The sequence below is a fragment of the Athene noctua genome, chromosome Z (assembly GCF_965140245.1).
Source record: "Athene noctua chromosome Z, bAthNoc1.hap1.1, whole genome shotgun sequence".
NCBI lineage: Eukaryota > Metazoa > Chordata > Aves > Strigiformes > Strigidae > Athene > Athene noctua.
Genome location: NC_134077.1, coordinates 32578678 through 32650766, shown reverse-complemented (window position 1 = coordinate 32650766; position 72089 = coordinate 32578678). Strand labels below are relative to the sequence as shown.

Here is a 72089-nt window from a genome sequence, read left to right as displayed (position 1 = left end):
TTCTTCAAGGCCTAAGCCCAGATGTTAGTAGCTGATTGTGCTGCATATTATAAAAATACAAAAGGCAGATATGTCTAAATATGATGTCTGTTTCTGTGGAGATTTCAGAGGCAATTTCAAGGAATTTACATTGTTCCCTTTCCTTCACTTTCCATGTCTTTGCAGAGTATCACTTTTCAAAGTATTGCTTTAAAAAAATAATCTGGCATTAATCACTTCTACTACTCTCAGAAGTATTGTCAGATCACAACGGTCCTCTGCAGTGGCTGCTTGATACTCTGTTTTACACTTCTCCCACGTAGTCAGTGTGGTTCTAAAGTGTATTGCCATCTATGGGGAAAGAAAATTGCCTCTCAAGAAGCTGTGTGTTATTTTATGGGATCAAATGCTAGCAAAACAGAAAACTGCAAAGTTACACATGCAGAGCAAAGACTGTGGGGCATTTTTATAGAAAGCAGAACTACTTTTCTTTGTAAGGATCTCTGAGGAGGGTCCCAGTGCAATACTACTGCTACAAGGGCTGGTACTAAACTTTGCAGGGTAAACAGGTGAGAGAATAAATGGGTTTTCATCTGCAAGTAACACTGATGAAAATGCTCCTACAATGCTGTGCCCAATTCTAATGTGTATGTTTTAAAAGGGTTCTTTAAAAATTGGAGAAGCTGTGGAAAAAAAGCAACAAATATTATTTTGGGGAAATATAGATTCATGTGGTAGGCTTCAAGCTCAGCTTGTGTAGTTCACCAAAAAGGAGATTGAGAAGTGACTTGATGATACAGCTTAAGTACTCCCATTGAGGGGAAAAACTGAGGGTTTCTTTCACCTAGTAGAGAAGAAAACAAGAAGAACCAGTGGCTGGAATTCAAAGCCAGGTCAGTTAAATTTGAAAATAAGATTTCTTTTTTAACAGTGAGGCTGATAAACTCTTGGGACCATTGGTGAATGGTCCATGTGTTAGTGTGTGCATGGTGAAAACTTATTAGAAAATAGAGTTTGGCCAAACGAATTATACTGTAACCAAATATAAGTTAATGAGCTCAATACAAAGCTAAGTAGATGAAATTTAAGAAGATCGAATGGTCCCTTTTGACCTCAGTCTCTGTAAACTCAGAGTGCTAATTAAGTGATCATTTTTCCTCAGTAAGGACTTCAATATCTAACCACAAAGTAAGAACTTATAATTTCTTATTGCCCTCTAGAAAAGATATTTGTCTGACATGGGAGTCACTGTATGCTGGCATGCTACAGAATTTGCATAATTGTTCAATGCACAAAGTCAGCATCTGAAAGCATCTCTCTTCCAAGAAACAAAATGAAAAACACTTGACACATGAAAATTGCAAGAACATGATTTGAATGCCATTAGGGGATGTTCTCTCACATTTTGTATTACAAGAGTCAAATGTGTAACCCAGGAACAGGGCTTGTGTTATGTTTGCTTTAGAAAACTGAATATAGATCCCCCAGGCACTGTTTTTGCAGGTGATCCCATGTGAGACAGGAGCAGTGGGAGGAAAAGTGAAGCAAAAGCTCTCTGACAGAGCATCTCCAGACAAGTTTTTTCAATTCATAGGAGAAAGGGGAGTCTACTTTTAGTTTCCAAACCAAAATCCAACTGATCTGTAGTTTTCAGGTTGTTTGGCTAGGCCACTTTCTTTCCCACTGAGAAACACTCATAAAACTCATGTGGTTTATTTGAAGATTAGTGTGGAAAATGTTGAACATCTGTCTCTTATCTTTGGACAGGTTGTGTAAAGACATTTCAACAAAGTGGATAGCAAAACACATGATCTCAACTTGAGCCATTTTATGCTGGTTATATCTTTGCAGGGAGGAATAAGTCTGAGAGATGAGTAATTTTCTTTCGAAACGATCTTGTTTTCAATTAGCCTTTGGGAGACCTCCCCTATGTATTGGCATCACTGCCTTTTCCTAACATGACAAAATGAATCACTGCATTGAAAAGAAAACTTAGGGATACAAACTGAGAGGACAAGTGATCTTGAAAAGCTCCACTATAAAGCAGGGTTAGGGAGGAAACCTCCACAGAGGTTCACTGCAAAATTGGGAGTTCCTTATTTTGAATAGAAATCCTCAGTCTGGAATACCATGACAGGAGATTTTCATAGGTCTTTAACCTTTTCTTATAAATGTTTTCACTTTTCTCTCATTAGGTTACTTTCTACTTTTGAAATTTTGAGTTCAGATTTGCCAGCTTCAAATCATGTAAGAAAGAAAAGTTCCAGCCAGGGAAATGTCATTTCTTTTTGCCTTGATTTGTGCTTTTCCCCCCTGCTGTCTTTCTTTCCCTACTTCCCAGGTCTGGGCTCTCAGAATGATTATACTTTTCTGTGAGATGCAGAAGTAAATGTTTATTTAAGGAAAAAAAAGAAAGAAAAAAAAAAAAAGAAAAGAAAGAGACAAAAATAAGCCTCTTACAAGGACTCTTCTAGAATTGGTTCCAAGTGATTGGAATACCTGAAATACTGTGACTGTCAGTAAAATCAGAAGTGCTGGTGTTGTTTAGATGTCTCCTCTTTTGTGCACTGTGGTTTGGATCTTTTGAGGGGAACTGTGTGTAGTCTCAGAACCGACACAGCATCATTTGTCTTTAGACAGTTTTATTGCTTTTTATAAATGTATCCAGAAGCCCTAACTCAAACTTTTTATCCTTGTGTACAACCCAGATTTATCAAAGCTTTGAAGTTAAGCTTGGGTAGGATCAATACTTGACTTTTGGGGTTACATCTTCTGTTTCTATTTACTGAACTTTAACCCTCTTTGAACAACTTCACCCTATGCCTGAAATGCAAAAATATCAAGATTGGGAAAGTAATGACCAATGCTGAAGAAGGCATACATACCAGGGATTTCCCTCTGCAAGATATTAAAATTATTGCTAGAACAAAAGTTGTAAGAAGAACTGGATTAGATTCATCCTGCTCTCATACCACATTTGTGCAACATTCATCAAACATATCTTCATTTACTTAAATCTGATTTTCGTGGCACATTACCCACAGTTCTAAACTTTTTTGTTCATGTATTCTGTTTCTTGGAGTGACTTGATGACAGTGTCATGAAAATGTATTTCTGAACAGAGTCCTTTGGTGCTATTTGTTGCTTTTTCTAGCATTAACTAGGACTGGTTTGTACCTTGCTTATGTTCATTCATCTTATGATGGTATCCTTTCTATGATATAACTGTGTGACTGAGCAACTAGGAGAAGGTTGGAATTTAAGTCAGTGTGATTATTAAGTCACTGAATATGCAGACTGTATACAGAGGCTTGATTATGACAACTTACCAGCAGCTCTTGGGTCACTGGTGTGCCTTGCATTGCACTTCAGTGGTGCATTTTAAGATCAGGAATCTTTTGGACAAACTTTCCATATTAAAGCTTTCTCCATTTCAGTACAGAATGAGCTTTTAAGGCAATACACAGTTCAAATTACTGTAGGAATAGATCACCTGAAAATGCATTAATCAAGTTTGTTTGTTTTTGAAACTCTAAATACCATTATCACCGTAAAAGTACAGACTGAGTCCACCCCCGCAGGAATAAACTGCACTTGTTTTTGCTAGTAAGACTCCTGTTCCTGCTAAAGGTCTAGTGGGACAATAGATATGTAATGACACCTCAGATATGGTAGCTTCAGATCAAGACTAGAAAGAATAGATGTATCTCTGATTCTCCTACACCTGTTGCACAGACAGGAATACCTGATCATTTGGTGTATTTGTGGATCTGACCACTGGTGAGAGAAAAATGTGATTTCTTGTGCCTTTCATTATCTCCTTCTTTTGTTCACTGGGTGCTCTCAGCTGGAGGCTAGTCTCAAACATTTGCTCCCTTGGCATTTCTGTAAAGAGATATGGTTTTCATAGTGATATTTTAGAATGAGATCATCGTAGTAGTGAAAGAATTGCATAAAATCTTCTTTGTCACTAAACATACCAGAAAATGTAGATTATTTCAGAGCAGGCAAGCAATTAAAGGAAAAAACGGTGAGTTATTTTTAAAGGTCTGGATTTTAGTTTTCTGTTTCTTTTTTGCTATTTTAGCAGCCAGGACAGGAAGGTAACAATTGCAATGCTGATTTTAATGCTGTGCTTTAAAACAGCTGGCAATTGACTTTAGCTGTAATTATTAGTTGGCTTCTTACCAGTACTTACAGCTGTATAGTTAAGATCCATGGTTTGAACCTCATTTTGGGGGTTTATCTGTATTGTTCTGTTTCTTTCTCAATTACTTTTTCATCACTTTTATTTAGAACTTGCACTGAGATGTTATTACTTGAAACAAAAAATTCTCTATGGATTGATTTCCGTAAATTACAAATATATCATGAGCTATGTTACCAGGCAAAAGGTCAGAAAGCCAATTTGTTCCCCTAGTAGAGTATTTGCTAGAAATTGGACAGTCATCCTCTGCATGAAGCTGGCAGTTATAATTCTTGTCTTTTATTCTAGGTAGAGTAATAGCTAAGGTTGATTGTGGAACAGAATTAAAATACCTGTCAAACAAAATATGCAGAATTTCCTGTGAATATTCTGTGAATGACTAACCTTTGCAATCACTGGTGAAATAGTGGTGAAACACACAATTGTTTCAAGAGATCAGAGGCACAGGTTGATAATCCTCTTTTAAAATGTTTTAAAACTGCTCTGGTTATTACTCCATTGTTATCTGCTGAAAGCTTGGATTCACTGCGAGGAGACCAGTCATGTGAGTGAGGAATTCAGGATCAGACCCTGTAGAGACAGAAAATTATTTTGCTCTCTGCTGATTAAAATATCTCTGAGTACAAGGACCGGGTTGAGAGGATATGAGTTTAGAAAGAATAATTTTGTTGTTCAGGCACTGGAATGGGATTCAATTTCCCATTCTGCCACTCAGCACCTCAGTTCCTCTGCTCTCCTGCTGTTGAATAGATAATAGTGCATACTCATTCCTGCATTTAGTATGTGCATGTACCTTGCCATGCACAGTCTGCTGCTGATCTTACTTGTCAACTAAATTCACTCATATAATACAAGTGACAACAGTGATAGCAATAACAGTGGGGAAAAGGGCTGACAGACTTATTGAGGACCAGAGCCCTGGGAGGTCAGCTGGCCCCTTTGCTCTGCGCCAACCAGAGATGGGCAGAAATGCCGGATGTGAGTGGGGCAAAAGTGGGGATAGCTTGGGAAGGTTCCCAAAGTGAGTAAGTGGCATCTGTGACTCACCAGACACTGGGTGCAATGCAGTCACATGTGAACCCAACACTCAGCTCGTTAGAGATTTCCCATCCTGATCCATGATACCTCTTGTGCTGAGCTGTGCCATCATAAACCACAGTGTCAAGGCAAAATATCCATTCAGATCACAGACAACTGAACAATGAGACACAATGTTTCTGCTGTTAAAATGCATTTTATTATTCCAAATTAAAATATACAGCATTGTTCATGGAAAGATTTCTGCCGGTTTTCTCCCCTGTCAGCCTTTTGTCATTTAGAGGCTTCCTTTGTTTTAGAAAAAGCCCAGATGCTGATACATAATTACAATATTAATTGGCATAATAGTTGGATGGTAGCAGTCTGTATCATTGACAGTCGAGTCTTCGTGGCTTGAATTCTGAGCTCGGAGTCCTGCAGAGCAGATCAAAGGGCCAAAATGAGCCCAGCAGTGGAGTGGCTCCTAGTTAGAGTGCTTTAAAAACCCTGTCTTCCTCTGAGTGACAACTGATAAAAATGTTTTCTAATGCCCCAGAAACCTGACGTTGTCAGAGGTCTAAAGGACAGTGCTGTGTTAGCGCTATAGACTCAAGCACGGCCCTGCAATTTCTTCTGTAACAAGCAAGCTGCAAGGCTGCCTCCAGTGCCTCTTTGTCTTCCCTGCTCTGGTGAATCTTTCATTCACTTTTCTCCGTGATTTTCCTCGCTCCTGATTTTCCTCCCTCCTCACTGCTTTGTTAATTAAAATTCTAATCACTCTGACAGACAGAGCTAGGGGGAAAAAAAAAATCATTCTTCCATGCTAGAGAAGGTAATTTCAAGGTGTTTTAGCTGCCAGTGGGATTTAAACAAAGAAACTGGTTGTCAGAAGGGTATGAGTTAGCTGCTCTGCCCCTTCTACTATAATAAAATATTAAACTTCTAAAGGAAAAAAGTAAAACAAGACTCATCCTATACATTATTGTCATATATTTAGAGATAATATAACCTGATTTACCTTTCTGAGTAAGGGAGTGTTTTGAGTGCATTTGATAATATCAGAATAATTTATTTACCTTGTAGTGAATGAAATGTCAAACATTTAACTCAGTTTGATGTGTGATTGCCCATGATATGTATTACTTGCTTTTGTGAGCTGTGGTTGCGAATACTTATTTAAAATGTACAGGAGCCTGCAGATAAAATGATAAACAGTTCTTGATGCAGCATAGTGGGTTTCATGCTGTGGATATTATGATATTAGAATTTATAAAATGTAAAATATCATGGTGCTCAAATCTCACCAGATACTTTCTGAGGCATTTTCATGCCATGGCAGAGGTAATTTTTAGACTTACATATTTCTTTAAAGTGTATGCTTCTGTAATGAAGTTTAATAACATGCAGTTGTGTTAGGATAGAAAAAAGTGGTTGTGTCTATCATACAAATATATGAGCTGAACAGACACTCATGAACTTGCTCACAAAGAAGCATTCAGACACACTGAGAGTGTGTCTCTGCCCTCAGACCTGCACCAGGTATATCTCATAACCAGGGTAAATTAAGTGTCTGAGAGTTTGCAGTAATTCAGTTCAAATAAACACTGCATCAATTTTTACCTATTGCTCAAACTTAATCCAAAGTTTACTGAGATATCAACAAATACATGGTTCACTTCTGTTACTACTGTTTTGCTCCTGTTCTCATAGTGAGAAGTGAAAGGATTTTACAGAGAATCAGATCTCATGGTATTTAGAGCTAGAGTCTTCTAACGTGTTTGAAACTTTTTCTCCAACATCAAGATAAAAAGGGACAAAAGAGAATATCATAATTTTAGTGTTGGGGTTGTATTGTGTTCTGTTATTTGTGTCAGGACTCTTTTTGTGGAACGCTTCTGCAGGCCCAACTTTGCAATCAGAAGAGCTGCAGAATTTTGCCTTGCTGCCTTGCAGCTGTATTTGCTTGCAGGAGTGGGTCTTTCAGAAAATGCACATCCTTTTCCTTATCGTCCTCCCAACATTTTTATAAACATACCATGACAGGATTGTAACACTTGTTTCAGCTATTTTGACAAGTCTTCAACAATTTTGCTAGAGGCCATCATTTGTCCTTTACTGACTGATGAAGAAGATCCTCTCCTCAAAGATGTTTTCTTTTGCCTGCCACTCCCACAATGTTTTCTTTATTTATGTGAGATTTTGACACAAAAATGGCTCCCAGTTTTATCTTGAAAATGCTGGACTGCTGGACCTTTCCTTCTAGGAACAGATACTAAGTGGCTGAGGTAATGTATACTTGCTATAATCACTTTTTAATAAAGCTCATGAGACTCTTGCCCAAATCTAGCTCATTTCACTTCAACAGTTCTGTCAACTAGATGAAATTTTACCACTACTACATGGCTGAATGTGTTCTTAATCAAGAATTAGTAGTCATTGGATGTACAGTATACAATGGTACTGAAAAAACAATTGGTCTTCATTCTGCACAACTAACCTCTTCCATTTCTGAAGTTCTTTTATTTTCACCGGAAAAAAAAAAAAAAAAAAGAAAAAAAAAAAAGATGTGAAATACCCATTCTCCCCTCTGGTGAAGTGAAGGCAAAACAAAGGAAATGCAAACATAAGGTAGGCTTTTTCACATTAATCGACAAACCAGCTTTCTCTTTTTCTTGATTTTCCCTAATACAACGTTTTAAAAATGGGCATAACATATGTACACAGAAGAGGAACTGGGAAGCTAGAATACTTGCTTATGCAGACCCCCATGTTTTCAAATGAAAGAGCTTATATTAATATGACAGTTCATAGTTTACTTGGAGAATCAGGTGATCCTGCCCTTATATTCAGGTTTTACAGAATGAGTGTGTGCAGTCGTCTTTGAAAATATCACCTTAATAGCTTATGTTAAATATTGAGTGGGAAGGGGTTTAGATTTAGGACTCAACATTCTAAGTTAATAAGAAATCTGTAGGTGGGAGTCAGTGATGTGTCTTTAACTGAAAATTACTGAAAGTGAAAAAAAAAAAAAGAGACTTGTTTTAAAAATTAATAGCCATTCCGGAAAGTGCTTATTTTGACTGATCTGATTCATGCAAAATAAGTAAAAAGTGTCATTTACATTATAATAAAAAAGCAAGCATAATAGCCACTGAGCTGTGGTCAACTGACTCTCCTCTGTTATTACAATTCCATATTCTAGCAATAAATTGTTCCGTGTCTGCCTTTAAAATAAAATCATAAATCCTATTAAAGAGCTTTTTTTTAATGCAAGAATAAGTTTATAAGAGAATAATTATTTACCATCATTATCTTCTTGACACTCTCAGCTGCATGATGTTGGTAGTATGGATGAATGATGTCAAATACAAAATTTTATTACAATAGATCAGGTTCTTGGTGTAAATCTGACACTGATAGAGTTTTCATGTGTATATCAAATGAGGATTGGATCTATAATATTTGTTTTATGGATACCAAGAATATAACATATTAAACCTTTAAAGAATAGCTATATGCTAATATTAATTCTGAAAAAAATATGAAAGCTGCTTTGTCTTGGAAAAGGAAGGTTTATACTCACTGAATTCTTAGTCCAAGAAAGGTAGAAAAATAACCCAGGAAAGCTGTAGAAAAATGTTTAGGATTACATTTGGAGATAAATAACAACAGAGAAATCTTTCAAAACTTCTGGTCAGCACTGGCATTTCCAATTAGGTTTATGGATATAGGAGACCTGTCTAGGGATCCCAAGGATCCCTGGAGGTCATTTTTCCCAGCCTGCTGCTTAGAGCTGTGCTGTGGCCCAGAGTAGGTCAAGTCAGCCATGACCTCATCTAATGGAGCCTTGGAAGCCTCAGGAGTGGCCTTTTCACCTTCTCTCTGCCTTGAAGCTCAATCTGAGCTTACATCTCCCTTTCCTTGTATGTGTGCCAGAACTGGGGTGTTATAGGGTATTCCGGGTATGGCTCCTTCAGTCCCTTTGGATGGAGACCTTCCACCTTTGTATAAAATAAACAGTTGCTGAACTGGAAAGAGAAAATGAATCTCAGCAGTGGTGGCTGGGTCCTCAGTCTAATGAGTATCTATTTGTACACAAGGAGTGAACAGCTACACCATGGCCTTGAAGCCTCTTCCCCTTTGAATACCTTTGTGATCTCTTGGGAGGAAGGGATCTAAATGCCTTCAGGCAGAGGTAGGATTGAACACATCCAGGACAAACGCTCTAATCACTGAACTGTTATGTAAAACAGAGCTACTACCGCTCCTTCCCATTCTTGGAAACTGTCATTTCATTGCTGTTGCTTTTCTTATGAACTGGCTAGAAATGAAATGTTTCCCTGTGGGTAAAATGAAACATGAACATGAAGCAGTCTGGGAAACGAGTAGCTTTCACTTTTTCAAGATAGAAAACAAAGAAAAAATAGCACACGAGCTTTATTTGAATGTATCAAATGCCTATTTTTTTTCTTTCTTTGTTTGACTGCACACTCCTAATCAGGGCTACTTCTATATCCATATCCTCATAAAAAGAGACAATTGTATAATGAATTTTTAAAATCTGCCTTTTGCATGTCATGTGTAAATTCGTCTCAGTATCTGAAAGGAGGGAGAGAGAAATATGTACATTTGTGTCAAGTGGCAGTTGTGAGGAAGTATTTTGGCAGCATTTCACACAGCAGTTTCTGAATTCTCCTTCCCTTCATTTCCTCTCTCAGCAGCCAACAAAATGAGTTGACACAAGGCGAATGCCTGCCAAAGAACTTTAACAGGAGGCAGTTTTTAATTAACAGGGGCCAAAGAAGGTGATAACCCCAAGGGTAGCAAGGAGAAATTAACATGGAAAAGCAGTTCCACGCTTCTGTGGGTCCCAAAAGGCCATTCGTATTAGTGGTGTCTGTTCTGATTGAACCTTTTCCATGTCTTTTTATTGATTCCCTTGTCAGAGTCTAACAAAAACACTGCTGGCCATCAGTTGTTTGCTTGTGGTGGCAGCTTATGGCTTGAAACAGCTTCCTTGTAAAACATTCAACCTAGTGAGGTCTGTCATTGTGGTTAGCATTTTCCAGAAATGATTAATTTTGTTAGATCTAGACTTAAACTTACAAAATTAAAGCAAAAGCCTGCTGAAATGAAACAAGTTCAGTCCACAGTTTCTCTTCAAGTAACAGTTTCATCCTGTTAACTATTTTCCCGGCTTAGAGAAAAATGTTTTAATTATTAACCTTTTTAAAGTGATATTTCAGAGAAGATAATCGTGCTGGCTGTTTCAGAAAAGATTTAGCCATTTAGCATATCTGGCACTCATGGAAAGTTTTTTAAAAAATTATATCCTGTGGATGAATATTTCAAGTTTCTCTTCCTAGGATGAAAATGAATAATAAATAAAGCTTGTAAGAGCTTGAGGGAAAACCAGCCTAGCAAGCAAATACAAATAAGTAAAAAAAGAGAAATGTAATAAATAAATAAAAAGCTGACACCTTTATGTGTTTCAGTGTCTGATCCAAATTCAGCCAACACCAAATGGTGGAAGACCATTCTTTACAACAGCTCATGAAAATCCATGCTTAATCTAAGTACTTCTGCTGCACAGTTGACTCCAAATAATAAAGAGAATAATTCAATAATTGAACAGTTTTATAGAGAGGTGCCCAACGTTTGCCTTCTTGCGTCTTAGAGCCATGGAAAAAGATTGTCATTATTTCAATAGGAAGTATTGTTCCTATTTTCCTTTTCAGAGTTGGGGCCTAAATGATGAAGGTACATTTGTTAATTGATTAATTGAAAAAAGGTGTGATTATACCATTTTGCTTGAAAGACTGTCAGCCTCAGTCCTTCAGATGTGTTAGCTACTTGACTATACAGACTGTCCTTGGAAAAGCATGCAGAACTCCCATTGACTTCAGTGGCAAACACCTTTTTCAGAGTACAAAGTTGGCCTCTATATTGCATTCTATTTTTCTTTCAGGCCTCAACACAAAAATAACTCAATTCAAGCTTCTGAGGACTGGAGATTGACTGTTATTTGCACTAATTGTTTCCAGTGTTTGAACAGTGCACTTCACCAGGCGTGCACAATAATGCCCCAAAAAAATCCAGTCTGAGCTCAAACACTCTCCCACAGAGCCAGTGAAAAGATTTGAGACAAGTGAGAGTGGGAAAAATGTCAGTGAGCTTGCTGGGAAAATGCCCATAGCTCACAGCACATATGTACATATATACAATAAGACGTGCACATGTATGTAACGTGTTTGAATGTTACAGTTGCAATTGATGAGAAATGTAACAGAGACGTTAAAGGGTTGGCTCTTAAATATATTATCTTCCATGCTCCTAAAAATGTCATGTCACTCACAAATAATTTAATCCTTAAATTCCCTTGGCAGGTTGCAGACATGCACGGGATACTGAGGAAGATCTGTGATCTCTTTGCTTTGACTACTTACTACTCATGGTTTCTGTTTGGTTGTTCACGTTATGTTAACAGACAATGTTCTCTGGCTGTTTGACTGAAAAATATGTGGAAAGAATACAATTCATAGATAGTGATAAACCACAAATAATTCATTTTTCAGAATGCTTCTGGTTGTATAATCATTAATAGTATGATGCACTCTATTTTCAAGAGTCAGAAAGAATAGCAACTTTGTACATTCATGCATTTGCTATTTACCAGGTTTACATATGTAAACATTTTCACAGGTAAAGTTTTTATGTTGTGCAAAAACACCATTTTGTATTGAAATATATTCAAAAGCAGCTGTGGATTTTGAGAATTACAGTTTTTTGTGTTAGTAAAAACAGGAGCTGAGCCATCCTCAGAAAACTTTATCCCATTCCCAGGACTGGTACAAGATAGGCAGCTATTAACAATTTGTAATTTTCATTCAGCCTCATTATTATTATAAAAGAACTCTCTGCAAACCATCCTACTTAAACAGTATTGCTCACAGCAGACTCTTATCAAGTTCATTATTAATGCCAACACTATTAGTATTACTATTATTTGCACTATGGTCTGGAAAGCATGCTTAGGAAATGGATTAAGATTGGTTGTTTATCTCACACAGTTGATTAAATTTTCTTTTAGATACAGTGTAATTTGCTTGAATTTTCACACCCTCAGAAGAGGTCATCCAAGGTAAATGTAGGCACTGACACTTTGGCTTGATGTGATTAAAGCGGATAGATCACATAGCCGGGTAGCAAGGGCTATTTGTTTATTTTTTATTTTTGGAAGAAATGGCAATTGACGTCAAACAATAGGAACTTTGGTAACAAATAAGCCTAGTGCAGCTAGAGAGACTGCAGATATCACTGCCATTGTGCGCTGGAACCCATAAGACTTCATAGCTACTTACTGTTTGTTATTTGGCAACATGTGGTCTCAGAGATAACTCCCATCTCAGCCCCGAGAACAGAGAGCTGTTGATGTGCTGGAAAAAACAGCATGAAGATTTTCTTTCTTTTTTTTTTGTTTTGAAAAGTCTCTTCTAGTTTCCAAACATAAAGCCTACATAGTTTCTAGATGAAAAAACCTAGTGCATCTGGGCTGGCAGCGTTGTTTGTTATTATCCATGTATGCCACCATTTAAGTCAAGACAATGAACAGTGAGAAAACATTATCCCTCTCTTCCCCTCTCCTGAAAACAAATCTCAGAGAAAATACTGACAAATGATATTTTAATTGGTTTGACCTCTAAAGTGATGAAATAATTATGAAACCTCTTCTCTTTAACAAATGTTTGAAGTACTTTATATTCTTTCCTCAAAGTGTAGCAGTTTCCAGCTAGTAGCAGTGTGATTGATTTTTCCATATCAGCTACGTTGTTATGGTCTACTGTTTCCATAGCAAACCTATAGCATCTGTCTTCAAACTAAGGCTGCAGTCCCGAACTATTCACTTATACTTTATGCGACCACATCCTTCCATTACAAGTACGAGTGGATTAATATTGATTTTTTTCCCTCTTATCCAGGACTGAAGGTCCACCTTAACTGCAATAAATTACACAGCTGCAACATGAGGGTAGGCTTGGTCCTTCTTGGTCTTCATGGTCAGGATTATTACTTTGTTTCAAAACCAATTCCTGATGTTTTTAACCCATTACAAGGCTGAAGGTTGTGCTCAGATTTAAACACTTGCTTGAGTTGTGTTGCCAAAAGCAGTTTGGAGTGTCCAGAAAACCTGAAGTCCCTGGTTCCAGTAATAGCTCTTGTCTTTAATCACAAGTTGGTGAGAGTGGTCTACCATAGTCTGCACATAGCCAGGCTTGGAAATAAATTGGCAATGGAGAGCACAAGGGCAGGATTGCCAAGCAGTGAGAATCGACTGCTTGCTCAGAAAGTGAAACAAGAGCAGGAACAGAGAGGGTAACAAAACAATACTGAGTAGCAGAATCAGTACTGTTGTAAGTGTTAAGGATGTACTGAATTAATAAAATACACCTTTTATGAGCACTGATCAGATGAATGCCATTCATGATGATGTTGTCAAGGCCCTGTACTCTGGTGCAAGTTCTCAGTTTCTTTTTCCATACTTATTTGACTGATGAAGGGACAATTAAAATTCATATGAGATCCAAAATTTGCAACAAGGAACAACCCTGAAGGAAATCAGTTGTTAAGTATAGACACCTTTATTGTTACTGCTTGATTTCACCTGAAATAGCTCCTCCCTGTGTTCTCCATGTTTGGTATTGTGCTGCTGTGGTGCTGGCTAGGCAAGGTTTGAGGTATTTTTGAAGGAGAAAATAAAATTTTGATGTGCTGAATACAGATAAAGGCCTTCTAGTCTGACAGAGGCCTGTATGTAAAGCTGAAATAGACTACTGAATTAGAATATCAGGCTAAATACAGGTGTGGCAGCACTGCAGGAGCGAGCTGTGGGTGTGTGGAGAGGTGACCAGGGAGATAGGTGAAAGGGACAGTTGTGAAGAAGAGCGTGGGCCCTCTGCAGTGTGAGACCCCTATACCTGGTCCACCGGAGTCTACTCTCCACCAAACCCTTTCCTGCTGAAGCATGGAAAATGCACTCCATTAAAAAACTGCCAAGGAGAAGATACAGCTGCAGAGCTGTGGTGATAACCAGGTGAAAACACAAGGTCCCTGAGGGAAGAGTTCAGAGCCAGTGGCTCCCTATGGCCCTGGGCTACCACAGGGCTGGCACCAGGGAGTCCACAGTGCTGGTTCAGACATCATATCTTTCTTTCTGTGTAGCTCCCATGGGGTGGCTATTTTCTTCTCTTTCCCATCCAGGCGGCAGTTTCAGCAGTTAGGTGTAATCCAGGTAGCAATTGAACAGGTCTTCATGTTCTATAATTTTTTCTAACACAGCAGGCCATTTATAAATGTGCTGAGAGTGTCTGTAGTTGCATTTCTAGAGGAGCTGAAGGCTTTGTCGGTTTTGTTAGTTTATAGAAAGTATCAAAAATGTACAAAAATTGTTATAATCTAGAAAAAGAAAAGTTAAAACATTTCCAATTTAAAATATACTTATTGCTTTTTCTACTGAGCTCCCCCCCACCGCCCTTTTTCTTTTTTTTTTTTTTTTTTTTTTTTTTTAAAGCACATACAAACTTCTCTATTAACCACTGATTGCATATGGTCAGCACTACAAAAATAAGCCACAGCTAGATCATAGCTTTTCTCTGGCTTCAAGTTTTGATGACAGTTCAGCACTTTTGCACCTGTTTATGCCAAAATTCTTCTGATAGCGTTTGCTATTTGCAATATACAAAGTATTAACCACAGAAGGACTTGGTCAAGTATTTCTTCATAAATTGAAACTCTTCTGGTTAAAATAGTGATAGAAATAGCAGAACAAAGATCATCTTGCCCAGCTATGTTCTTTTACAGAACTATAACTATAACCTGGAAGGGTGTCTCATCAAGGAGCATTGATAAATCTGAGCCTGAATTATGTCTTGTAAAATAAGAGCAACAGAGTTAGTAATCTTTATTCAAAATATAGACTGTAAATCTGTATTTTAAATATTTTCAAATGTATATTCAATATATTCAAAATATAGCTGTTTAAGAAAATCTGTCTGCAAGCATGACATGAGGACAGATGTAGGTACAGTTTTTCTTCAATGTTATGTGCCCTAATATTCCTCAAAAAAAAAGAAGCAAATCTGTATGTTAACTGCCGCTAAAGTACTTTGATAATATTTATAAAAATAAAAGTATTGAGCCTGTGGCAATTTTAAACATTGCAAAAATCTTGTCTAAGCATATCTGCAGCTTTTCCAAAGACAGTCCTGAAGCTTTATCTTTTCTTGAAGATTTTCAAAGCTTAGAAAACGTTCTTTGCACTAAATGGAGAGAAAAATTCTTTTGAGTGGACTGAGTTCAAACTAACAAAATGTATGCATGACATGGGAACATCCCACCTCAGCCATTTCTGAATTCACTGGTAGATGGGAAAAGGAAGAAGTATATGAAAGGAAATTACCACCAGTGTGAAGGGAACATGCATTGCTTATTCTGTTTTAGTGAGTGTGCAAGTTGAAATGTTTTGTAAACAAAATCACTGTCTACAAAGCTGCCCTGGTTTGAATTCTACTAATGTAGTAAAGTTTTAAATTACACTCCCAAGCAAGCAATTTTCACAACAGTTTATTTGACATGTTTAGATTCTGGTTTTATTCACAAATAATTTACAAATCAGTTTTTTCCTTATTTGCTGCTTGGAATTTTTTGACAGTATTTCATGTGAAGGAACTTCATTCACTGAATCTTATGCAGATTTTTGACTGGGAGGAACTATTTGCATATTCATAGTTGTCTTGTGATGTGCATGATGCACAGGTAGCTACTCATATCCTAATGTGGTCTTCTGAGCTACAGAGAAGTAAGTGCTTTCACTTTTCTCAGCATAAGTCTAGAGGTATTTTTTCCTTTATTGTATTTTTTTTGCTTTTTTTTTAAAAAGAAAACGTTTTATCGTAGTGCCTGAGTGTTTCACTCCAATGACAAAGTCTTAGCAGCTGTTATTCACGCCAAAGTACTTCAAATGCGACATTTACAAATATTTTCATTTTCTCATTTGCAATGGAAAATAAGACTTTGGGTATATTCATGTACTCAGGATTTAAAAATATCTTGCTGACTGACAGGAGAGAAACATTTGGCAAGAAACTAAGATTTGGTTACTCAGTTTGTAAAAAATGTAATTTGTATAAGGACAAGTTTAGGGAAAGAGTCCGTTTTGGTTAGGTCTACTGATGTACTTAGGAAAATTGACGATTTGGGCTGCCAAAAATCTTTTCTAACTCACAGAGGTTTATAGCATGATTTTAATAGGTACCTTGGCTGCTTCCTTATGAGAGAATGGCTGGTACTAGTAGTTTCTTAGAGAGGAGAAAAATGCCTTCAGTCTTTTTCCTGCAGAGCTTCACTGCATTAACTAAAAATACAGTGGGTATTTTTATGTGTAATATAATAGTACTGTTAATATATAATCTTAACTGTAATATGTACTGTTTATATGTAATACAATAATACTGTTAATTACTTCTCTGTAATACCATAGTGTGATTCTGAATTTGACTGATATATAAAATCATTCCAATGGAGGAGTCCTATTTGAAAAGTGGTTCATTTGTGATATTTTAAAATATTTTAAAACAATTATTAAGAAGACAGTATATATATCTTCTGTTATACTACTATATTTTCCCTTAGCATTGTTGTTTTACCTATGACTTTGTTTTATCATGTTACATAAACTGCTAATATTCATAACTAAAATTTAGAGTGTAAGAATTATTATACTTTATAGAAGCTAATTTCTCTCTGCAATCATAGTTTCACAATATGTCCAATTGCTTTCTTTGTCATACTTGTTTTTAAAAAATTGAAAATAGTCAGATACATTACTATATTTTTATGAGTCTCATTATATCTTCAACCAGTGAAAGCCACAAGGCTGGGGTGGATGTGGTGCACACTGGTGCTCAAGTATAATGCAGAGACTCGCTTTCACTTTATTGAGATAGATGTACTCTGTTGGGTTTTGAAGAGCAGTAATGTTTGTACTTCTATTTCCAGCCAGAGAAGAGTGAAGGATTATTGCCTCCAACCTCCCTTGCCTCTTTATCCTTTCATGTCAGCCAAAGCCAAGCCAAAACCCCTCAGAAATGCTCCAGTACTTGTGCAGGTTAAGTTGTAAAGTCCACAGAGGAGTCCAGGTGCCTTGCAGTTTGTATGGAGTGATGTGCCTTACAGCCTGGACTGGATACTGAGGGCTGATCTCCTCCAGACCCTACCATGGTCTTGTGCAAGCTCCATCCTTATCGTGCTGCCACGTGAAACAAGGGTCATCCCAGACATCTTTATTGCTTCAAAATATTTTCAACATCTATAAATACAGGTGAAAATTAGGGTTTCTCATATTCATAGAATCAAAGCCATTTTCCTTCTAGCCATGAAAAGACAGTAAAGCAGCTATTAAAAAAGCAGGTTTGCACTGTGTATAAGAGTTCTGAATCATAATGTATATGGTATTCCTTGAATAAAGTAATTGTGTTAGAAAAATATTTTTGATGTGTGCTTGTATGGAAAATGGAGGAAAATAGGAATACAGACATATATATCCTTCATAATATAACTGCAAATGTGTAATATCACATCAAGATTGCAAGTAAGCTACTGAAATGGTAAAGAAGAACTGCTATAAATAAGGTTTTCTTGTTCCTATACATTATGACACTATCTTTACTTATATGACCAAATACTACTTATTCTACGATTTCATTTGGTATGACATATTCCAGGGAAATCACTTAGCATAGAGTCGAAAAGACCTGAAAGAGCTCAACCATCTCCAGACTCGTTTCCCATAATAACTTGGTTTTGTCCTAAGGCAAAAGCTTCAAGAACACATGGATATATGCATTACTTAAGAAAACTTTGAGAAAGTATAAGAACCTTCCATTTCATGGAAGAAAAAAGATGGTGGCAGCTTTTATGCCATGCATAAGCTCCCAAAAGGTAAATACCATTTCTCAAAAAGGAGCATAATCTACAAAGGACAACTTTATAAATAGATGACCAATGTCAATTCAGCAATGTTCTCTAAAATGACCTTGCAAATCAGAGAAGACAGTTCAGTATTCCTTTGGGGAAACATTGGATGTACCTACATCAGCTTTTAGTTTTGATCGGGAGTGTGCTTTTGAAGCAGATCTCCAAGCTGTCTCTACTTACTGTGCTTTGGTTCGTAACACACAGCAGTCTCAGCATGCTCAGCATGGATTTCTTTTAGATGAAACTAAAATAGAATACACTTGGAAAGGGCACCTCATGCACCCCAACCACAGCCCATGAGAAACAGTCTCAAAAAGAAAAAGAGTAGAAACAAGCATACAAACAAACCCTGAAAAACATTTTGTGTAGGTCTTAGGTTTGTGCCACCAGCTGCAGCCCCGCAGAGCTATTTGGCTGCTCAGTTTGCTCATGTAGACATAGCCGTAGTTTCTGCAGATTGCTGTTGGGGATGTATAGCGCAGTAAAAGTGTATCACTCTAAAGAACAGAACTTGTGGAATATTCCAATTTACAGTGATGATGTTCTGATATGAAGGGGGGGGGGGGGGGGGAAACACAGCAGAAGCCAGCACTTCTTTGAAGAATATTAAAGCTATAGGGAGTAGCCAACAAAACTTGTAGTGGGATTACTGTGCAACCTTAATAGTCCTGATTGTTCACAGTGGTAATAATGTTTCTACTGTCTCAAAAACCTGTATAATTTTCAGTTGGCATATTAATAGATTCCAAATTTGTGTCCATGTGCACATTTTTTCTTAGATATTTTGAGGTTCTCTCTATGAAAGGGTGAGTTGATATTTTCTTTAATGCAAGATGAGTGTAAATAAATTGTTGGCCAAGATATTTTCTGTAGTTGTTAAAATCAAAATTAAGCTGTATGTGCCTATGTGATACAGAAATGTGTATGAATCTGTCTAGATAGACAGGACACGTGTGTTTCCTGCTCTTCCTTAAAGAAAGACTTTCTAGAAAAAGCCAAGGACTTTATTGAAGAAATAGAAGTAACTGTGAACATACCTATCAGCTTTTCCAAATTCTGGATTATGCCCCACTGGGCATAAAACAAAACAGCAAGAAACAGAATAACTTCAGTTATAAGGAAAAAATCAGGCTTTTGTAATAAGACTACCAGTATGTTACAGAATTTCTGGTGAAAACTCGGATTGTGTTCAATTCACATACTGCCCTTAAAGGAGACAGGCTGTTTATTCTGATCTTCTGAGGAAGCTAAGGGCACGATGGGTAAAACATCACCCATAAGTTAGACAAATAGTGGCTGTAAACTCTAACAAAGGACATCTGTCTTCAATACTGTCAATAGAAACCTTGGAATATTTGTGATAGAAAATACTCTACAGACAACAGGAGTCTTTATGCTTAGTCACTTCATTACCTTGTCTTACAGTGTGACAACAAGGTTTGTGTTGCGAGAAAAATACATACTCATTTCTCTGAGTAAAATCCTGCTGGCCCTGTTGAAGCCAATTCTTATTGACTTCAGAAGGCATAGGGTTTGAAGAAAAATATCTTCTAATAAATACTAGTTAGGTAACAGAAATGAAATTAGCTGATCTGGTAGGAAAAAACACTGCTCCAGAAAGAGTTTGTATTATAGTAATTTTTTTTTCCATATTTTTTTAAAAATATGTTTGAGACTGTCACAGTCTTTCATGTTTTCTTTTTTTTTCTACCTCACTGGAGCCAAGATTTACTCATAAATTGCGGGTAAACAAAGTGTATGGTCCATCATACTATTGTGCAAGGTGGCCTGCCCATGTGTGGTGCTGAAGGACTTTCAGATTACCATGCACTTGATATAGTGCAACTAAGAGCACTATTGTATGACTATTAATCATGTCTTTCCACCCCCCTGGAAAAATTACCATCTTGTTGGGAATAGGTATAGGTACAAGATTATCCCATAATTTCTGCTGGAGTTAACTGCTCAGTAAGTCAGCAGTGTTAATTATAATCAGCATATGAAGCAGAAACACTGAGAATTAAACTAGTGTTTTTCTGTCCTCTAGGAATGGCTGGTAACTACTAGAAAGAGCAAGTTAACTGCAAAGATCAGGAGCTGGTGAGTTATATCATATCCTGTTATGCATTGTCACACATAAGAAGGGTGGAAAAAATTACTAAAGAAAACAGATCCAGAGTGAATGTAAGTCAATGTACGATGGCTTAAATACTGTGAAATCATATGAGAGCACCCAGATTCATCAGGAACATTATTCACTTACAGGGAGTGATAATCACTGTTAGGAATAATTTGGCCTAACAGGGTCTTTTGGGCAATAGCTAATTTATGACAATTTCCTGACTAGTCTAGCTCCGTTGAAGTAGGATGTTACATTCTGCATATTCTGAACCTTGCAGAAGTCAGTCTGGCTTCTACTGGAGCAATTTAGATGCTATGGTACATGCAGAATAAAACAAATCCTAAAATAATTCCACAAAAAACACCAACATAAATCAGGGCAATATTTTAATAAGGTACTTGACTGAAGTGATGTGGTTGTTGCTGACACTGGAGTGATATCTCTCACTCGTAGAGTACAAACGACTTGCATTTTGATTTTTCTGCAGCTGTCTACTCCTAATTCCAGAGATACATCCTTAACAAACAAACCTCACAAAAAGGGAGGCAGTGTTGATTTTATTTATTCTTTGAACTTCAAGTGGTGTTTTTAAAGAACTGAAAGAATTGTGCTAGTTGTTTGTTTGTTTATTTTTCTTACTGTAGTCATTAGGGCAAACTTCTGGGCTTAAATTAAATAAAATATTAAGTTGTTATCTTTGGTAGATAGATTTTCTTGACAGTGGACCAAATTTGAGGCCCTGTACTCAGAGTCCAGAGATCATGTGTGAATTTGTTATTTTTCCCTGTTAACAAAATAAATGAATCTGATAAAATTCTCATGAAGTGTTTATTTTTTAGTATTTCTATAATAAATAATATCAATAAATTATAATTTATGAAGTGTAATTTAAGAAAAATCTAGAGGAAGTTATGTATAAGTTTAGGAGATTATTAAATCAACTTTACTGTGTTTGCAAAACTTAAAAGAAGTTTTACAGCTACAATAAATTGTTTGAAAGTGCTATCAACATATAAATTTTAATAATTTAATAAACATTCTGCCATAAAGTGGGGCATGTGGCCAAATCCCAGAGGTGTTTATGCACAGAGTACTATAATAGTAATGTAATGTTTTTTGTTTACCTGGATAATGGAAGAGTGATCTGTTCTTATGCATAACACGTGGTGATTGGTCATTAATTTTAATGAACTGCAAGAAGAACTCACAGGAGTCAGGATAGCTCACATCCCCCTCCTCTTTCCCCATCTGCTGCAGGCTGTTAGATACTGCTGTTGAATATAAGAAGGGAGCATCACTTATTACCTCTCCCAAAGCATGCTGACCTTTAAGGCTCTTGACAAAGAGACTACAATGTCAATACATGTCTTAATGGGAGACTGAAGGTAGTTATTAATCTCTCAGTTCTTGCCCAGAAAGATACAGATAGGGAAAATGCAGATTTATTTCACACGAAAGGGGAGGAGACTGAATAGAATAGAAGAGTAGCTGCTGAAATATTTTTGGTGTGTTAATTTTTCAAACTTTTTTTCTTTTTTCATAACTACAATTTAGAGGGATAGATGGTTTTGAACAGTCTGGAATCAGTATCATCAACTCCCTGGATTGGGTTTTTTTTTTGCACATGGCCTTGGTAAACTGTATCCTGCTGGTAGAGTAGTGTAAGATCTGAGAGGCTTTCTTCAGCAGTAATTGTTTTGGTGGGAGCAGTGGTGTGAGAGAGCCAGTGCAGGACTCTTTCTGCATCTCAGTAAGAAAGGCCCAGCAGCAAATGGCTTGATAACTGCTTTATTAAGGAGAGGAATATAGATACCCCATAAATCTTACATACCTACGGTTACTGAGTATGCTGTGGTTGTGTAACAGTCGGTTGAAGCCTGGATAGATTTTCGCACAGCATGCTATGCAGAGCAGATCCTTTCTGTGGAAAGATGTCTCTTTTGGTCATATGATTTCTTCACGAGAATCTCTATGCCTAAAAGATATTCTCATGAGAACTTCTTGCTGCACTTCTAGATAAAAGGCAAGGCCATGCAGTCATGCAGTTGGTGCAATCAACAGTACCCAGTGGGAGCTGCTTACAGGTTTCTCTCTTTGAATGCAGTGCCTGAGTTCATGCTGCAGCCAAGGAATCTGTGTAGCACAGCGCACAGACCTGAAGGCTCCACACAGTATGTGTAGCACAGTACAGCATAGTGCAGTACAGTCCTGCACCTATTTATGCTGACTGTTTTGTACATCACTAGTTCATAAACATTCAATATTCTCCCCATCAGGATCAGCAGAGCAGCTATCCAACAATGAAATAACTATGAGTGAAGAGTTGTACGTAGTATGATATCTGCATTTGTTGATAATACGGCACCTAGAAATGATAATTTATTTTTACTATTCATTTATGTTCTATATTTAACTATTAAATTGTTTTTTTTTCTGGAAATCTAAATAAATAAATTTAAAAGAGAAAGAAGTCCCTCAATTTTCTCTACTTCCCCTATGCTAAAAAGCACCAACAGATTAGATGGATGAGATTTAATCCAATTTGCAGTGACTTAATCAAGGAAAAGGTTGTACAATAGCTGAAAATCTATATACATTTTCTGCATCTTATACAAACATAATTTCAGAACCTCTTGAAAGGTTATGCATGTCTTCATTCATTTACCTATTTATTGCAAAGGGAGAATCCATTTTCTTCCAGATTATGCTTATCTCTTATGAAAAAAGTCCTCATTTACTAGTAGAATTGACAAAGACTATGTATCAAGGGATTGTTTCTACCTTTGAAGTAATTTCATTTTGTGACTGTATTAAATATATATATATGCACACACTTCAGCTACATTTTGACTTAATGAAGAGCTTAATAAAAATCAGCATTCATAGCTCCTGTGTAGTCAGATAAATTAGTTAATGCACAAACTGAGTTCTTATGTATTATGCAAAAGATTAGTTTTAACATTTGCATAATATGCTACCAATGACCTACTGTTTCAAGCAGTAGAAGCTTGGTTAAAAGTGGTTTGAAATCTGAAGTGACGTCAATAATGTAATTACTCCTAGCTTGGCACATCTCATTCATTGTCAAAAGTTCAAGACCCCCTATAGTGCTGACAGAACAGCTGAAAGACATTGAAGGTGGGTTAAAGCAAAAATAATGCAACAGGAGTCATCAGGAAGAGCAGCCAGTGTGATTTGGATATCAGGGATACTTAGCTCTTCATCATCTGATTCAAAATCCCATTTAACTGAAAAGCAGTCTTTATGCTTTCTTAAAGAATAATAGTCTGGACCATAAACTGAAGATCTGAGGTATGAGATTGTACTAACACAGAATTGACTACTCTGTGAAATAAACCTTAGAACAGTGTAATTTCTGAGGAGCAGGGGGAAGTAGTCTTTCCTTACAAATCTGGAAATAATTATGTGATAGCTTCTCTACATGAGAAACAGTAAGTGTCTGAATTTACATCATGAATTCAATGGTATCTGAGTGGCACAGAGAGTGGGTTGGAAATGCATAGTCTCCAGTCAGTCCTTGGTTTGGTCCATTACATGGTCAGAGACCTTACCGTTTCCTCAGGTTTCATGTAGGAAAATCTTATATGAAAACAGTCTCACAAAATTTTGGCTTGCTACAGCAAACAAGTTGCAAGAACAATAGGTCCATGGTACTAATGCTAGTCAGGATGGATTCTCTGAGTCAGCGTTACTCATAAAATACTATTCTATAGTTGTCTGGTTTTAGACAGCCTGTACTGAAGGCATTTCAATCCCTTCACAGTCCTGGGGGCCAAACAACCTCTTTAATTGGTGCTGTTAAAAAGCCTTCTTAACTTCCTCTCTAAGGATTAAATGAATATGTTAGAATTGTTAACTCTAGACTGACTAAGTCATGTGAACAGAGCAATTAAAAGAGACATATATTACCACTGATTGTATAATGGATTTCTCTCGGTCATATTTTGGAAGAAGCATAAAGGCATCTTGTGCTGTATGTTGGGTGGGCATACAGGTACCTGAATTCATTTAATGTACTTTTAATCTAATTTTGAAGGGGATGCTTAATTTAGGAATAAATCAATCAGCACACAAAGCATTATTGCTTTACTTATTTTGTTCTTATTGAAGACAGAAAAGCCTAGAACAGCCACTTCTTTACACATTAGGGGTGAGAAGAGTTCACAGTTCAAATAATTTTTGACTGAGATCATCTTAAACTATGTTTTTTTCTCAGGATAGAATAAGGTCTAATCCACTCTTGTGGTATATAAATGTGAGTTGCAGAAGTTGAATGTCAGTGTTGCCAATTCTTGAAGCTTGTTATTATGGGCCTTGTAGTGTCTGATGGTTCTGGTGAAGTGCTGGGACCCAATATTATGTGAAAACATTAGTGAAAGCAATTATTAGGTTTTCAGGTTACAGAAGAGAAGCTTTTAAAAAAGAATATATTTGAAGAACTGAAAAAAGGAGTAACCCATTTTTGGGGCTGGGACAAGGGGAGAAAGAAGGGTTGATCAGTAGTGGGGATGGGGGCATTACAGCACTCACAGAGAATGGCTGTCTTGGGGTGTCTGTGGTACAATGTCTTCTGCTGCATGGGGTGTCAGGACCTGTCTTTTTTTTCCTCACCAGCACTCCCACTGTGCCATGAACTTTCCCTGCTGACATGGCTTTGTTCGGAAATCATTGAACTGTTTAGGGCCTCTGTCTCCTCCAAAATGGGAGCTGCACCCCTGCATCACCAGCTGGGGGTGATGAATGTTTTAATTTACACTCCATCTAATACTAGCATTTCTTCCTGCTCTGACTTCTCCTTTTCTTCTGATTCCTTATACAGTGTTGTTTCTTTTCAATAACACACACAGGCATAGCAGATGGAGTAAATGGACCAGCTGGTTTCAGCACTGAGCTACCTGTGTATCACTCCAGACACTCTGTCAGGAGGAAGACAACCTGCTTGAATGTTCAGTTAAAACCTCTTTCAGGATAAAGAAGCAAAAAAATTTAAAATTATTTATTTCATTCAAAAATTATATCATTTCAATGCTTTGGTGATCATGGTGAGGCATAAAAAAGTAAGCAGGGCGTCTAATTATGGTAACTGGTTTTGGTAACAGTCACAGGCACAGTGGATTTAAGTCAGGTCATTTTCATCAGTCAGATGAAGCCTTATTTTTTCACTAGGAAACAGTGTTTGTAGCTAGCTTTATGACAGCCTGTGTTCTGTTTTAATTAGTAATATTTTTTATACTTCACCTAAAATAGCTGAAGCGTTCTCCTGGGATTTATTCTTGGATAGTATTTTGCTTAATCTTATCATTAATGGTAATAATTTTTTTCTTGCTTGGATTATCATCTTTACGCCAATGATTCTATTATTTAAACAAATAATTATTACACATTACAATTCCATTTACTGCATGACAATAACAAATCATAGTTACAGCTTATTCAAAGTAAATTAGTTCTAAAACACTAATAAAATTAATTGCAAGATGTTTGATTGGAAACTAGAGCCAGTTAAAACAGGAGCTCTTTATCATGGTCTTTGATAGTGCATTACTTACTGGAATAAAGCTATCAGCCTTAAATATCTTGGTGCTTGTTAGCGAACAAAGAGTAATTGAAACTTGGTTGCTAAGAGACAATATTTCTCATTGTTTACAATCATGATTTTCTTTGATTGCTGTGTCTATTGTTCATTACGTGAGCTAAATATTTTTGTATATCACTGTGAAAACATGCTTTGGATTCCAATTCTTCTATGTGATACCACTGAGTCTGTTTAAAAGCTTTCAGTCAGAATAGCATGCTCTTGGAAGAGTGGTGATGTGGGATTTTCTGTTGTGGAGGTACATTTTCGGAATGCCAAAGAGACATGAATTGAAGCTGTAAATGAAGTCTAAGGTTAGCAATGTTAGTGTTTTCTCATATACCGCATGTGGAAAAATTTGTAGCAATTTGTTTTTTGTCAAAACATCTTAGCAGCATCAGATATATTTTTCACGTATTAACACTAGCTTTTGAGGAAGCAATATTAGTCATCTGAAAGGGGGCTTTATTTTTAAAGCTGCAAGATACTATTTGTAAGCTAAGCCCCACAAAACTGCCTGTATTTTACCCCAAACCATTAATCAATGCCCACAAAAAATGTAGCCACCTTCTGGAAGGGTATTCTTTAGCAACTAGAAAAAGTCAGAGCTCTTCAATTACTGATGCAGGCAGCCATCTATAATTTTTTCCCAAGCAATTCTGTTTGATCAGATCATGTAGCTGGCACATTCTGTTCCAAAGGATTTTGTTGATTAATGCAAGGGTTGAAAAACCCCATCCACACTAGCTGACTATTTGGAGTTGCCTTGAAGAGGTGACTTTTGTTTTAGGTCAGAACTGTGGCCTGTGGAAAGAGATTGTTAAAAGACATTTTATAAATTTTCAACTTTTTAAATTTAATATTTTGCAGTTTAAATGAATAAATTATCTTTTAAATTAAATAAAATTTAGTGTATGCATATTCTGATTCTGGCAGAAAATGTTAGGAAAAGGTGGAAGGACATGGAATAAAGACTTACGCTATGAGAAGGATCAGTGAGGATTTTTGACTCTCCAGCAGTTGCATGATTGTCTCTGCAGAGAGCTATTCCATATCTCTTTTTTCTGGCCGGCTGAGGATCCCTCCAGCTATTAACTTCTTCAGAGTGGTTGAATGTTTCTTACATCTAAGAGCAAAGAGTCCACAAATGCAGGAAGTATACACTGCAGCAATTTGCATGACAGGATGGTTTACATAGCAATTTACAGCATGAATTTTCAGACTGGGATTGTATGCTTTGGAGAGAGGCCAGTAGCCATCCAAGGGGGAAGGAGGTATGACCAATTTTGTTTTGAATGTAGTTTTTTTCAGATTGGGAGTTATACCCCTGTGTGTCTGTGAATTACCTTGAAAAATGAAGTTGGAGCCTGTCTGGTGCTACAGAGCACAACTGCTATATACATCAGTCCTTGTGATGTAAACAGAGCATACATCATAAGAGAGTGGCTTCCATCAGAAAGAGAAATGGAATTTATGTATGTGTGTGTGTGCATGCGTGTATGCACATATGATTGTGGGTTTCACGTGAAATCTCAGTGTGGCAAAAAATGTCAGTTATAGTCCTCTAAAGACCAACCTCCCATGATGAAAAGTTTGAGGTTGAATTGTTCGATGACATTTCCATATTTTGAGATACTTTTTCACTTTAATTGAATGATCTGAAAAGCTGGTTCTTTTCATTCATTTAAAGAGGGGTAGCTTCCCCTTGAAACTGCTGGGAAGTGAGGTTTGTATTTAACGTGTTAGTAGAAGAGGAATATTGTGAAAGGGCAGATGATCTATTAATTTTCTGCAGAAAGGGAAGTAACCTTTGCGACATACTGCAACAAGGATATCCTTTGTGTGTTTCCATGTGTAGTAAATGCATGTTGATGCTGATACAGTCTGTTTTCCTAATGAGGGTTTTGCTTTTGTATATGATTTGTCTTAGTATTCTTTTGTTTCTTTGTATTAGTCACCTATTAATTGGCTTACTGTTTAGGTGCTGTGACTAATTCTTGGTTTCTACTTTTTAATGTGATTACTTAATTAATGGTTTCCAGAGTTCCAGTTTGAGAGAATGATGGCAGTTGTGTAAATGCAATTCAGCTACCACATTTTGAATACTGTAGGAAAGGACTGAATGTCAGTCAAGTTCCTAGTGAAACATTTTAAGATAGTGAGGATAAAATCATAGAAACCTATAGCTGGGAAGCACAGAAATCAGATTTCATCCAGTAGTCAAGGCAAAATTTTAATAGGTTCAGATACCTTTATGTGATCTGAATGAGTTTGTTACATATTTAAGGGGAGTTTCTCTAAAGGAGTCAGCCAGAATAAATCTCTCTTAGAGAATCATTCAATTTTTCAGGCCAATTCTATATGCACCTTATAACTCTGCACCATGCAGGAACCAAGTTGTAAATTCTGAAATCTGTTATCTGGGTGGAATTACAGAGTGTGTGGCTAGCTAGTCTTTTGGGACTTTATTCGTTCAAGAAGAAAAAGTGTATACATAAAATCCAGTCACCTAATAACAATGAGAAAGGACCGTCTGTGTCCAGAAAGCAGATTAGGCTGGGGTTGGTGACTTTATGACAGCTATTTCGATATGTTTTATTTAAAAGGAAAAATGCCCAAGGTTTAGTGCTTTGGAAAATACTACTATGTAAAGCCTATGTTGCATGATAAACACAATAGCACAACAGCAGTGACAGTAAAGAAAAATTTACATTTCTTTAAATGTTCACTCTTTCTGTAACAGTCCCTGTGTTACACCGTCCTCATAAACACTGTTGGAGTCTTGCAGTAGGATAGTCATTCTGGAGAGGTGTTTGTCACTGTGGTGCATGTGGACTGCCTTACAGCAAAGGATTCAGTTGCATATAGGACAATGTGTTGAAAGAAACCAGTCTGGACAAAAAGGGAGAAAGTCTTGAGATCGCCTCAATAAAACCATCATCTCCTCTACTGCTAAACTTCACCTAAGTAATATCATTGAGCCAAATAAAAGAACACAGACACTGGTATGCTGCATCCATACTATAAGAATGATTATAAAACAACATGCTGAACAGATGTGATATAGTAGGAGAGGTCAGCATAGAGGGAAGAGGGCAGAGCACTTATCAAGCTATGCCACATGTTGCTGGTACCTACACCAAGATCTGATCTAACTTTTCATCTCTGTGTGTCTGGTGTTTGTTCTCCACACGTGATAGTTACAGGTGGACAAATGGGTGCAACTGTTAATCCATGTAACTTCTTTATTTGTGTTCATAGTCACATTTTGCTGTCTATGAGACCAGCATCAATACTTGCATTCTCAGTTTATTTCAGAAATGATCCCACTAAAATCAGTGAGCATATCGGTGCAATACAAGTGAAAGGGATCTGGTGTTATATCAGTTGAGAAGCATGTATGACAATTCACTTGCTCACAAAAAGGGGGCCAAGGACACGCAAAGCTGCTACTGGTACCTGAAACAAGTAAGAGAGGGTTTTCAGTTTTTCACGTGAAGTAAAAGGAAAGCTTTTAATGTGTAGACTCTCATCTACTTATGATGCTGTGCATGATAGTATCTGTGAGTGCTGGATTACATTTACTGCACTTTCTAACTACTCATTACACATTCACTCCTGTAATTTCATTATACTCTTCTGGGTAATGATGACAGGACATGTCAAACTCTCTCACACTCCCATGGCTATGTGCAATGGCCTCTCAGTTCTGGTTTGAAAAGAAAGCTAATCCTCCAGCAAGCCGCATTAAAAAGAAAAATCCCAGACCTCTTAAAAAAAACCCAACTGTCAGGGTCTCAAGTTTGGAACTGGTGCAGGGCATGATTTATAGTAACTTGAAAAATCTTTCAATATTTACATGCATTTTATTCTGTGTATGCACAAAACACATGTCATTCTGTGTCTAGAGTGCTATGAAACATGGAAAGATGTTCTGCTATGGACATTTGCATCTCTGTATTCTGAGTGCAAAGTAGATTTGGCATGTTGCCAGCCCAGACTGGTAATGTTTTATTCCTATGTTATAATAATGTAGGCACCTATCAACAGCAGAAGGTAAAAAAGCTGTAGTGTCGCCAATTCTTGTGATGTAATTGTGAGTTTGACTCTTATTTTTGACTCTTATAATGCCAAAATTATTCAGAAAAAGTTTTCAAACCTTATTGTTATATCAAGATGCTCAAAAACAGATGCAGAAATAGGCATGAAGTTTCTGTTCAGATCTATTTCAAGCTGCATACAATGTAACATCATCTAACTATACGATTAATTTAGGATTATCGATTTGTTCAAATGATAAAATGCTTTGGATTTATTTTTTATGATGTATGTTTGTATTGCATAAAATACGAGCGTGAGGCAATTAAAAGCAAGTCATTGAGTAATATTCCTAATGCTTCCTTTTAGACATTTTTATTTTAATTTCTCTCTGTTTCTATCACCTTTCTGCACCTGTCATAGTTCCATACTCAGTGTTTGTTTCCGATCACTCAGTTGGGCTCCAGTCAGTCCTGGAAATCCTTCTGCATGTGTTTAAAGTTAAGGCATATGCACATGCATTTAGTTACCAGGTGTGGAGATACTACTTGGTGTGGTAAAGAGTACAGGAGCTGTATATTACCTTCCAGTTATGTGACAAAAGTTCTTACGTATCTGACATAAATTAGTCCTTCAAATTGTGGAAGTCAGAACCTCCCCATCCCTCAAAGACAAATTTTGAGGGAGTCGGAAACTGTGGGATATACAATATTCTATTTGTAAATGCTTTGTGCTTCCACAATTTCTACTCTCACATAAATCTTTTTCGGGTACTGCTTATGCTTTGGGTTTCAGGTTTTGTTAAGGTAGCTGTAAGTTTTCATTTGCACCACATGTTTTTCCAGGGTAATATAATTTATCTATTCTGATTTTGTATTAACTTCAGCTTCCCGCCTTTCTTCTTCCACCCCAATTAATTATTTATTCCAGAACTATTTTCTCAGAAGTTTCCTGATTTATTGTTTTTATTTTAAGGAAATACATGACATGATAATTGGTGCAGGCATTACTGCTGTCAGTTTACAATGTTACTCTCTAACTACGACAACATTCATTTTACTGATAAATGTGAGCTAAATCTGAAATTCAGAGTAAAGAAGTCATTACAATTTTGTTTGAGAAAAAGATTTTTAAATGTCCCACACTGTAGCTTGCCAATGGAAACTGCGAATTTTTAGTAGCCAGGGCTTTTACTTGTAGCGAGTAGATGCCTCAGGGTAAGAGGTCAAGGATGAAGACCTTCCTCAGCTGTCAATATTAAGACAGTTGATCTTCTCATTTTATTTAATCTCACCAGCCACTTCCCTTCCTTTCCTCTCCCTTCCCTCCTGCCTCTTTCTCCTTTCCCCCAGTCTACTTAGGGAAACTAGATGTCCGTACTGCCAGCAGAGCTTAGTGTAAGTGTAATATTACACGAATCAAAGGCCCTTTAGGCCATGATATAGACTGATAATTTATTACTGAAGAACAGAGACTTTTTTGAAATTTCCTTTAGTTCACGCAGATCACTATGAATTAACTAGGCAAGAGGGCAGCAGGTGTTCTCATTAAATTTACAGTCACTGGCAGCAGACAGGGAAGTATTTTTAAAAAGAATATGCAGCTGTGCTGACACATGTATTCTCAACCATCCACAGACTCATAAGATGTGCAGGAGTAGGCATAGACTTTCGGTTACTGCCCTTGAGCTGTGCTGGCACACAAGGACCAATGCACATTGTGTGTGATTAGGTCCCTAAACCAGCAAATTGCTTGGACTAGACCTCCAAATGTTGTGAGAAACAGAAGAGCTACTTCCAGGGCTGGGCTTATTTGAACCTTCTAACTGAAGTGACCTTGAACTTCAGAGAAGTTCACAGACTGATTGCAGCTTTGCAGTTTTGGCATTTCTCCACTTACCATTTTGTGAGTCTGTTAAATAACACATTCAACAGAACTCTTTATCTCTTTGGCTCAGTTTCTTCAGCCATCAGATAGTGTTTTGTGTATAACTGGTATTTGAAACTAAACAAATTACATTCTGCAGAACCAAACCTGTATTTTCCTTAAAGTGAAGGAAATTTCATACAAAGTTTCTTCCATCTCAATAATGATATCTTCTCAGTTTACCTTTGTAATTGTTTAGTATAAAAATAGTACTGAAATGCTTTTTTTTTTTACCATGAACATTGCCTGGAGAAATATTTACAAAGTAAACTCTTGGCATTGATCCAAAGCTCAATTAAGACTTCCACTAGCTTCAGTGAGGTTTGCATCTGGCCTTTAAAATCTAGTTTTAGGTTTAGATGTATGTGCTTTGTTTTCATTAATTTTCATGGAACTTGCACACACATGTCTAAAGGTATTACACTGCCCAGAGTCTTATGCCTTGTTATCGAAGTTCAAAACAATCCATAAGTGCAAATATACTGAAGAGTCAGTGCTCTGTATTCAAAATATGTTGTACTTTGTCTACTGCTGTACAGCATATGTCTTTCTTATACTGCACCCTGCTACAAAATTGCGCCTGTATTTTTCATTTCTTTTAAAAATATTTTAACTAAAAACCCTGAAAAACTATTACTTGTGTTGATTAGAGAAAATCTAAATTATGCAATTCAACATGTATAACTACAAATTATTTTTTTTTTCATTTATAGACATTTTGAGGCTTGAACTAACATTCTAGCTTCTTTTTCCCCCTTTTTTTTGTGGTTTTTTGTTTGTTTGTTTGGTTGGTTGGTTTTGTTTGTTTGGTTTTTTTGGTGTTTTGTTTGTTTGGGTTTTTTTAGTTTTGGAGAGCATAAATCAAACAATAAACTATAGGTCCAAGTTTTTAATTCCCATTTCTCTTGAGAAATAAAGATGTTTCATACTGCATTTTTCAGTATGTCTGACTATTAAAGCAAATAAAGGGAAACATATTGCCACAATTCCTCAATATTCTTTCCATGTATAAGATTCCTTTCAGTATTACAAATCAGCAGACAAATACAGTCATCTATACAAGGTCTGAGGAAAATGTTTCCTCTCTCTTGTTTTGTATTTGCAGTTTCCCTGGGTTCATAAAATGTTCTGATGCTACAGAGCTATGAAAGAAGTACACTGCTTTTAATAGAGCTATTTATCTGCATTTGAAAAGATTAGCATGCATTCCCTAGAGACATTTCTCAACTAATAGGAATAAAATGAATGCTACTTAAGCACCTGTAATCAAATTACTTTTTATTCCCTAAACTCTTGACAGACTCCGAAGCCTCGTAGTTTCCTCTGTGAGCATTTTACAGACCCTGTTAGTGCAGTGCTGAGATTTTCCCTCTCTCTTCTCTTACATTTTCCCTATTCACTATCCATCATTACTTGAGAGAAAAGCAGAACCAACCAAGCAAACAGAAGACCCCCATCAGGATTAAAATTCATTTTAGAGTGATGAAGCAACCCACAAGCCATTCCTCCATAGTTGTCACAGCCCAGTCTGCAGTGCCGGTGGAATAAGGCCAGAGCATTTTACATCTTGATGAACCCTGTTACAGCAGGCTCAACTGTTCTCAGACAACTGTCACAGCAAAACTGAGGTATCTATGAAAAAAAGAATAAAGGTTAATTTAAGGAAAGGAAAAACTAGTAAAGTGTCTTACAGTTCAAATGAAAAGCAATGTGTAAAATTAATTCTGTGTAGTGTAACTTGGTTTTCAAGGAATTATATTGGTCTCAAGTTTAGTCCAGCATCTTCAGGCAGAATTCAGTAGTTTTAAGTCAGAAAAATTTTAATAGATACTCTGAGCTTGTTATATGTATAGTTAGAAATTAAATTGGCTTTAGCTGTCTAGCTCTGATTATTTTTTCTGTTATTGCCACAGAATGAGGTTTAATTTTGTCTCATCATACTAAAATGACCTACTTGTGACATGTGGATCCATTTCCCAGGCTAGGAAACAGAAGTCATATTTTGCACAAAGTTTATGGGTTCTTCAAGTTGGAAGCCCATTTAGGTCACTAGTAGGTTTATTCTTCACCTTCTGAAAATGAATTAATCTTATTCATTTACTATATCTTTAATTAATACTATTGCCAATAAATTTGCTAGACTACTAGGAAAAAAAACAACAGAACAGAGCCAGAATACTGTTAGATTAAATAATGGCAAGTACTAACTACTGGTTGAAAAATTAATGTATAAGTAGGTAATATGTTTATGTCATGATGTTTTTTCATGGATTTCTGATCATGATGCCAACTTGGTACCAGATCTTTTATTCTAACCTCACTCTCTGTAATCTGCCAGCATGGGATTACCTAGCACTTGTGCTGGCACTGTCTTCGCCATGTCAATCACACTTCCATCTCAGGTGAAACTAATCAGAAAGATCCAGCTGAAAAGGACTTCAGCCGTGTCTGCATGTCATGAGAATAGCCTGTTGTGTGCTCTTTAGAACAAAGAGGAAAGGGTTGTTTGCTGGGAGTAGGTCTGTCTAACGCCTTTGAGTTTTGTGTAAATGAAATCCAGAAATCAACTTTCTCTCCCTATAAGGAAAGAAAAGTTACATGGACATGCCTCACATGACCTGAAAATGATACTGTAAAGCAAGAATTAATAAATCTTATACAGTGGCACAAGATGCCTAAATCCATCGATGCCAAAAAATTTTATTAATCTGTTCAATTTCTACATTTTAGGCATGCTTTATAACTCCATTTTTATATAAGATCACTAGATCAAAAATCTGATGGAAGAGTTGCTAATTTGTCATGTTTTCTTTTTTTTTTTTTTTTTTTTTTTAATTCTTATAGTTAAAACCTTTTTTAAAATTGAAGATGTATCCTGTAAACAGGAGTCAGAACATATTCCCAGTAATGACCTTATTTCCATAACAATGAAATCATCTTACTGACTGTTGAAAATGGATGAGGCCACACTCACACCAAAAGACAAAGAGGTCCTACAGGGAGGACACTTTTGCTGGGAAGCTGCAGGAAACTTTTGTTTGGTGTTTTGTGGTCTTTTTAAGGGAAAGAAAATATTTTCCTTTTTTTACCTTACTATTTTTGGCTAACCTGAGTTCATTTTCTTGCACTCTGGGTATTGCAAGGTAATACAAAACATAGGTAAAAGGCATTCAAAAAAACATTGCATGATCTTCATTAGGACTGAAATAATAATAGATCTTGAAAACACATGCTCAGTCCTAGAATGTCTTTTTCATTAATTAATAGTAGCCTATGTACTTCAAAATATTTCACCCTGTTAATAATTCTTAAATATTTGTTCTACACAAATTAATTGGAACTTAAATGTATTGTATCCTTGATGAGTCACCTGCAGTATTGAAAACCTAGACCAAGAATCTCTCAAAATTTGTACAGGAATGAGCATTATCAAAATCTGGCACCGTTTGTTTTTTTTTTTTGCTACTGTCAGCTGAAGTTTCACAGGAGAAAAAAACCCAGTATGTTGCCAACTATCTTTATTCTTTAACAAATTTTCTGTTCAGAAATTTCTGTTTGCTGATACTGAGACTCCTCCTTATAATAGCAGCAAAAGACATTGGACATAAATAAGTGATTACCATCAAATGCAAGTTTCTGTTCTCAACAACACATTGTTACATGCTTGCTTAAACAGAATATTTACCTTTATGTAAGATACATGGTATTTAATGTATCTTTACAGCAGAAAAGCTCATAATCTTGGCACGTATGTATCCACAGGAGTATGTGATTTACCATTAGTTCAGTTAGTTTGTTAACACATCACTGTGACATTTGTTTTCAGTGATAAGCACTTCAGATGCTTAATGTAGAAGCGATCAGTTTTGTTTGCCATAAACACAAATTCTGTCCAAAGAGCCATATCTTTTTCATTATATTTATCATACACATGGTCTAATTAAAATTTCTTTTAAGAGTGTCTTTCAGTGTGTTCTGTTTCCCCCGCAAATGAGTATCATGCTTTCATGTCTCATCGTTAGGATTTTCTTAAGGAAAATAACACAGAATAGGTACACTGGTAAAGACGTCCAATGTAACGCAACTGAGAATATGAACCACCAGATGTTCTCACATCAGTCCATACCTAGAATGAGTATACTGGGATGCAACACCTTCATGCTCCTTCGATCAACAGCTGCTTAATGCTGTGCTGCCTGGTTGACCTCTAATGAGGTTCAGCTCCACTAACCAGAAGTTACAGTGTAAGTTCTTCATTTTAACCATTGTTATCTTACACACACCACCTCTGTCTACCCTATTTCTCGCTGTCTACAGTATCTGACTTTTCTCACACTGGTCATTCAGAACAGCTATATCAATCAATATCAATATCAAAGTATTTTACTTGGACCTTCGGGTTTTTTTCCAGCTTCCACAACAAATATGTTAAAATTAGGGGACAAAGGGAAAGTAAAAATCCTTGTGGTTTAATGAAATTTTTTAAGTCAAATAATTAAAAATTTTATTTTTATATCATTTTTAGTCCAATTATAAGCAAACAAAAAAAGTAAGTATATTTATTACACTTTTTTAAAAAGCATAATTTAAAGCTGTAAGAGGACCAAGTACATTAATTACATAATTTCCTACGTTGTTTTTATTATCTGTTTAAATAAAGAAGAATCGTAAAGCATTTTTCTTTTCCAGTTATGCTGGGATCCCTCATCCTGCCATATAGTCTCTGAAATGCAACATGAAAACCATTTCATGGCATCAGAAGAATGCGGACAAGAAAGCAGAGGCTTAACTTTTCTGGTTGAAACTTCAGGCAGGATTTTAGGCTCTCATGCAGGAACCTAAGAATAGTCCTATTTTTGTATTCAGATGAGTAAGTTATATTAGAAACTAAGAGTGTAAGGGTTGTAGGATTCAGTGGTTTGCAATGGTCACATTTACCAGATGTAGAGGGGAAGGGCAATGGGGGAAGACAGTAATGGTGTCTTATCTTGAGCATATACCAGCACTATACCATATACCATATAACTGTTGGACCAATGTGAGACAATATGATGACAGTTAACCAACTAAAATTTTGATTTTCCCAAAACTTGAAAAATTACAAACATGTTGTTTGTTTGTTTTTTTTGTTTTTTGGTGTTTTTTTTTTTTTTAAATAAAGCAGTGGCTGATACAGTGTTCATGTTATGAAGATCTGAATAACTGAAACTGAGACGTACCAATTCTGGGGTACGTACTTTTTTCTTAATATATACTTAAAATAGATGCTGTATATGTCTATCTTCTTCTAACCCAAATACATGGTTAAAATGAGTAATTCTCAGGTTTTTTTATTAGTGCAGATATCCAGGAAGCATCTCTCTAAAACGAATAACCGGTAAATCATCTCTACTGTGACGGAGGCAATGTTGCACTCCTTTGATAGAATTCTCTCTGTGAAGAAAAAGAAATTAAGAGATACTTGTAATGCCCTGTCTCAGGGAACTCCAACAAAGAGAAAAGCAGTTTCTTTTTTTTCACTGGGACTTCAGCTGAAACTGCCTAACAAAGGGAAACAGTGATTACCTTAAAATTAGCTGTTTATACTTGCCTAATGTTGGTCCATGAAGACAAAAATTTGAATGGCTGTTTATTGCTGTACAGTGACTCTCATATCTCTGGAACATAAAATCCTTGAAAACATGCTGAGTTTTACCTGGTGAGTGTTATGGCCTTGACAAAGTTTGAAGACTTCACCTCTAAACAGTGCTTGCACAGGGTACAGGTTTGGAGGCAGCTCTCGACTCAGTGATGACTGGTGAGCAGGGAATGCCTCTGAGTACTTACAGATCAGGTGAAGGCTGTCTGTGGGTGTCTGTTAAACACATGTTGAATCTTATCCAACATATGCACATGTGTGTGATGAAATACACCCATGCATATTTTAGCCTTCATTTTATAAAAATGTATTGCTAAGTAATCTTTTCTGAGAAGATCATTTCCTTGGGATTCAGGGAGACTATCAGAATGCACGTTGTTGTATTGAGTAGAGCATTCAATGGACATTGCAAGTGGGGTAACTATAACTCCTGTCATGACAGAAGATTGCCTTGCCTCTAGGTCTGCTGAAGTGGTGATGTTTCAGGGGGCTGTTCTTATACCCCTGGCTTTTATTGTCCTTTTTCTTCCCCAAGGTTGTGAATAGTTCTCTGTAAATTGAGAAGTCAGTATTCGTTGTAGCACTAGTTCCTGCCACATGTTTGTACTGGATAAATGTAGGTGTCAGTTTTCTGAAATACGTATGTCTAGCCAGGAGTGATCTGCTCAGCACAAGACATTGTCTTCTGGGTGTACAGATGGGTAGAGAAGGAAGTCGTTTGCTAAGTTTGCTACGGTATCTGGATTGTAGTTCTAGTCAACTCTTTCTCTCTCCACCTCTCTTTCACTCCCTCTCCCCCCACCTTTTTTTTTGATCTTGTTAGTCCTTCCTTCTCTGTCATTTGCAATATTTCTGGAGCTACATGTAAGTCTTACACATCTGCCATATGTGCAAGTGATGTGTCCTATGGCTTTAATGGAATCCCAGCAATTTTAACTTTTTCAGTTTTTTTTTTTTCTCTTCTTTTGGTTGTTGTGGTATCATGGGAGGGTGATGTGACTGAATTTCTGCTTTTTGCACAGTCTCCCACATGATTAATTGCTCCCTAGTTGTCTGATGCCTTTGATCATGTTTGGCCCCTGTACAGAGTCTGTAGCATTCCAGTTACAGACTTCTACTCTAGAATGGATTTGGCATCTTTTCTGAGAGAGTTTCTGTCCTTAGTGAAATTCCCTCTCTCTCTGATATGCACACATATGTATGATACTCTTCTGTGTACTCATTTCATCCTAATAACATCAGTGCATGTAGGAAGCAGATGCAGCTTCTCCTATAGTATCTGCCAGTTCTGACAGAATGATGGAAGTGAGACCTTTGTCATAAATGTACTGTATTTTTTATAAAGATAGAAAGTAAACCTTGATGGTTTATTTCCCCTCAAATTATTTCTAGTCCATGCCTTGAAGCTGGCACACACTTGTTTTGATTAATGCTTTTTATCAGATTGAGGATCCTTTATTCTTGTTCAGTTGCCATATTTCTGGGCTGCAAAACTGTTCTTCAGTCAGCTATGTACACAAAAGCACAGAAAATAAGACTGTTCTGTGCCCCATGTCAGGACAAACTATACCAATCTGTTTCGAAAACTCCAGTGATGAATATTTGACAATCTCCCCAGGCAATCTGTTCTAGTACTTCACCTTCCTTACCCTTAGGAAACTTTTCTTAATCTAATCTTCTGCTCCCTTATGCAATTTAAATCCATTGCCTCTTGTTCTAACTGCCACCAATGTGGAGAACAAGATATTCTCCTTTCTCTTTCTCCACCTCTTTTTTATGTATTTGAACACTGTTACCATGCTCCCCTATCAGTTTTATCTTCTTTGAGCTAAACAATGGCAGTTCTTTTAGTCTGTTCCCATAGTTTTCTAGATACCTGATTATTCTCAATTGCTCTCCTATGGACTTTTTGACATTTTTCCTTTAAGGTTATTTGTGGATTTGCTTGCTTCAACACTGTGTTTTCCCCCTTGTTCACCTACACCCCGCAATATACACACACACCCCTAAGGGGAGGCTAAGGGACCTGGGTTTATTTAGCCTGGAGAAGAGAAGGCTGGAGGGAACACATTGCTGTCTTCCATAACGTAACAGTGTATGGAGAAGACAAATTCTTCTCCAGTGCCCAGTAAAAGGATGTAAGGCAATGGTCACAGGTTGCAACAACAGAAATTTTAGCTGAATACCAGGAATGACTGTCAAGCACTGAGACAGGGGCTCTGAGAGGCTGTGAAACCTCCATCCTTGTACATTTTTTAAAACTCATCTGATCAGGACCTTAGGCAATCTGACCTGGCTTGGAAGCTAGTGTTGCTCTGAATTGTGTGTTCAACCAGATGACCTTGAGAGGTCCTTTCCCGCCTAAATTATTCTGTGAATCTGTGTTGCCTAAAACTGATCATGTTACACTGCATCAGTAATGCTGTAGAGGTAGAAGGTGAGGGATTAATTCTGTACTTACAAATTATAGTCCTGTCATGTACCTCCAAATTATGCTTGGCTTTTTTACAACTTTATGGACTGAAGTTCGCCTTATGATTTCACTATAGCCTCACTATAGCCTCCAGACTAGCCAGTAGGACAGCTGACCAGGAGGTTCTGTTCAGGTGACTCTTCCTACCTGACCCTTCTAAAGTTTCCTTGCTTTTTTGCATTTCTCTTTCTCTTTTTCTTTCATTCAATTTGTGAAGATCCTTTCAAATTTCAGTCCTACTCTTAAGGGTGTGCAGCCCCTACCAGCTTCCTTAGTACATGGTAAATTTCATATGCATATTTTCTCATCTAAATCATTAATAATAATATTGATATTAGAGGACCAGAACATATACTCTCAGCTTTGGTAAATTCCTTTAAGACAGAGAACAGCTCCTGTATGAATACAGCTTTCTAATAATTTTTGCATCTACCTTAAGCAATTTCATCTCAACATGTTTTTCTAGCTTGCTTATATGTTAGATGAGACAGAGTCAAAGGCCTTGCTTAATTAAAAAGATGGCATATTCTGCTGTATCCATAAAGTATGTTATTCTGTCACAGAAAGAAATTAGATAGGTTTGACATAATTTATTCCTGGTAAATCATTGCTGGCTGTTGTTCATCTCTTTTTTTTTTTTTTTTTTAGTTTCTTTTCCCTTTTATCTTTCTCTCTTTTTTTTTTTCCCCTTTAATATGGTATTTTCTGATGATACTGGCAAAATATCTCACTCATTCAACATTTTCTTTCTCAGAACTGAAGTTACATGTCTGCACTAAAATTTTGTGTATCTTCCTTTCTAAATTACCCAGATGTTCCTTTGCTGGTTTACTGGTGTCTTTTCTGTTTTCCATTACTTGAAGATCCCAAATCTGCTGCTTCCCTGAGAACCCTGAATGGTGAAACATATGATTACATGATGAGAAGTTTTTAATTTTTGAGGAATTCTATGATCTTTTATTTCATAATTGCCTATAAATTGCCTAATTTTTATGCCCTTTTGAAATCCTACAGTTCATTCGTGTGAACATGTTTGTTGAGCTCCCATGTTCTGCCTTAATCATTATCAGAGACTATCAGAAGGTCTGTGTTCCCCCAAAGCCAGGACTTGCTTGCTTCTTGAGACAGATATCAACATTTTCTAAATCTTTCTTTCTAATCACATCATTCTTCTAACAAATATCTGTTAGGTCAGTTAAAGTAGAGTTTTCACCTTAAATTAATACTTGTCTCCCTGATTGTTTCCTGATCTTCTTGTATCAGTGCACAGAAATCACAAACATGTAAAAGTGTGTTGGTTCACTGAACTTATTTAATTTCTGTGATGCTGATATAAATAACTTTATCATTGTTTTAAGGGACTTTACTCTGATTGTTGCACTTTCTTGTCCCCAGCTGGTCGCAGCTGGAAAGTCTCTTCTACAAAGTTAGTAAATGCCATGCAAAGATGTGTAAACCCTTTTCATGACATAAGAACCACTCTTCACCAATGGCTTATGGAGCATCTTCTCCAAGTCAAGGAAACTAAAGCCCTCCTGCTGAACCATCTGTGCAGCCCTACTTTCATCTGTAGGATGAATCTGTCCTCATCTGATCCTTTGACCCCTGATGGAGGGGATTAATGAAAATACCATCTGAGCCTCTGACTCCTTCACCCTTGCTCTGAGCCTTATTGTTATTTTTGATCTGTTTAGAGGCACTCTTGGCTGTATTGTTAGCATTCAGATCCTTTGTTATACCACACTCACTTCAGTAGCATACGCTATTGAATAACCATCTTGAAGGGTCTCTCTAAGAATTTTTCATTAGTCTTTGTGTAAATAGTTATCTGTTGTTGGGCACACTACAAAATCTTTTTTACATGTAAACTCTATTGTAAGGTATTCTTTTTCAGTCTGGATAAGTTCATGCTTTGTTTATGCAAAAGTCCATCATTAAAGAGCCAAGACTGTCTTCTAGCAGTTGTTCCTCAGTAGTTCCTCACTGCCAATACATGATAGCTGGCTTGTTCACATCATGAAATATTAAGATCAGTGCTATGGTAAGTAGGACAGCTGTATATCAGGGAGACTTTTAAAACTCGATAATCACCTGCTTTGCTTTTGTAGAGATGAGCATCAGGAGTGAAGTCAAAACAGAGAAGTCATAAAGTGTCCCAAGGATAATATTTTGCTTTCTTTTAGCACTTTTTCTTATTTTTAATCAGTTTCTTATCTATGTCCTGACTGTAGTAAGTAAATGTGGAAACAGCCATTCTCTTCATAGCCATGATCCCAGTATATTTGGTTACAGTGTTGACTTCTGCAAATTCTGTTCTTACTGCTTTCTGATAACCAAAACTTGGCTGTAGATCTCAGCAAAAGATGTGCCTAGCTGCAAGTGCCTTTATGCTGTAAGGCATCTGTTGCTGTGGTTTTTAAGCTACTAATTTTTACCAGTAGTTTTCTTTGGTATTAAGTATACAGAATTAGAATATGTGTGAATTTTTCTCACGTGGTAATAATGATATCCGGGAATACTGATGGAATACTTAAATTGGTTAAGGTTGAATTTGTTTACAAAGACTTCTGGATCAAAACAAATAGTTTTGCATTTTAGGTTTAGACACTTCAACATTTTCCACATGAAACAATTAATTTCAGAGTGCCAATATTCTTATTTTAAATGCTGCAACAAGGTTTTTCATTAAAAAAGCTATTATTTTTTTTTTATTTCAACATAGCGTAAATTGTTAAACAAAATGGATAATGTAGTCTTGAGACAGATAAAGTTTCATTCCTTCTTAATAAAATTTAAAATGATATGTTACTGAAGGATGCAGAAACAAAAGGAAGAACAAGTTATTCTGAAATCTTTCATGTTCAAATGTTAAAGGGAATGAACTAGGGACTGGCTATAAGATGTTAAATAGAAGCATTTGATTTTTTAGGGTATTCTGTGGGAAGAAGATTTTTAGTTAGGTTATATGATCCTCTGTGTTTGTTGGAAGAGAAACCAACTGGGTTAGGTCAAGAAGTCATGAAACTAGGAAGAAATGAAACTGAAAATCATAGAATCATAGAATCATAAAGCCATAGAATCATAGAATGGTTAGTGTTGGAAGGGACTTTAAAGATCATCTAGTTCCAACACCACTGACATGGGCAGGGACACTTTCTGTCCAACCTGGCCTTGAACACTTCCAGGGAGGGGTCATCTACAACCTCTCTGGGCAACCTGTTCCAGTGTCTCACTACCCTCACAGTAGATAATTTATTCCTTGTGTCTAACTGTATCTACCCTATTTCAATTTAAAACCATTATGCTTCATCTTATCTTTATATTCCCTGTTAAAGAGTCCCTCCCCATCTTTCCTGTAGCCCCCTTTAAGTACTGGAAGGCCACTACAAGGTCTTCTTGGAGCCTTCTTTTTTCTAGGCTGAACAACCCCAACTGTCTCAGCCTGTCCTCATAAGGGAGGTGCTCCAGATCATCATTGTGACTTCCTCTGGACCTGCTTGAGCAGGTCCATGTCCTTCTTATGTTAGGGGCCCCAGAGCTGAATACAGTACTCCATGAGTGACTGTAGTAGCTGAATTGTGAATAACTTACATATTCTCAGAGAAAGTTCATCCTGTTGTTTCTGAAACATGGTGGAGAGGTCTGCAGGACATGGGACTAGGTGCTCTGTCAACTCTAACTGCATTGACAAGAAGGGAAAGCCAACATATATCTGTTCAGAAATAGCACTTTTAGATTTGTCACAGATGATACTGAATAACTATGGAGAAAAGTGACAGAGCACTGGAGAACAGACACCATTTTCTGTGATTTCTAATGACTACTTTAGACACAAAATATGAGGGAAGAGTAGCTTGGTAACTGCATGAATCTGTCATGCCACACAGCTTATGCGGACATTTTTTCCAGGCTCTCAGATATCCTTCCAGATTGACTTTGGCAGTAGTAAAACTATTTGTGTGGTTTGTGAAATTCACATAAGCCACTCCATTTTGTTATCAACTGACTTAAATAAAATGGGACCACATTTTAGTCTTTGCTTGGCTTTATATTGAGCTCTGTTGCAATTTCAGATTTTTCCCATTGTTGTCTAAAAAATGTTCAGTTGCAAAACACATCTTCCTCTATATCCATCTGCTCATGACAGAGGAATTTGGTATGCTGCCATAATTATTGTTTTCTTCTTTCTATTTTTTCTCTTCCCTTTCACATACTTAGTTTCTGATTTCATGCACCTGCAGGAGCTGGCTCACTGCTGACCCCATGTTCAGTGTTTCCAAGTACAGAGAGAGAGAGCCAAGACAGTGGGATATTTCAAGTTTAATTTTTTTCTTCACATATTCACACTCCTTTCAGTAAGTACTTTCCGAAAATTCATTTCCCTACATTTCTAGACATAAGTATCTACTAAGCTTATCTTTATATTTTTGTTCCCATGTTGGCAAACTATCTCTTGTAATTGATATGACTTGTATATTACACTAATTAACCTTCGAACAAAGATGTTTATTCAGGTGTTTTGCAAAGAGGTGAATTTTGTTTGTTGAAGAGAAAAGTTTAAGATTAAGGTTCTTCTAGTACAGAACAAGATAGGATCTCATTATAGAGCACTTAGAACAGTCTGATTGCAAATTACGCTTTTTTCCTATTATATTTGTGGAGTTCTATGTTGCTTTTTTCCTGTCAATGTGAATTCCTTTACTTCGGCATGATTTCAAGGGGTTATCTTCCTGCATATCATCTTGCTGTATACTTAGAACCCAATTTTAAAAAGGCTTAACTTTGCAGACATGCTGTTTTGTTTCCTTTAGAACAGTTTGGAAAGGTGTTGTCAGCAGATTTGTAGGAAACAAAGCAGCATGAAGGAGTAAGGGGATATTTTTAAGCATTGCCAAGAACTAGTACAGCTTTTGGAATTCCAGGAAAAATAATTTAACAGGTTTTGGAATGCAACATTTAAAATTAACATTACAAATCATTTTCCTATTATTAGTGCTATTATTTCTGTTACTCTTAGTCTCTTGCCAAAATCATTCAACTTGCAAGAAAGAAATGGAGAAATTTATCCCAGGAGTAACTAAAGGAGTTCTTAAAAATTCAACACTTGGCTTAGAGAATTAGAAATTATGTATTTAAAAGAGGGAGCTGTGCAATCATGTTGCAGAACAACTCTATTATAAAATTATTTTTTCTTCAAACTGTTAAAAATTGTAAGAGCCATACCAATAGAAAATAGAGAAAGTAGAGAAAGTTATTATTAACTAAAATATAAATGTTTTTCAAATTTCTTCTGCTTTGCAACACAAACTCTGTCCAACCTCCATCAGTGTGCAGAGCTCATGCATTTGAATGATGATGCTCCATAATGTGCTACAGAAGACCAGAATGCATATACATAAATACGGAAGAAAGAGTCTTTTGTAACTAAGTACAGTCAGGGGAAAAAGATTGCCTATTTTCTCCGGCTGAAAATGTAGCTAATAACAAGAGAAGGTCAGGCAGGAGGAGGAAATAGACCTTTTGCAGTCAGATCTGGTGTATTTCAGAAGTTTATAGGGGATTGAGCTAAAACTGGCAACCTGAAGGAGTCAAATCTTTTGTGAAATGATTCATTTTAATATTATTTATCAAGCAATAAAAAATAATTTATGAGGATCACATACACCCACATGTGCATTCCAGCAACTGGCTGATCCTTCTCTGTAGTGTTTGTTAGTTTGCAACTACACATTTTATTTTCCATGTGTTGATACAGATTTAGATAGTGAAGAGTCAAGAAAAGTCGTTCCTTTGACCTTTTCAATAAAGGTTAATCTTAGTCGGTGATTTCCTGAACCCCAGGTTGTAGGAAATGAACCTCCTCAGACTGGGCAAAGTAGGGAAGGGGGAGGTTTGTCACTATGGGGCTGCCATGCACAATGCCTGTGGGGATGTAAGGGGAATGACAGAGAAATGAGTGGTGAGTCTGGAGGGATAGGCCTTTGAGTCATGTCTCTGGAAAGTGTGTCTTTTGTGTTAATTGACACCCATGGCCAAGCTATTGCTTTACAGGCACTGTCTAGCCCTTAATCGCTACACATTACAAGCCCAAATGGGATCATTTCCAGAGCTACACACTAATAATATTTATTAGAAGGCCCAATAAAGCTTTCCTCTGTAGCCAGGCTCTTACTGTATGGTGTCATTACATAAACAAGCCTTGGAAGACTGTTTCCAGTTACAGATGTGTAGCAGAAGGCTTAATCTGAGAGGCCCAATAGGGTGTGATTTTAGATTTTTTTTCTGTCTACATAATAGTAGACTAAATATTGAGGATGATTTGGGGACTACAGTGTTTCAGCCAAAAAACATTATATGCAATAAACTATTTCTCTTTTTTTCCCACCTTCATTTTAGAGATTTGGAGGGTTTAGGATTTTTTCTTTTCTTTCTCTTTTTTATTCTGGGGAGTCTGTACCAGCATCAACTTCCCATATGTTAGAGACATCTCAGGGTTTATTAGTCAGTCTAGGTCAATTGAGATTTGCTGTATTTGCTTTCATAAAAGCTGTATGCACTATATACTTCTTGAACTGGAAATCACACAATGCTCCTTATTTGCCTTCAATCACTAGCAGATGCAGAATGGTCAGATCATTTCCCTTTAAATTGACCTAAGGGATTAAAGGAATTCAAAGGAATTTCCAACTAACTAGTGCCTCTGCTTTCCCTGACTTTACTTCTTGAGCCTTCAGGGTCAGAGTCTCTGGTAACTTAATCTGTCTCTCCCTCCCCTTGATTTGTTCACTTCCTTCCTTCCTTTTTTCTTTTTTTTTTTTTTTTCCATCTGCAGCAGTAACTGAGTAGCCAGGCTTAACTCCTATGCTTGCAGGCTTCCAAATTATTAAACCAAGTATTTGTATAAATCTGGTCGGATGTGGGTGCTCTGTTGAGAGCACAAGAGTCTGAAATGCACCTTTGTAGCAATTTTCAATCTTTAATACACAGGTATCAATAGGCATAGAATTACATCAAAGGTAAATGTGAAAAGCAAGACTGTTGGCAGTACCTTCAATTTGATATGCAAGGGTCTCAGTCTCCACTGAAAAAAAAAAAAAAAAAACACAAAAAAAACCCCAAAACCAACCAACCAAACAAAAAACCCCCCCAAAAAAACCAAAAAAACCAAACAACCAACTGTAAGGATTCGATAAGGACTGAAAGCTGGTCTAAGCGCAACAGACAGAGTACTGGGAACAAGCGCAGGTCTCCCAGCATTCATGAAAGCTGTCCTGAAGAGAAGGAGTCAAGAGGTGCTGACTCACAGTAGAAGATGCAAAATCCAACGGGGGAAAGAGGAGAGCAGGGTCACAATCTGCTTCCAATCAGGGATGGCTAATGGCAGTCCTGCATCTTTTGTTGGTTTTTGTTTCAGAAATCAGTCAGGAGTCTTTGTGTGGATTGTCTCAACTATCAAGGGACAGGAGCTTACTTAGCAGGTGGCCATCTGAAAAGTGGCTGATGCTTTTAAAAATACCTCTACCTCTTTTGTTCTCTGCCTGCTGCCATGACTTTGGTGTTTCTAGTTTTGACATCTGCTCTTTATCCAATTACTCATTTTGACTATGTACTTGTAGGGCATGAAAGGGGCTTTCTTTCAAAGGCTCTATGTGTCATTACTTTCTTTGCTGACTGCCATTTTCTCTATAAATGTGTTTCCATTTAAGAAAAAAAAAAATTCAAACCCAGCAATCTTGTAATCAGATTGGTGAACAAAAAAAAAATCAAAAAGAGCTTTCTCAGTACTTTTTCCTTGAATTTCTTAACATAAAAAGTATTGATAAGGAGTATTGATTATTAAAAGGAGGTTTTAATAACTCATGCAATGCATTATTTTTATCTGAATGAAAATCTTAAAAATGTGAACAAAATCTTTCAAAGGAAGACAGATATTTATGCGTCATATTTCCAAAGAACATGCAAAAAAATCTCTTGTCATTCCTAGAACTGCCACCTTCTTGTTCAATGAATTACGGTCATACCAACAAAGGTAATTTAAATGTTTATTTTACCTACTCACTCCTGGTTAAAAAGAGGAAAACACATAAGAGAAAGAGTATAATGTATGATTTTTCTCGAATAATGTTGGATTTTTGGATAGCAAGCAGTTGGCACTTAAAGTTATCATTTATGTTATTTCTTCACTGTAAACCAGACAAGCAAAATCTGTTTGGACAGAGCAAAGCTTGAAGTACCTCTGAATCCATCCAAAGTAGCCAGAATTGTCTCCAGCAATTTTGTCATTATTTCTTTAGAACTGAATCCAAAGAGCCTGAGGAAACCCAGAAGGATGTCAAGTTTAAGAAATCAGTGGGATCTGATGGCAGATACAGAGATAAAAAATAGATGATGAACCTGAGAGGAAAAAAAAAAAAAATTGTCCTTCTTTTTTCTGAAGTTCAATCTTATCTTTGCTTGTTCAATCTTCAGACAGGAGGGAGGAAATGTTAATAAAGCTGCTGTATCTGCACAGCAGACTTTTAAAGCTGTTGCTCCTTCTTTTGTGCACTACTGTAGTAAGTATTATGTCCTGTCATTTCTTGCTTTCTGGTGACAAGGAAGAAAGTGATTATATAAGGTAAATAAAACCTTAAATGTGGGAAACATAGAAGGAAAGACATGTTTTCTTCATTTTCACACAGGCATCTTACCATTAATAAAGCAGCATGTTAAAGTGATTTCAGATGAAATGCAAATATCTAAATTACCTTTAGAGTATCTGATTGTTTCTAGCAGCCTGTGGAAGTCTATACTCTTTTAGCCTATCCAAGATGCAGATACTCCTGAATTCTGAGTCCAAAATACAGTCTGTTGTTCTTTTATATGAAATTTCTCTCATGTTATGCTGGTGAATGAGGCACACCTATTAGTTGCTTCAGCAGAGAGGAACTGGTTAATTTCTCTCATTCATGCTAGTTTAGGAAGTAGGCACTGGCAGCTTACTGGAAGTGACCTTTATGGATAAACCCTTGAACAGAAGTAGTGTGAAGGGTGCTTTGGCCCAATGATTTTACTGAGGAAAATTGTGGGGGAATTTACTTGGCCCTTGGACGTCCAGGGCAGGCTGGTAGACAGTTACAGACAAAGCAGGGAGCTGCACAGCCACAATTTGTGCCATACACATGCATCAGGTTGAAATCTAAACAAGTACACGTGTAGAGAGAGAACCATCACCTAAATTGCTAAAATATGTATTTTATAGTGTTTTATACTATTTGGTTTTAAATGATACATGGTGGTACTTTCTTCCAAGTCTTCAGGGAAGTTAGATTTCAGAGCAAGGATGTTTTTTCTGATATTCAATCTACATTTATTTTGGCTTTCTTCCATCTTCTGACTGACAGTTATACCTTCTTGGACCAAGAACCCTGTGCAGCTCCCTACTGCAGAGCACCATGTAGTCTCCTGTAGATCCAAGCTTGTTTCTTTCTGTGGATGCTGAAGAGGAAGAGAGGCTCGGAAGATCACTCATAGTCAGTACTTGATCTGGGTAATTCTGATGTCTCCCTGGTGCCTGCATCCTGCAGTTAATCATAGCAGCCATTAACTGGTATTTAGCTGATCTTGCTGCATTTTAAGTCTTCCATTTTAAGTGGAAATACTGAAATTGATTTCCGTAGAAGAAAGCTCAGAAATTGTGTTTTTGATAATGCTGCTCAATCCTTTATTTATGGAAGTTCTCTGAACTTTCTCTGACATGTTAACAACTTCCTGTTTTATCTGAGTTGCCAAGAAATGAATATTGATGTTTGTGTTCAACATCTGCTATACAGAGGACTGTCAACTCTTGCATAGGAGAAATGATGCCTTTTTCGTAGTTTCATAAAGTGTATTGGTCTCTTTTGCCACCACTTTTCTATTACATGTTCTTTGCTAATTTTGAGTTTTCTATTAGTCTTACTGAGCTTTTTTACCTTCACTGTTTTGCAAATGCCTCCTTCCTGCTGAATATCTGTTTCAATTTATTCTCCCTCAGACACATTAACTTGACTTTTTCACATTGAATCTCATTTTGTTACTTCCTGCCTATATTTCTGACCCCTCTAGGACACTTTGTTTTATGATTAAACAAACCTGTTCATGGGCTCCATGAAAGAAGAGATCGTGCTTTTGTAGGTTTATTTTTATTGAAGCATAGTGAAAATTGCACCTTGAGGGAAGGCTTTATTACATTTAACTACTTAGCCAGGATTTATTAAAATAAACAGCATAGGAGTCAAGACCTTCCAGATGGGATCTCAGTCTAAATTGTGCTTCAAAATATATATGGACTTGTGGGCTATCTGCATATATTTCCTCTGACTAATGAAGCTTAAATCAGCCTAGATTAGTTGTCATCATTGTGGGCTCAGATACTCCAAAACGCTTTATATATCATGAATTTAGATAGGTTGAATGTGACAAATGAGGACATTTCCCTTTTCAAGGTACCTTGAACAACAATTAAAAACATCACATAAGAAAGGATTGACCTGTAACCCGTTCTCTGCCATGATTAAGGTGATTCCATCATTTTCCAGGACTCTGCCTTTTTAAAGAAGTCTTAGTTTTTGTCCTGCTGTACTGCATAGGGAAATTCTAGCTCAAGGCCAATTAGAGCTTATGCAGCATTGGTGGGAGTTGAGGGAGAACCGGATTTCTGCACTGAAAGTGTCTTTTATCAGATCATAACTCTCAACTTATTTAAGAATGGTGTAAGAATCAAAGCCATATTTTTCTGTGGGTGTGTTGAAGAGGCCAAAATCTCCAGTTAAAAGTTGGATGGCTTGATTTTGTAGAAAGTTTATAGGAAAAGAAAACATTTTACCATATGACTGGAAGGGTTGCACTGACAGGTTTTCATCTATTGCATCAGTGTAATGCTAAATGAATTATACTGATCATAGTGGAATGACATGGGATTTTTTTCTCTATTCACTGGCCTCACTGAGATCAGAGTCTAACCTACTATTTTTTTATGGACTTTAGAGAAAGTATCTAGGTTATCTGAAGGATTTCTGCAACATGCAAGAACTGTGTGAACATGTAATTTTTGCTTTATATATACATATGACAATGTTTTAGAGACAACAGTAGGGAAAATAGTTCTTGACAGAAGAGACTTGCACGAAAAATACCTTTATTTTTCTTCTTTTTGTTTTTTATCACTACAGTGATGGTAAAGTTTAAATAAGCATACTGCACAGCTATGGAAGAAATAAAACTCACAACTGTATTACATCAAAAACTGAGCTCAGGCAAGCTAAAATCAAAGTCTGTGTCAAGTACATCAAGATCACATCTTTGTCTGTGGGCTCAAAGAGCTTACTCTTGATAAAGGGGAAAAAGGCAGGAGGAAGCAAAATTTTACACTCATAACTCACATTCCATATCACATAACAGCTGCTCTGGGCTTTGTCTCATCCTTTAAATCTATTCTTTACTGAAGAATGAAAGAAAGGAATGAGAAATCATGAGAGGAGTGTGCAGTGCCTGTGCAGAGAATCTCGCCATACTGACAGCTTGCTGTAATGCCATTTAAACATAACCACCACCAGCTATGGAAACAGGAACAAGACTGTGTGCTGCGTGTGCCTTCCCCTTACCCCCTGCACACTTGTGCTCATTACAGCTCTTTCTTTAAACTGCTGGCTAGACAGCTGGCAGCGCCTCAGAGGACTGCGGAGTAAGGCAGCATATAAATTGCTGTTGCATTTTATGGCCAAGATAAACTCAAACTGCAGGGTTATAGCCTGAACTGACACACTCAAAAAAAGAACCTAGCAGGCCTCTGAAAAGCAAAGGGAAAAAGAAGGAAACAAAGCATATTTCAGTGAACCTGTGAGTCATGTGGTGGGAGTAGGGGGAAGCAAAGACACATAACATGTAGACTTTCTCTAGGTCTAAAGAGAAGAGCAAGGTTAACACTTCTGTGCTTGCAACTGTAGATCTGTAATTTTAAATTAGTATTTTTTTTAAGTAGCTTTAGGCTTGCTTGAACTGTTTATCAATGTAGATTTTCAAAGACGGCAAATGATGTGTAGTGACTACTTCCATATTATGCATTTTATTAAGTAAGATTTAATATACATGTAATTTCAAGTGGGTCAGTGATTGGATAAAGTTCCCAGTTGAACACTGAGCAGGTTGGTCTGCTTGGAGCTGTGTGTGCTGGCTCCGTGCCTCCCACATGGCTATAGCATATGATTTTAAACAATGAGTTCAAGATACAACAAAGTGTGAAAGAGTTATTAAGGTTAAAATATTATTTCAGATCCATGTTCACTTGAGATTGACTTTACACAGGGAATAAAAAACAGTGGTTCCTGATTTGTGAGGCTTTATTTAATCCTGCATGCACTGTATGGTAGGTTATTCAAACAGGATACGTTTGAACGCAAGCATGGCTTTATGCTGCAGCCTATAATACCAGGTGCCAAATATTCAAATTTTTCTATATAGACACTCAGTCCATTACCTCACACTACAATAAGTATTCCCTGAGAGTGCCACATAGTTTATGCAATAAAGAAAAGCTGAAAATATATACAATTTGACTTGTTCTCTCAGAAACAGTGATCAACTGTCAGAAGACCCACAGAATAAGCCCTGGACGGACTTACTTTCGAAAACTTATGGACTGGTGCACAGCACGTGGTATGTATTACTGCTCTGCTGAAAGGAAACATAAAGCATGAAGCTTTATATTTCAGCCAGATACTCTGGAACCTCTGGGAGACCATGGTCTAAATCAAGAATCAAAACACTTCCCTAGTGCAACTGCAAATTGAATAGAGGCTCTTGTACAGTGCTGGCAAAAATATAGATTGAGGATGACTTTGAAATGCTTAAAATGCTCACAGATCAACTTGGTGACTTTTCTAGAAAAATATTAATGTTAGATATGTATTTGTTGTGGTTTGTGGAGGCCTGATAGGTGAGAAAAGGAGCTTTTAAGAAAAGCTTTTTTTTTTTTTTGCTTTATATTAACAGTATGATGGTGGGCTTTTAAGAGTTATTATAGTGTGTAAATAAAATGTCATGACTAAGAAAAGTGAGGCAAAGTATTCTATACCATTTATTATAATAAAAATCCTACAAAGATGAGCCATAATGTTGTTTTGGTCTTTCAAATCAAAAACCATGTTGCCTTCAATCAAACTGTACTCTATACCAAGATGAGAGGCTGAGTTTAACAAAATTCTTCTGATTTCAGTTCAATTTAAAAATATTATAGTATTAGGACTTAGTACCAGGACAAAAGGCTGAAGAAAGTGTCTGACAGGGACCTCATGAAGTTCAACAAGGAGAAGTGCAAAGTCCTGCATCTGGGGAAGAACAGCCCCAGGCACCAGTATGTGCTTCAGCCACCCAGCTGGAAAGTGGCACTGCAGAAAATGCCCTGGGGGTCCTGGTGGACATCAAGTTTAGCATGGGCCAGCAACATGCCCTTGCTGTGAAGGTGAATGATATTCTGGGCAGTATTAAACAATGTATTGCCAGCAGGGAGAGGCAGGTGATCCTTCCCCTCTGCTCAGCACTGGTGAGGCCATACCTGGTGTGCTGTGTCCAGTGCTGGGCTCCCCAGTTCAAGAGAGCCATGGACATACTGAATACAGTCCAGTGAAGGTCCACAAAGACAATAAAGGACAAGAACATCTCTTCTGTGAGGAACAGCTGAGAGAACTCTGTTGGTTCATCTTCGGGGATCTCATCAATGTATGTACATACCTGCTAAAAAGGTACCAAGAGGACAGAGCCAGGTGCCCAGTGACAGGATCAGAGGCAATGGGCACACCATGAAACACAGGAGGTTCCCTCTGAACATCAGGAAACACTTTTTTAGCATGAGGTTGACATTTACAACATTTCATTAACCTTAACTACAAATCTATGGCAGCTTCTTTTCAGGTTACATACTTAATATTGAGAGAAGTGTTGGAAGATGCCTAGAAAACTGCTGAAAATTGGAAGGAACAAATAGTAGAACAAACCATACAGTCTGGGGAGTTGGCTACACAGCTGTTTGAAAGTACAAATGTTTCTAACATGCTTATGGTATTTGCCAGATTCTACTTCAATAAGGAAATACACAAAGAATGACTTTCTTGTGAGCTAAGCCACCACAGGAAAGATGTATCAGAGAAGACATGTTCTCTCAGACATGGAGAGAAGGTCATACTAAAGCCTTGTGCCTCAGCATTGTTTTTACATGGTCATACTGTCATAATGAACTTTAGTAAAACCAATAGACCACACAAGTTGCTTGTACTAGTCTTTGGTTGTAGCTATTATTATACAGTTCATGTAGTAGGTATTGTTGTAGTAGCTGCTACAAACTTGTTCTTAACTGTGTCCTCTTGGCTTGGTTAACCACACTTTCTCAGTCAACAGATACAGCCCTTCTTTCCCAGGCTATTGAGTTGAACAGTACTGCAGGGTAACAGCAAAGACCAGCTGATTTGTAACTTGAATCTGCCCAGGCCAGGTCTTCAGGGATGCTTGAGCACTTGGAGGACTTGCTCCTTGCTCTGCCCAAACTCCCGTCACTTAGCTCTGCTCACAAGTTCCCAAGGCTTATTGTCCTTCTCTTTATTGTCCACATACTTAGGCCAGCCTTTCATAAACCTTCCTGGGCCTGATACAAAAGCTGAAGGGAATAGAAGTGCTGATTCCTACTGGCTCTACATCAAACATGGCATTTACAGAAAAAATACTAGAACCAGTACAGAGAATATTAACTTGATTGACAGAAAATTGCTGATTTTTAACATTTTCTTTATGAATTTTAAATACAAAATAAAAGCATAGGAACCCATTCAAAGAAACAGGGACAGTTGCATATATCCAATTTGTACCATTTGCAAAATGTACTTAGTTTTACTTGCAGTTGCTCCTACAGAGCAGTCACAGAGAGACTGCTAAAGTCACCTGGGTACAGAGACTGCCCAGGACAGAAGGAATGCTACTAAAACCACAGAGCCTTTCTTAGGCTAGAGAAGAAACAGGGAGGAAGTGGGCAGATACACTGATCTTCCTTCACTGAACAGCTTGGAAAAAGCATTTCCACACAGAGCTGAAGAACCCTGAGGAAATACAGGAAGACAGAAGGCAGCTATTCAGGGTACCACATGGCCAAGGTCAGGCAATTCCCAGAGGAGGAGCCACCCCACAAATGCAACAGACTGGGCACTGGCTGCAGCTCCAACTTTGCCCATCACAACTCGCTCAAGCAGGGTCTCAAGCAGTAGCTCCAAAGCCACTACTACAGCAAAGGAGACAAGGACATTTCTGCTGTGAGAGAGGTGCCCAACTGGGCCACCTCCACAGTGGAGCACTTTGATGCCCAACACTGCAGCCTTTCCGCCTCCTTCCTGGCCACCAACTCCTACAGACAATGGGACACAGCACTGCCCTGCCATTGCCTACAACATTTCAAGATAGTTCTGTTTACTGTTCAACTCTTGAGTCCAAACACCTGCAGCTCTGGAAATGACAAGCGACAACTGCTATTCAGTAGCTTCCTCCCCTGCTGCTGCAGCAGCATGCCAGGACAAGGGTGCCAGGCTGTGATGTCAACTGCATGAAGCACAGGCCACACAGTGACATTTGAGAACTCCCCCGTGGCATCTGCAGTCAACTGGTGCCGGTTTGTTAGTGCTTGCTGTCTGGCAGGACCAAGCACAGCTGTCCAGGGAAATGCCTACAGCTAGGCAACACTTTGGTCTAACTCTGACGAGCTTGAAAGGGAGCCATCTCCAGAAGAAATGTCACCTGCTTCTGCTCTGGACACTCTGCAGACACCACTTCTCCTGTCCCTCCAGGATGGAATAAAGAGCACCTTGTGATGCTGATCTAGTACTTCCAAGCATGCAGTAAGCACCACAGCACCAGCAGAATCCATCTCGTCTATTCAGAGGAGACCTCTGGTGAAGCTGATGACTTTGCATCCCTCACCTTTACAAAACAACTCTGGAAAATGCTCCAAAGTCACCAGTTTCAGTCCATTTGGTAGAGTGGTGACGGTATCTGTGTTGTCATTGATGAAGAAGCCTTATAAAAGGACTTAATAGCAAGGAAAGAACCTCACAGAGTTTTTGAAGCTGATGTTAGGAAAAGTTTCCTTCATCAGCTCAACCTCTGTGGATACACCAAATTGCAACATGCCCCCAAAACATCTGTCTCGATGAGTTTCTGGCAGAATAAGCAGTAGCACCCACTGCTCACAGCAATGTACATCACTTCCCCTGCACATGAACCAACTCTCAGAATGATTTTAGCATGAGAGCTTCACCTTCCAGTGACATATGCCTTGGCAATGAAGGAGAGGAGGAGAAAGACAGGAAATGCTCACAGCATTCTTTCTTGGGTCCTTTCTCGGGTGAAAACACAAGGGTGGCCATTACTTAAAAGAACCAGAGCATAACCGTTTGGCCAGCCTAAGCTTTAGGTTTCAAATGCCCAGTATATCTTTCCAAGACCCACATCAGTCTTTTGCTATAACAAAGCTCAGTTCTCCTGCCCTGGTCTTTTCCCGTCTCCAAAGGCTGGCAACTAACTCTTCTTCTTTTGCATGTTTTAGTTTCTCTTCCACTATAACCTCAACTTGAAGAAAGATGATCCCCACTTGCTCAAGAGGTGCGAGCAAAGAGTAGGCCACGAGGAGAGCAACCACTGCATTTCCACCAGGCCCAGCTTTGAAGGAAAAGCACCCACAAGAAGCCCACACGTGCAGCCTGGGGGGGCAGCTGCTGCTGTCAAGCCTTGTGCTCCCTCCCTTTTACCATCACAGTGCAGCCAGGCCTTGCAGGGCCTCCAGCAGGCAGCTTCTGCTGCACGTGCTCCTTCAGCAAGCCACAGCATGCCTCCCGCAAACAGCTGGACACCCTGCACACAAGGGCCAGGGATTCGTGCCTTTCCACCCCTGCAGCCAGGCCCATCAGATCTGCAGACACTGGGGCTACCCTGCCTCCCTTCTGGCACACATGGTTTCCCATGGTTGTCCATGCTGGAAGCAGCCTCTGCTGTGGTCATGCCAGGGCCACTGCACACCCAAATACCAGCCGCACCTCTGAGACCAAACCCTGCTGCTGCAGGCGATGGGCTGGGACCCCACCACCAGTTAGACTCATCAGACACACTACATACCCAGGCAGAAGAGTAACAGACATCTGGGAATAAACTGTCTCAATAAGAAACCCTTTCCTGTTGTCCTGTCTTGTTTTTACACCCAGATCCCAGACTGACTTTATATTTCACCAGTCAAAGAAGAAGCAACTGTTCCACAAGTGGTGACATGATGGTAACAATCAATTTCAGGTTCTAAGAAATTCCAGATCTTTCATCTAGTTTGAGAGCTTTCCATGTTTACATAAAGTCACATAGAAGCAAACCAAGGTGGAAACGCACATTTGAATAAGGTTTGAACGTGGAAACACACTTCTTAACCAAAACCTACCCAACAGAATAATTTGTGTTAAAAACACTGAGCCAGAGCTGGGGACATGGTTTGTAATGAGTCAAGTGTTGAAAATTTCTGGCCTTGTAATGTGGTGTCCTGCAGATGACAGATTGTATCTTGCTTCAGTTTTCTATTCCTGTGGGCATCCTGTAGGGTCCAGCATAGAGTGGTTGAACCCTGTGGGTGAGTGAGAATATCCCCTGAGATGTGGGGAAAAAGTAGGAGAACAACTATTTATAATTAGTTTATATCCCAAAAACCCAAGAAATAAATTAAGCTTTACAAGCATTTAACATATAAATGGACACCAGCATCCCCACTTGCTCCACACAACAAAGAATCTCATGTCACACAGAATAGCAAGGTATTCTGAGGGAAGAATGGGTGTCCACAGTGCAGAGGTGTTCACAGGGGTGCCATCCCTCATCTGCTCACTTTCATTATGTTGCCGCTGTGACAGACCAACAAACCTCTACCATGGAAGCAAGCTCAGTGAAGATGGGCCAAGGCAATGTGACTGTGAAGCTCAGGGAAGAATGTAGTCTGGGACCACAGATGTTGCAAAGAAGCTGACTTGATCTCAACACCAAGGGGACTTGAGGGTGGCCTTTGTTTTAGATTTACAGCTATCAATAGCTATATGGTGATGAGTTGCTGGTGGGAAGGTTTTTCTCTCAATTCATTCAGAGTGTGAATGTCTCCCTGCATTAGACAGGCCAGAATGGGGGGAATGAATAAATGGCTCAGCCCAACATATAATTATAAAACTGAACAACTAAAGAAAGAATTTCATAGCGAGCAACAGGTTTAAGATGTCTTCAACCCACAGAGGCCTTTCCAGCCACTGGTGATGCCCAGTGTCCCCAGTGATGTTGATGATGAGTATATTAGAGAGACCAGTAATGGGAATCACATTGTCATCGTGATTAAACTGTTTATTGCAGTGGCTACCTGTATTTTGCTATGTGTAACTTAGATTTGTATTGTGTTATGTAATTATTTTGTATCAGTCTGCTAAATCAGAAATTCCATGTAACATCAAGAATCTTCAGATAAGTAAAGCTGATATTGAACATTATACATTCCATGTGTAGAATATCTAAAAGAACCTAGTCAGAAAGTAGTGGACTCTTGACAAGGAGGTTCCACCTGAACATCAGGAAACACTTTTTCACTGTGAAGGTGACTGGGCACTGGTACAGGTTGTGCAGAGAAATTGAAGTCTTACACCTTGGAGATATGCAAAAACTGCCTGGACATGGTCCTGGGCACCTGGTTTTAGGTGGCCCTGCTTGAGCAGGGAGGTTGAACCAGATGAAATACAGACGTCCCTGCCAGCCCCAACCATTCTGTGATTCTCGGAGATCACATCTTGCCTTACAGAGAGGCATGTTGCCTCTGTCCTCTTCTGGCACTTCTAGCAATTCCTTCTTAATCCAGAAATTCATACACAATGATTTGAGTCATGCTGGTCACATTCAGATCCTGGGTCTGTTTTGTGTTGCTGAAAAATGCTGTACCTTAGTAATATGCAATGAAAATATGAAAAATATTGTGTTCAAAGGATGCTCAAAACAGATGTGATTTCTTGAAATTCACTGGAGCCTTTCTGAAGGCTAATCACCCTCCTACGTGTGGTCCTGCCACCAGCTTCAGCATCACAGGGCTGGCTGGTGTTCGCTGCCCTGCTACCTTGCAGCCAGGAGGCTGTGTCTCTGCTCTGGTGTGTCCAGCACAACACATGCTCAAGGTGCTCAACCTCTGAGAATACAGCAGAGGAAAAAGATCAGTGCTGACAGACAGGGCCCTTTTGGGTCATACTGCTAAAGAAAGGAAATAAGTATTTTACAGAGAACCTGTCCATTTCATTCTTAATGGAAAGACAGAACTTCTGAGACTAACCCTATATTTTCTGTAAAGGGTGGATTGAGCACAAGTGCAGATTGCCTGTCACTTTCATAATTATGACACTTATAGGAACAGTTTTTAATCTCCGGAGATTTCTCCCCATGTCTGCCAGAGCACCTCTATGATGTCTTAAACCTGGCATTGATATATAGTGTCACCAGCATGTGACCGGACATAAAAGCTATCTAAATACTGTAATCTGTTCTCAGCCCGCAATAACACAGCACACATGCATCATTTCTGCTGTCTGTCATCAATCATGATGTCTGACAAGTATGGATTAAGGGCTTCATAACACCGCATGCAAACAGACAGGGGTTTGGGTTTTCTTTATCCATAAGGGAATTACATAGTTATACTTCTGTAGATGTAAGCTCTTCCAGTCATATAGAGGCAGCTATGGGACATGTTTTCCATTTTTAAAAAAACGCGTGATGTCCATAATTCCTAGGTTCTTCTCTTAGACTTCTTTCATTGTAAATGTGTGATAATTCTTACCTGGAATTCAGTTTAAGTTCTATATGTGAAGCAATGATTAAATAGATTACCATTTAGTGATTTGGTAGTTGTGTTTCAAAACTCATTCTGCTAAGGTTCTAATACTGGCTTTGCGTTGGAGATAGGCTTCCAATGACTAAAGCAAGCCTCTGGTCAATAAAAAATACACATATGTATTATATTACTAACTTTTAACATCAGGAAGTCATACATACTAATACCGTGCACTACTTTTGCAGCAAGAAGCAAAGTAGAATATTTCTTCAAAGGAATCTTGAATTTTTGTCATGATTTGTTCCTCTCAACATTACACTCACTCAAGGCAGCTTCCAACAGTTATATTATCTCCAATTTTAAACCAGTGCTGTAACTTTTTGAAGACAACACTGCAGTCTAAACCAGATATAGTAACAAGTTGCCTTGTGATTGAAAGACCCAAATTATTGCCTTTAAAAAAATTGCCCTCAAAACCTTTATTTTATTTCTTTTGAAGACAGACATTTGCTAGAGTGTCTGTCACATGATCAGCTATTTTCATGGAAGATTGCCTTTATAAAGATCTGGAGAGTCACTGAGCTATTCTCTTTAGAAAACTCATACTTCCTATGATGCTAAGTAAAGCATGAAGTGATATCAAAGGTCAGATATGCTTTAACTTATACTACTAAATCTTAATTCTCTCATCCAGGCTTCATATGTTATTCCTACAGTTGTTCTGTTTCTCTTCCACAAATCACCTCCATTCCTTAACAATTGCATCAGATTTCTCCAATTTGCTGTCTCCCACTTATGCTTTTTAGGTTGGGTCATATAATATGTTACCATGTTTTCCAGCTGAATGTCATTCTGCTCATTCACTTGACTTTCTTAATAACATTTTAAAAATTTATTTTTATTTAAGGATTTTACTTTATTGAGATGAAGTCTAGAGGATGACCAAAGAGGTCTTACTATAAAGCACAGACCAGTTGAAAATCAAAGCATTGCTGTTAGTTTTGGATTCCATTTTTCATGGATAATCTAAACTTCTTTTGCAATTATTTTGGATGAGTTACACATCCCATTTACTGCATACGTATATGGGCCTTGCAACTCATCTTTATTTTGTGTACATGGAAATTATTTGGGTGGTTTTGATAATGATACTGTTTCAGTAACAACTATCAATATCATTTAGAGTTTATCCTTGATACAAAGGAGAATAAGAGGAGATTAATAAACCATAAAGCCATCCCAAAGCCAACATCATTAAAATAAATAGCCATCATTTTCCCTTTTCAGATGTATTTCATAGGATGGGTGTGGATATGTAACTCAGCTGGGCTCACCATGCAATCCTCCATTTTTTCCTGGCTGTCACACCATGTGAGACAGCATAAGTATTTCTTGTTATATATGTAAAGATAAGCAAATTTTGCAGGTGCTGTAGAGTGCTTTCTACCAATAAATGGTATGGATACAGAAAAGAAAGGTCTTAATGAAAAAAAGTACATGATCAGTAATGTATGTTATTTTTCAAATAGAAACACAGACTTTCAAAACAAAGAAGTGTGTGGTCCCTGAAATCCATCCTAAATAAAACTGTACATAACCATAGCCAAAGTATGTCAATCAATTCCTTGCTGGCTTTTCTTTGAAAAGAAAACAAAATAGCAAGTACACAGAATGTGGGACAAATTACTGGAATCATGGAGATAAATAAATTATTCATCATTTATTACAAAATAAAATAGCTCAACAATTCATAAATTTAAGGTATGCTAAATGCCTAAACTATGCCTATTACACAAGGGTCTATTTCTGTCTTTATTACATTTTGCTTTTAACAGAGGCCTTTAAAAGAGAGGGGATATTTTTATGTGGAAAATTTACTGGGGGAAAAATTTCCATTCCATTTTTGGTGATTTCATGCGCCTGAAATTTCACTCTTCCATAAAATTCATCTGGGATAATGGAAATTTTTCACACTGAATCATATGTATGTTTGAGAAGCCACTTCTGTGTGAAATGTCATGCTCTGCAGTTCTGATCAGACACTTAAGAATTGTAGCCACATTTTAAATTTGTCTTTTGAAGGAAGAGATCAGTAAAAGTGAAAAAAACATCATTATCTAGACCAGATGACTGTTGAAATGCTCCTATGTGTTTCTAATTTGCTAGAGGACTGAAAAAATAGGAATCATTCTTTCTTAAAGAAAGGGAGCAGTGTTCCTGATACTCCAAGGGAACCTTAATGTATGACACATTTGTGAAGGGAGTGAGATGATTTCACAGAGCCCTGTCTGCTGATAGATAATCTGCCACAGTGCAAGCTGCTGATAATTCCTTGGGTTGGAGAAGGATAAGGATGTACTCTGATTTCAGCTGAGAAAGAGGAAATGGATCCTGGCTTTCATTTCTAAGGATTTTACTTTCTCGATATGTCTTGAAAGAGCTGATTCATTACTTCTGTTTCTGAGACAAGAATTCTTGCTTTAGATCATACGGAGGAGGGATGTCACAACCCTTCAGGCAAAATCCTCATTCCATATTGGTCCTTTTTCTTAAGGATGAAGGGGCCAGAATACCATGAAAGGACTATGAAAACCTTTCTTTCTGGATTGCAAAGAAGTCCCTTGTGGCGGCCAAGCTCCAGTGAAAAGTGCTTGCTCAGAATCAGGCAGCAAGCACAAAGGGCCATGTTGCCTCTTCTAGGCTGCAGAGCGGATCATGGTATGTATAGTCTGTTGGAAGACAGACATGCTCCTAGGGCTATTGTAGACATGCTGAGTTCCTCTCAGTCCCTGGATCACCAAAAACCTGGCTGAAAGCTGTCCTCCTGGCTGCCTCCTCCCTTGGCTGCAAGCTCTGTGCTGCACTTCTACAGGACAGGGTCACAGAGTTCAGTTCTGCAATCTGAGGCAACAGCTAGGTTTAAGTGACTGACTACAGGAGTTCAACAGTTTTGCACGCCCATAAGTGCCTCTCTGGTTGAAGGACAGGAGGTAGGATGCAGTCCATGATGAAGTATTGGAGCAAACAGCATGCACAAAATAGTAGTGTGGGAAACTTTAAATGCTGCATGAATCAGTCCTTTAGAGCAAATAGCTCTTCCTGCAATTTCTTTTCATTATGTTGCAGTTCATGCTCTAAATAACTTTGAATCAGTCTGATGGACACCAACAATCCCTCTATTTCCTCAATTTCATCACTTAATCTGGGATTTAACAAATATTTATGAAGTGTCATGGTTTAAAGCTAAAGCAGCATTTTAAAGTAATCACTCTGGCTATTAAGCACACCAGGTGATGAAAGAATAGAAAAAAACCCAAGTACTACATATCAGAGATTTTCTGAAGTTTTTTTGAATTGGCTGGACTATATCTCCAAAAGACAGATGGTTTGAACAGAGTTGCAGGTGTATTTTTTTCACAGATTTTGAGGCTTCCTTGAAATTGTAGCCTCTCAGTTTACCAGAACATCAAGAAATACGAGATTGAATGGTGTCAGAATTGATTTTGCAGTTCTAATATGAAATCTATGATGGAACATAGGCGAACAATAGGCAATGACTTCTAAGTGGACTGCTTTGCAACTCTTAAACTACACGTTTTGCTGCTCTGTGGGTGAAGAGAGCAAAACCAGTCAGGTCAGTATAGGGATGTTGTTTGCACACGTGAAAAGAAAATAGTTGGACACAAAAGCAAGAAATAAGTTTTGCAGAGAAGGAAGGAATTTATTTCTCAAAGGAGCCCCACAATTTATGATCAAGTTAGCAAATGGCAAATAACGGAGCTGTAAAGGGGGCAGGTGGTTGTCAAATCCAGAAACTGTATTTGCATTTGCACTGAGTTTTCAATTGAGTGCGTCATTACAGTTTTTCAGAAGCTGTGATGCCAGGCAGAGTTTTATGTGGAAATAAGACTTTGTTAAAAATATACTTGTTAAGCATTTCCTCTTTACATGTGATGCATGCCTCAGTGGATGTCATAATATTTAAAGGGTTACATACTGTTCAGTGTGTAAAATGCACAGCTTGGGAATGTACTTAGTCACTTTTGCAGAACTGTGAAGTCAAGGGCAAAAGGCAAGAGTTTCCAGGCTGAAGACTAAACTGCTGGATGAAAAACAATAAGGATGGTGTTGGATACAGACTCACAGCACCACTCATACATGTTAAACAGATCTTTGTGAGGCGGAAGATCACACAGCCTCCACAGTAATAATAAAGCAGCATACCTTCTGTTTTTTACACACTTCTCTCTTTGAAGGATTGTACTTAGCCAAATCTTCTGACAGATTTGACAAATTTTTATTACTGTGTGTCCAGCACAAATGGTTCTTCTCAATATACTTAGAGGAGAGCAAAAAATCTTTTAAAAAACACAGAGGTGCTTTCAGCCCCAGTCAAGTGAGATTAGTTGGTTTAGTGCAGCTGCATGGCTTCAGTCATTAATTGAGAGCCAAGGGAGATCTATTCTACAGAGAGCAGAGTATTTTACAGCATATCTTGGATAAAACATCTTTGGGTCAGTATTAACTCCCAAGCCTTGTTAAACAGCATAATTGAAAGAAAAATGTCACATAATTTTGCTCCTAAATAATTGATGGTGGCTGAGCACTAGACAAAAGGCCTGATTCTCCCTCATCTCTCAAAGGCTCTCCAGGCCATGTCTGCAGAAACCTGCTTGCAGTCAGTGGGATTTATAGGGGTGTAAAAATATTGTAGCTGATAAAAGAAACAGGCTGGGTACATGCCTGCACAGCTTTTGTTTACTAAAGTACTTCTATTCTTTTGAGTTCTCATCCCCCAGTTTTCTTTTGCTGAATACACAGATGTATTCAAGAAAGTAGGGGGAAATACCTTCAAATATGCAAATAAAAGACATAGCTGACAACTTCATAACAAACACTGCTGGCATATCTGTTGTACTTAAAGCAGTTTAAGACCTAAAGAAATCTAGGATTAACTTTTCTGTTTAAAAAAAACACGAAACAACCCTGTGCAAAAAACAGGTTACAAGCTAAGAACACTTAAAAGATTAAAAAAAATATATTTTTTTTGTATGAAAAGACAGATGGACTTTAGAAAGATTCTAAATAGTCCTTTTTTCATATAGGAATTCTGGAAGCAATTAATTTACCGACTTAGGAATCCTTTCCTCTAGTGCTAGGGTGACCTTTCTAAGTTTTTGGGTTCACAAAAGGCCTCATTCACAGCATGCAATTCATACATAGCTATTAAATTTTGCATAATGCAAGTGACACTTCTTGATCCATTTTCCTTCTTTTTCTTGTGAATTGCAGCTGTTACATCTGTAGCAGTTTCCATAGTAACACTCGATTTTGGACTTTACTAAAAGGTGGGAATGAGTAGCTTGCGAATGATTGACCAGGAAATAGGTTTAAAATGAACAATTATAAAATATTTAGAAGCTACTATAAAAAAAAAAAAAAAAAAAAAAACACAAAAAAAAAAACCACCCACCACTGAAACACCTTAAAACCTTTACAGCCCCTTACAGTGTTAACCTAGCCTTCCAAAACCACTCCAAACAGCAGTTCTGAACACATAAATCATTAACACTGTGACCTGAGATTCTGCAGCTTGATGAGACAGTGGTTTCTACTGTGAAGATTATAGTAGCGTAGCTTGGTACTAAATTTTAACACTAAAGAATCCTGTCATTCTTGCAGTTGTTCCTCTTTCTCTCAGGAAGTGAGCTTGCCTCAGCAATGTCTGTGATAGAAGTTGTATATGATAACATTGAGGTGATCTGGGCAGGTGTTGGAGTCATCTCAGTGCACTGAGATTTAATAGTGATCACATGGTAGTTGCACGGAAAAAAGTTTGTAAATTTAATCTTCCCTCCAACCCCTGCCAAAGTCAACTTTAGGGACCAACATCTCACCCTGAAACAGCACTGGCTTAAAGGTGTGCTTATATGCATTTGGCTAAAGCTGGAAAGAACAGCAGTGTTATGAACTGGCCTAAAAAGCCTGGAAGATGATTTCAGAGAGTCTACCATGACTACAGAACAAGCCCTCCCCTTGGCGTTGAGCACTCAGTAGAAATAACTGTTGGAAATGTGTCAAAGAAAAGGATGAGAGGATAGATTATTTGGTGGCTTAGCAGCTAAAATTCTGAACCTTTCACTTCTGGATCCATGCTGAATGCCCAGCCTGAAGTTCTCAGAAAAAGTATTTTCTGCTTCAAAATAGAAAGACCTTACCATACATAATTGGAAGTGATTTAGAATAAGAAGCGGAATAGTAGTTTTACAGGGTCATGACATTTTAACCTGCACATTTTGTCATGGTGCTTTTACAGCCAGTGACATTTGGTCCAGGAAATAATTTGTCTTGACATATTTTCGTTTGGCTTTGGGTTTGGTTTTGTAGCAGTGGCACATAGGTACTTTTTGTGATAAGTGCTTAGATGCCTTAAATTTAATTATTAGAGGGTTGGTTATCCAGCTAATCTTTGCATAAATGGAATTCTGATTTATTGTAGCAGATAAAATACAATACAAGTACATAAAATCAGCATTACAAAGGCATGTTTGAATTTCCATGAAAGAAATTCTCAAGCAGACTGAACAGAGAAGGCAGATTGCGTGCTCTAACTAATGTCAGCCTGGTGGGAATGGACCACATGGTGGTTCTAGGTCACCCATAAGTCTTAATTTCATGCAATCACTATAGATACCTGTTAGAAGACTGAAGCAAATCATGTGATTCAGCTTAGAAAATAACATTTATTGCCTGTTATCATCCTTTTTGCTTTATGCAATTGATGCTGTATAAGATGATTTAGCCCTGTCTCAAGTTGTGGAATTGTGTCACAGCTGGGTTTCTGTGTCAGCAGTGTATGTGAGCCACAGCTATAGTTCAGTTGTTAACAAAGCCTTTGCTTAAGTCTTCACCAGACCAGACATACTGCTATATGCCAAATCAATGAAAATATTTATGCATACATCCTTATATATACGTTTGTAAATAAAAGTTAGGGCTCAACGGTTTGAAGGAGATTTCAATTTATCCTGATATGACTTTGGTAACCTTCTTCAGAAATACTATGATGAGAAAAAGAAAAGCATCTTAAGGAACGAGCAGAAGTTTAGCCCTATGAATCACAGTATCGTAGGTGGAGAGGAAGAAGGAAAAAAAGAAAAAAACCCAACCAAACTCAGAAAAAAAGTGTACAGCAAGATGACTGGTGAAAAAGAGTTAAGTGCTTCGCTTCATACAGCTTGGCAAATGGGCAAACACAAATCATAGCAAAGGAAAAAACACGCTTGGAAATCTCTGGAGACTGACTTCACATGGCTAATTTACAACCACATGCCACATCTGTCACTTTTACAAATCAATGAGAGTGTCTACCCTTTAATAGCTCAGGGTCAATGGTAAAGGTTGCTAGTGTCGACCATACAGACGAGACCTTTCAGGATGTCAGAAAAGAACCTTGGTGACGCACATTAACACCCACACGCTCCTTTATGTCACTTCCAATTTACTTTATCTTAAATTGTCAGCTAGCAGAGCTCAGTCTCATATTAATAACTAGAGGTTTGCATCCAAGCCAGGAAAAATAAACCATGCTGATAGCTCCATGAGGCATCTGGCTTGCTCTAAGGAAAGCCAAAAGGGAAAGACTGAACTCTAAGTCCTTCTTAGTCAAGGCTGAAATATTAAGGAAAGGAAAAAGATGGTATTACTTACAGATGGCCCATGTGTAGTGTACAGAGAAACATTTGTGTTTTGTTATTTTCTGTATATACTGTTCAATAGGAGAGTGATTCGGCTCTTTTACAGTACTGGACTACAAAAGAATATATTAAGGTCACATATTAATACAAAATATTCCCACGAGCTGGAACAAGTTTCCCCAGCCCTAAGTTTATATTTCTCCATGGTATTACCAGGTATTTATCCTCTTTCTTACTCTATTTCCACTCTTATTGGAGTGACTTAATAGGCTTGATTCATCTTCTGAATTCAGTTGTTGAAAGCTGAGCTGTGGGACTTGGTGCTGGAAACATTATATGGGTAAATCAACAATGCCAAGTGTGTCTCAGTCCAGGTAGCAGGCAGTTCCCCCAAAGCACATAACTATCCCTGCTCTTTAATAACACAGGGCAGGATGCAGAGCTAAGTACTTGGGAGAAGTGCTGATGCAACCAGTCCCATAAGTGTACTTTGCCAGGGTTACTCCTGAGGGACCACAGCTATCCACTGGGGGAAATTGCAGAGGCCCTGAAGCACTCCCCATGGTGACTGCAGCTTCCTTCCTTCCTGTGTCTAGTCAGGTGAACAAAATCCTAGATTTTCTTTCTGGCTTCTCACCCAAGGAACATTTATCTACAATTTTGACTTAATCCGCACACAAAAACCTTGTTTTTGCAGGCAAAACTTGCTCATGTTCATTGGAAGGCTTAGAAGTGAATGTCTTCCTGTTTGGCCTGTTGCTAAACCTGTTCATTGATAATTTTGTTGGAATCATTCCCTGTTTGTAATTTAATTAACTGCAGCTGTTTCCCTTTGGTCATATTATTTTCAACATAAAGCATCCTAGCACATTTTTACTTTTTGTAGGGAATCCATTACATGCCTCCAATGTTGTTGACAAGTTTTATCACCTACCTATATTATAAATATGTAAAATGCATAGATCTCAGTAGCAATCTTGTGGCATCTTCCCCTTTGATAAAAACAACCATTTCCTTCTATATTTCCTATTTTTAATATATTGCTATTTCTTGGCCTTTTCTTGTCTCCTATCTTGTAATTAATACCTTTGGAACCAGCCTTTGATGAGGAGCAAGGCTGGAAGCTTTTCTGAAAGTTTAACTACATGATTATCAGTTAGCTCACGCTCACCCACATGTACTAAGTAGTTTCTTTAGATAAATCTAGTTGCTATACTAGCTATGACTTCCATCTACAAAAGCAATATAGATTATTTCCTAGGATGTCATACTGATCTCAGTGAATATTCTTTATGTATCTGGGAATTATTTTAATGGCCTAAATTTTGCCTTTCAAATATGTATTTTCAGGATTACCCTTAAAACACCTTTAAAGATTGATGTCATATTTGTCACTTCCTTTTCCTCTAAAAGGTAAGTTAAAAATGTCTGCCTCATCAGCAGTCACACTTTTGGATTGCAGAATAGATATACTTTAAATAGAAGTCTATTTAACAACTGGATGCCTATCAGGATGGCAAAAAAGGTTGAACTAGCTACCGTGTGTGAAATGTTACGAAAGGACTAAGTACACCTCTACAGCAAAAGTTGTAACAATTGCTCAGACTCAAGTGTCTGGTGAGGACTAGTTCTATTCATGTTCTTCTGATGGTGACTAAGATGGCTTCTGAGGTGACTGAGTTTTGCATAGGAAATAATAACTGACATAGCTATCAATAATCTAAGCTACATGCATTTCACAGCAGCTGATCTATGGTGGCAGACTGTTGATGAAAGTGGGGCGAAAGTGGAGTGTAACTACATCTGGCAGAGACACCCCAAAATAAGGATGCTACAAAGTGATTTATAAGTTGCAGTGAAAATTTTGCGCCTGGATTTACCTCTATTAGACTGGTGTTTATGAGGCTGGTGTAGTGTCACTTTGTGATTTGATAGTAGAATAGAAAAAAAACTTGCAGAATTGTTGTTGATATAGCTCTTCTGCAGTGAAGCAAAACATTTTCTCTGGTGGAGTTTTTTGCAAAGTATATAATGTGGTATTAATGAAAAAATGTATAGCCATGAAGGACATCTCTGGAATTTTACTTTCTGAAACTGAATGCAGGTCTTCAAGCAGTCCTTTTTGCTCTCAGGCTCCAATGATATCTGCCACATTCATACTGTGGCTTGGCAGACTTAAGCTACAGATGAAGGTAGAGGCTGCTGCTGTTTGGAACAAATTTCTGGGTTTCTTTGTATTATACCATTACATCATCCCAGTTTAAAAAAATTGGTCCCTCAGCAAACTTTTCTCAGGATTTGCAGCACAGACTGACTGCTATACTGTGGTAATCACTGTAATCAAGACTTCTTGTTTTACTAACTAGTACTTTATTGTGAACATTCACACTGTACAGTGAATACTGCATTGATGCTGGGCATTTAGGTCATGTTTTCATTTAAACTCTCGAGAGTTTTCAACCTAATACAACCACACAGGGGACCAACAGGGAGATAAAGATTGGCACATAAATGCAACAGGAAAGACAGAGTTCCTATTGCCCTATACAGGTACAGACTAGTGTTTGATTAGTCTGTGTTTCTATTTGGTTTCATTTCTCACCAATGCTTTCCAGAATGAGAGAGCTACACAAAATCTTCAAGAAGTACAGCTGGATACATCTGCTTGGCAGCTTTAGTGACCAAAAGTGATCAGCTTTTATTCAGTTGTTCTCAATATACTATTGTCATTTGCTTAGGCCAAGCTGACAGTCTTAATCATGACTTACTGGCTTCAGTTCAAGTCTGTAAAAATGCATTACTTACTTGAGGCTAAGATGCAGAAATTGTTCTTAAGTTGTTCTTTTCTTGCACATGTAGTAACTAAAATATGTTTGGGATAAAGCATTGTTAAAAGCAGTTTATCTCACAGGAAATCAACACATCTGCTGAAATCATGCTTTCACAGAGGAAACAAACACTGAAGGTAAGGTAAAGGCAGAATCACAGAATCACAGAATTGTCTAGGTTGGAAAAGACCTTGAGGATCATCTAGTCCAACTATTAACCTAACACTGATCATTCTGAACTACACCATATCCCTCAGCACTACGTCAATCCAATTCTTAAACATCTCCAGGGATGGGGACTCCACCACGTCCCTGGGCAGCACATTCCAACGCCTAACAACCCCTTCTGGAAAGAAATGCTTCCTAATATCCAGTCTAAACCTTCCCTGGCGCAACTTGAGGCCATTACCTCTTGTCCTGTCTCTTGTTACTTGGTTAAAGAGACTCATCCCCAGCTCTCTGCACCCTCCTTTCAGGGAGCTGTAGAGGGCGATGAGGTCTCCCCTCAGCCTCCTCTTCTCCAGACTAAACACCCCCAGTTCCCTCAGCCGCTCCTCGTATGACATGTGCTCCAGAACCTTCACCAGCTTCGTTGCTCTTCTTTGGACAATCAATGCAGTTCAGACATAAGTGCATGGTATTGGTTTTAGCTCTTGCACTGTCTTTACCCAGAAGATGCTGTGCATAGCAGCAATCCTGACACACCATATTGAAAACCATTAATTTACTGAATTCTCACATGCAAAGCTCTGAAATTAGACAATGGCTTGTGGGACATGTCAAAATTTTGTCCAAATTGCAAACTCTCATCTCTCCTATTCTATCGGTGTTTTGACATGTAGCAATGTTCTGAATGCCTCTTATGGGACAAAACTGCTTCTTCTGGATAACACTCTTAGGGCCAAATATACCAGAGAGGAGACATAAGCTAAGATAAACAAGAGGGCAAACTGCCCTTTAGGTTACATTTGTCCATAAAAAAATAAAAATTAAGAAAAAAAAATGTCTATTCAGACACAGACTGCTTTGGGATAACAATAGAAGCATTACAATTACAAGATTGCTCTTTTACATATTTTCTGCAAAGAATTATATATTTTTAAATTTAGATGCCTAAAGAAAAATGGGCATTGTCTGTATTTCTCAGATTTCTTGCCTGGAAATTGTTGTACTTTATTGTTTTAGACGCAGTTCTTGCTGTTCTATCTTTTTTCTTAATTCAAAGTGCTCCAAGGGCTTTTTTTATTTCCCCTTCCTTCCTTTTATAGTTTTTGATGTTCTCTAGAGAATATAGGTGGGTGGATAATATCCATCTTTTCTGTGCACCACCCCTGCTCAGCATGATCACACAGAAGGAAATGGAAGGAAGAATCAACACTGGTCAAGGAGCTAAAGGCTGAACTTCATCCATAATTAAACAATACTTTCACATGGCTGAGTGAAGAACAAGCAGCTATCACTGCTTTCTTTTTCTTTTAAAAGACTTATCCCCGTTTGAAAGTTTATATTAAAAGTGGGTTTTTCCCTGCTAATATTTTCAGGAAAATTTTAGATTATGCTCTAGATATTGAAATTATTTTTTTCTTTTATATGTACTCTGATACTTTTTCATTTGTTGATGCCAAATACTATGGCATCAAAGTGAGAATGCACTGAA

The 72089-nt window shown here is 37.7% G+C and overlaps 1 long non-coding RNA gene across 1 annotated transcript; it reads left to right on the top strand.

The window, feature by feature from the left end:
- The first annotated feature begins 44272 nt into the window (after positions 1-44272).
- On the top strand, positions 44273-57116 carry LOC141973903 (uncharacterized). The gene is made up of 3 exons (XR_012635620.1): positions 44273-44383; positions 52617-52703; positions 56629-57116. It is a non-coding gene; the product is annotated as an uncharacterized LOC141973903 (long non-coding RNA).
- Positions 57117-72089: the final 14973 nt, after the last annotated feature.